The sequence below is a fragment of the Manis javanica genome, chromosome 8 (genome assembly GCF_040802235.1).
Source record: "Manis javanica isolate MJ-LG chromosome 8, MJ_LKY, whole genome shotgun sequence".
Classification (NCBI taxonomy): domain Eukaryota; kingdom Metazoa; phylum Chordata; class Mammalia; order Pholidota; family Manidae; genus Manis; species Manis javanica.
The window spans coordinates 54,333,421-54,405,509 of record NC_133163.1 but is presented as its reverse complement, the minus strand read 5'-3'; the positions used below and the strand labels follow the sequence as shown (position 1 = coordinate 54,405,509).

At 36.0% G+C, this 72,089-nt stretch overlaps 2 pseudogenes; one reads left to right on the top strand and one right to left on the bottom strand.

Moving 5' to 3' along the window:
* Positions 1-45,751: 45,751 nt before the first annotated feature.
* On the bottom strand, positions 45,752-46,807 carry LOC118973742 (14-3-3 protein zeta/delta pseudogene; annotated as a pseudogene).
* A 6,840-nt stretch (positions 46,808-53,647) lies between these two features.
* On the top strand, positions 53,648-54,061 carry LOC108406160 (small ribosomal subunit protein eS24-like; annotated as a pseudogene).
* Positions 54,062-72,089: the final 18,028 nt, after the last annotated feature.

The following is a 72,089-nucleotide window of genomic DNA, read 5'->3' as shown; positions in this document are numbered from 1 at the left end:
AAAGGCCAGGCACATAGAAGGCATTCAATAAGTATTTCTCAAATGATAAGTGAATAAATGAATATCTTAAATGTCTAATGGGGATGTAGCATAGGTACAACTGTATTTTCCTTAAGCCCTAAAAGTCAATTACATCTTAAGAAATAAAAACAAAAGTTTTTCAGAGTATAACTTCATGGATTTTATCATTGTTTTTCAAAACTATACCATAAAAATGGGTAAAAAACGTGAAAGGCAAACCACTATAGAAAAAATAAAAAATAACCCATAAATCTGAAAAGATTATCAAATTCAAAAATAAATAAGTCTAAATTCACATGAAAAAAAGTGTTTATGTTTTACTTCAAAAAAAACAATTTTTTTGTTAAAATGAAATTTTAGCAAGCCTATGATAAAAGGGACTCTTACATACAACTAAAGCAGTATAAACAGGTATAAAAAAACTTCTGGACAAAAAATTGTAGACAAAAATTTCTCCTAGCTTTTGACCCAGGAGCAGCCAGATATGAATTCCTGCTTTCCACAAGTGGCTAGAATCTCAGTCTCTCCAGGAATTCTGCCTGTCTAAGCTTTCCAATCCCCTAGTTACAAGAGTATCATGAAAGCACCTTGAAATGTAGGTTTGTGCTCCTAGAGCAGATCTCCTGATTTAGGTATTCAGCAATCCCAGGCCTCCACTTTAAACTCAAAATTTCTACATATTGCATCTTACTATAAAAAAAACAGAGATATAGATAAAGATTATGGACAAGAATTCCTGTGATAGTAATATAACAATAAAACAAACATATAAAAGAGTAAATACTAAAATATAATAGTAAATAGTAATATATAATAGTAAAATAGGAATAGTAAAACATAAACTAAATATGCACTAACAGAATGTGTCAGTCTTCTGGGGTTGCCACAACAAAACACCACAGACTCGGGGACTGCACAGAGATCTGTTTCTCAGTTTTGGAGACTGAAGTCCAAGATGAAGGTGCTACCAGGGTTGGTTCTCTCCTTGGCTTGCAAGGTACCTTCTCACTGCGTCATTCCTTACTTACATGGCCTTTCCTTGGTGGAAAAAAGAGTGATCTCTGGTGTCTCTTCCTTCTCTTATTAGAACACTAGTCCTGATTTTTGGATTAAAGATGGCGGCGTTAGAGGAGAGTCTGAGGCTTTCTCCTAAAACTGCATTAATACAAAAACATAATTAATACAACTGATCTTGAAAGAGCAACAGGAAAGAGGACTGCACAAGACTGCATACACCTGGAGAAAAGAGCAGATTTCATGAAACAGGGTAACGTACCAGAGCTGTGGCTCCGTGGGACCCAACCCCTTCCCCCACCCCAGCTCACCTGGGGGAGGAAGAAAAACAGAGCAGGGGAGGGAGTGGAGGCCTGGGACTGCTGAATACCTAATTTGGGAGATCTGCTCTGGGAGCAAAAACCTACATTTCAAGGTGCTTTCATGATACTCTCGTAACTAGGGGATTGGAAAGCTTAGACAGGCAGAATTCCTGGAGAGACTGAGATTCCAGCCACTTGTGGAAAGCAGGAATTCATATCTGGTTGCTCTGGGACAAAAGAAAGGTGGGCAGTCTGAGAGACTTCCTAACAAGGAAGCCCGTAGCAAGAGCGCTGCTAACCGGGCACAGATTGCACAGAGTTCACTGCTCAGGAGAAAGGACAGGCAGACAAAATTGTCTGGGTGCACTCTGCCCAGCAGGTTGGAAACTTTCATGATTTCAGGGGCTCCAGATCCCTGGCTGTCAATACAACTCCAAGGACCCCCTTCGTGATAGGCAGCCTACAGAGCCTTTCTCCTAGGCAGCCCCACCTGGCTCGCAAACCAGCAAACCCTACCCTGGCGTTAGGCCAGCCAGAGGGAAGATCTGTCTACAGCAACTACAAATGCAAAGCATAGAGGCTTATACCTGTGTACTCAGGCCAGTGGTTCAGGCAGTGGAAACAGGCATAGCAGCCGGGAAGCAGAAAACAGCTCTTTCCTCCCCCCAGGCACCAATACCACTCCCCTGGACCCCCAACATTGCTTCAGGGGCTGAGCAACTCCAGAGAGTAGAGATTCTGGACACTAGATGGCACCATATACAAATATGAAATGCCAAAGGAACCGGTTCAGAGTAAAACTATTAATACAACTCCTGAGAAAAATGACATGGACCTCATGACTCTTCCTGAAAGGGAGTTCAAAACAAAAATTATTAACATGCTAATGGAGGTACAGAAAGATATTCAAGAACTCAGGAATGAATTCCAGTCAGAGATCCAATCATTGAAGAGCACAATGGAGGGTATTAAAAGCAGATTGGATATGGTGGAGGAGATGATAAATGAAATAGAAAATAGAGAAGTGGAATGCAAAGACACTGAGGCACAGAGAGAAAAAAGGATATCTAAGAATGAAAGAATATTGAGAGAACTGTGTGACCAATCCAAATGGAACAATATTCACATTATAGGGGTACCTGAAGAACAAGAGAGCAAGAAAGGGATAGAAAGTGTCTTTGAGGAGGTAATTGGTGAAAACTTCCCCAATCTGGGGAAGGAGATAGTCTGTCAGGCCATGGAGATACACAGATCTCCCAACACAAGGAACCCAAGGAAGACAACACCAACATATATAGTAATTAAAATAGCAAAGATCAAGGATAAGGACAGACTATTAAAAGCAGCCAGAGAGAGAGATAAGATCACATACAAAGGAAAGCCCATCAGGCTAACACCAGACTTCTCAGCAGAAACCTTAGAGGCCAGAAGGGAGTGGCATGATGTATTTAATGCCAAGAAGCAGAAGGGCCTGGAACCAAGATTACTTTACCCAGCAAGATTATCACTTAAATTTGAAGGAGGGATTAAACAATTTCCAGATAAGCAAAAGCTGAGAGAATTTACCTCCCACAAACCATCTCTACAATGTATTTTGGAGGGACTGCTATAGATGGAAGTGTCCCTAAGGTTTAATACCTGTCACCAGAGATAATAAAACCACAGTAAAGAAAGTAGAAAAGCTAATTACTAATCAAATGTGAAGTTAAATTAACTACCCCAAAGTCAATCAAGGGATAGACAAAGAGTACAGAATATGATATTTAATATGTAAAGAATGGAGAAGGAAGAAAAAGGAGGAGAAAAAGAAAAGAACCTTTAGATTGTGTTTGCAATAGCATATTAAGTGAGTTAAGTTAGACTCTTAGATAGGAAGTTAACCTTGAACCTTTGGTAACCAAGAATCTAAAGCCTGCAATGGCAATAAGTACATACCTACCAATAATCACCCTAAATATAAATGGACTGCATGCACCAATCAAAAGACATAGAGTCACTGAATAGATAAAAAAAAACAAGACGCATCTATATCCTGCCTACAAGAGACTCACTTTAAACCCAAAGACATACACAGACTAAAAGTGAAGGGATGTAAAAACATATTTCACACCACTAATAGAAAGAAAAAAGCAGGAGTTGCAGTACCTGTATCAGACAAAATATACTTAAAAACAAAGAAAGGCACAAGAGACAAAGGACATTACATAATGATAAAGGGGTCAATCTAACAATAAGATATAACCATAATAAATATCTATGCTCCCAATACAGGAGCACCCATATATGTGAAACAAATACTAACTGAATTAAAAAGGGAAATAGAATGCAATGCTTTCATTCTAGGAGACTTCAACACTCCACTCACTCTGAAGAACAAATCAACCAGACAGAAGATAAGTAAGGAGACAGAGGCACTGAACGACACATTAGAACAGATGAACCTCACAGACATCTACAGAACTCTACACCCAAAAGCAGCAGAATACACATAGTGTGGGGGATCACAGGGAGAATAGTGTATCACAGAGAAGGGAAATACTGGATCTCTGGCAACTTGCTGCACTGATGGACAGTGATTGCATTGGGGTATGGGTGGGGAATTGATAATACGGGTAAATGTAGTAACCACATGGTTTTTTCATGTGAAACCTTCATAAGAGTGTATATCAATCATACCTTAATAAAAAAATTAAAAGAAAAAAAAAAAGAACAGCAGTCCTATCAAATAGGACCCCCCTACCCTTATGACATAATTTAACCTTAATTACTTCCTTAGAGGCCCTATTTCAGTCACACTGAAGATTAGGGCTTCAACATATGAATTTGGGGCATATAATTCAGTCCATCACACAGGTGAATGGCTAAATAACTCACTATGTAATCACAAGATGCACTATTATGCAGATATAAACATGGAACTTTATTTTCTAAGATTTAGTGACCTAGTAAATGTGAACAATTATGGTTAGTGAAAAAAATCCGTTTACAAAACATGAGATAAACAGAATGATCTCAAGTTAAAGTAGCTCATGATACATATTTGAAACACTATTAAATTGCTTCTTAATCAGTTGGAAAGGATTTTGCTTCCTTTTGTCTCATGTTGTCCTTATTGTGTGTGTGTAAATAACTGCTAAATAGCTTACTGTATAAGTTATCTTATCTGCCTAAAATAGATGTACAAAACTATTTTCAACATTTAAAATTCAACTGTGCAAAAACTTTAAGTTGGCGTGCTGAAAAATAATACAATGGAAAGAAATTTTCATAGCTAAGCCTCTCAGACTTTCTTCCATTGATCTGATATAAAATGAAGAGTTACAAACTTAACATGCTAGTATATTACATTAGAGAATTGACACTATAATAAATCATACTCTACTACATGGCTTCTTATCAAAGAATTTACTCCAATGGCAACACCTAGATCAGGAAAGGGAAATACACCTATATCTCCTTTGCCTAAAAAACATGAAATTAGTAAATGTTTCCCAAAGATTAACATGCAGCAGTTCAGATAATATGAGGGAGGTAATTCATCTGTCCCTAAATGTTTACAATTTATTTATTTTATTATTTTTCCAGCTTTAGGGATAGTGTCTTTGATAATGAGAATCCAAATTAATTGTAAACTTGGAATCTTCCATTTATTAAATCAAGGGCTTGTCAAATAATACCAAATGAGGTAATATTGTTCCCACAGTCAGCATCCAGAGGCACAACTCTAATCCCAGGCAGTTCCATGTTCTTAACTCCTAAAGAGAAAAAGGTGTAGTGAACACAGAAAAGTCTAAAGTAAGATTGGTGTCCACAAAGTAATCTGTTTACAAAGTGAAAAGAGGGTAAAGAAAAAGTTTCAATATTTTGGATGAAATAAAAAAATATTCATTTGAAAGCCAAGGTTAAATTTTTTAAAATAGAAACATAATAGGTAATAATATGATATATATGACAAATTCTTGCTTTCATGACCAAAGTTAAATTTATGTACAGATTTTGTTTTTAAAACCTAATTGCTTAAATGTTAAAGTCATAAAGCAGTTTACATTTTTAATAATTTTATTATATTACTGGCATTAGACCAAATCATGTAATTAGCAGATGTTGAAATACAACCAGACGTGATTTTTATTATGTTGTGCACAAGTTGTCATAAACATATGTTCATATACACACATAAAAAGTGACTATCTTTTCTTACCTAATTGAGATTTTTCTGAATTTAAAGACATAATCCTTTAATGATAGGAAATATTTTTGCCTCAGTGGGCCTGGTGCTAACAATACTACATTTTTATTGCAGCAGATAGTGTATCAGTTATAAAGAAAGAATACACATGTTTTTATTTATTAACATACAAAATACTTTACTGCATGCTTACACTAGGTGAGACAATGGGGATAAAGTCATGAACCAAGCAGACATGATCAATACCTTGAAAGAGTTGATAGTATTAAGTTGACTGAGAATGAAAATTAACTGTCTCACAATGCACTAAAAATTCAAATTTATTCTCAAATAAAATCTCAACAAAATAGTTATGGAATATAAAAATATAATTGTACAGCTCATGTGGAAAAAAGTCAGAAAATATGAAGAAAATATTGTCCCATCAGCAATTGAAATAAAACATGTAGTTACAGTAAATGGAACAGTATAAACTGCCATGGGAATTGATAAAAAAGATGTAAAGTGAACAGAGTATATATTCCATAAAAAACAAACACATTTTTAGTCCAAATAAAACTGGCATTGACACCAGTGGGGAGAATGTAGATCATTTAATAAATTCTATTGGACAATCTGCTATCCATTTGAAAATCATGTCAGACCACTGACCCACTCTACATCCCTATACACACACATCAAATTGATTAAAGGGTTAATTTAAACATTAAAGTAATTATTAAACTATCAGAAGGCACACATTTTAATTATATTGAGATGGAAATGAACTTTCTAAGCACACACAAAAAACTTAAATGATCTATATGAAAAGACAGATTGTAAAGCTCAAATATCTTAAACTTATCCCCTGCAAAAGATACCATAAACAACGTCAAACAAACACTGAGTGGACTTTCCACTGATCATCACCTGAAACCTCATTACAATTACAAAAGAGGGATTTTTTTAAGTACAGGGAAGGGAAAATTACAAGGATAAATAAAACTAAAACATGGAAGAAAAGAATTGACAAGAAACACCAGCTTTTGGAAGCTTGAGCTCATGTGGAACATTGATAACTGACTTGGCTGACCAGAGAAAGTAGAAATTTAAGCACCTGAATTGGCAAAATGTGAGAAGAAAGCTTATCTGAGTCTAGAATATCAGAAAGGACAAGAATTGGAAGTAGGGACAGTGGACATAACTTGTCCTTTTCCAAAACTCAAAAGTACAGAATTCAATGTTCCTATCATTGACTATGATGTCACCTTTAAGTTTTAGGATATGTAAGTTTGTAGAATCTCCCTTGCTGAGAGATTTTTACCATGCACAGATATTGAAATAATCAAATGCTTTTCCTATGTCTATTTAGATCCTAATACTTTTCTCTTTTCTTATCAATGTAGCAATTTAATCAATTTTCATATTTACACTAACCTGCCTTCCTAAAACAAATCCCATTTGGTCATGATATATTTGCTTAATATAGTAATGGACTTAACCTGCTTATATCTTGATCGATCCAAGTACTTCCACATCAAAGTAATAGAATTTTCTCAGAAGAAAACATATATTCAAACTTTCTCTGGAACTGAATATGATATTTCAAGTTAAAAATTCCACAAAATTTGCAACTCAAGGAATGAGAAATACAGTAATATTAAAAAATTCATCACTGCAATTTAAGAACATGAGAAAAAAGAAAATATCTAAAAAGCTTTCAGGGAGTGGGGTAAAAGGGTCAAGAGCAAGAGAACGGAAATCAGAATTGCTTATGACTTCTCAATAGTCACATGTTAAGGTAAAGGACAATGAAGCAATGCCTTCAAAATACTGGAAAAAAAATTATTGCCAATATAGGATTCTTTATACAGTTGCACTTTTAATCAAATGTGATAGTAAAGAAATGGTAGGATGTTATGAGCAGAAAACCTATGGCAACAATTGTCTGCCCTCTATGCCATTTTTTTTGTTATAGTTTATATGATAAAGAACCTGGACCATTTGACCTGTAGTTTTTGCAACCCTCTGTATTTTACTAACTGTATATTCATGGTACAGTTTAACACACTCTCAGAGGGGGTATAGCTCAGTGGGAGAGCATTTGACTGCAGTTCAATTGACTTTCTCTGAATTTCTTGCAAGTTGGCATCTGCATTAAGATGTTTGACCGAATTCAGATTGAATTCCTTTGACAGTAAAAAAGGGTTTCTGCTGGGTTCTATTATCAGGAAGCACATATCTGGTTACTTCCTGCTTTGATGTTAGCAGAGGTTGATGCTCAGGCCTGGATCCACTAATTCATTTCAGTGGGGTTGTATAAAAGTATTACTTTAATCCTATCATTTTTTCATGTACTAACTATAATAATTTTTTAATAAGATACTTCTCTTCTATGTAGTTACATAGTGGAATAGTTCTTATGGAAAAAGCAGAATAAATGCTTGGTTCTTTTATTTAAACAGTTTTCAAGGTAATGAATTTTTCATCTTTTAAAAATGTGACCAATTGGATTTTTTTAAAGAAGTGTCATTATAAACTCAAGGATGAAAAGGCCTTATGAGCTTCTATATAATCTAATTGTTATCTTTTTTACTTCTAATTGCTCAATCTTCAGCTAGTGGACAACTCTTCTAAGTTAGCTCCTAAATCTTTTTTGTATGACCACAGTATTTCTGATAGCTTCCTTGAATCTAATATGTCAAGATGTTCCTGGTTCATCTGTTACACTACCTGCCCTAAAATTAGTCATCTATTCAAGAAGCCCTGACCTCTTTTAAAGGGAAGTGGTAGTTCAAGTTGGCAATCTCTGTATAAGGCAAGTTTATTGTTACTGCTTTGGTCATTCTTTCCTTTTCAGTGGACACAATGGGATAAATACAGATATACATTGATATAAACTCATAGGTTAGTAATATTTCCACTTAAGATGCAGGACTAGAGAGTTCTTGGCCTCAACTTGTCTATATTACTCTGTATCTCCTTTTGTCCATATGGAGGATCATGATTCTCAAGAACACAGATAATGGAATTAAGATATCTCATAATTACTTCTTTATTTCATCTCATATTAAAAATATAAAAGTTTCAAAAAATAATGTTAACAGTAAACTACAAATAATTAAAGCAGTTATAATTGTTTTGCATATGCTATTCACATTTTCTCATTTTTACCCCGATTTTCATGATTATATTTATGTTGTCAAATGATATATTCACTACATAGTACATATTATAATATCCTTCCTTTACATTCTCACTTAATCCTAGTTTTACTAAGAACCATATATTTTATGGTCACCTTCAGTCTTATACCAATGTCCCAATTAAATGTAGCAATTTAATCAATTTTCATATTTATACTAACCTGCCTTCCTAAAACAAATCCCATTTGGTCATGATTCATTTGTTTAATATAGTAATGGACTTAACCTGCTTATATCTTGATTAATCCAAGTACTTCCACATCAAAGTAATAGAATTTTCTCAGAAGAAAACATGTATTCAAACTTTCTCTGGAACTGAATATGATATTTCAAGTTAAAAATTCCATACTCTGAAACTTATTTTGTAGTAGATTCCTTAGAAAAGCTAAAAATAATATTCCATAATTTCTTAAAAATTGATAATAATGCTTCCTTTTTATTGGAAGGCCAGTTTTCCTCGATATAAATCCTTAGCTCACATATTCCCCTAAATATCTTGAATATGTTACTATATTTTCTTTGGCACAGAAAAATTGCTGTCAGAAAGACTGATGATGATTCCATTTTATTAATCTCCTATGTACCTTTTCTGGATAGACGCTTAAATGATTTTTCTTTTCTTAAAAGTCCAGTGAAGTTATTACATATGTCTTCGTGTTATTTATTCAAGGTCAAAACTCAGGTAAAAGATGTGTTCTTTTCATATGTACTTTTACTTTTTAAAAAGGTCAGTAAGGTTTTCTTGAGTTATAGTTTTTTTATTTGTTAAATTGTACTTGCTATGATTTTCTTCTTTAGGGACTCCTATTTTCTGTATGTTACATTAGTTGCCTGTGGTATTAATTTCAGGTGGCTGCTGTAAAAAATTATCACAAACTTAGTGCCATAAAATAACAGAAGTTTATTCCCTCATAATTTTAAAGACAAGAAGTCCAAAATCTGTATCATGGGCCTAAATGTTAGCAGGGCTACTGTCCCTCTGGAGGTTCTGGGGGAGAATCCTTCCCTTGCCTCTTTCAACTTCTAGAGGCTGTCAGCATTCCTTGGCTTGTGGCCACATCACTACAATCTCTACCTTCATCTTTACCATGTCACCTTCTATTCCATGTACCATCAAATTTTCTCTGCCTCCCTCTCAGAATGACACATGTGACTGAATTTAGGATCCCCCCAATAATCCTCAATAATCTCAGCACCTAAAAATCCTTAACTTAATCACCCTGTTTCCATATAAAATAACATTTTCAGGCTCTAGCAATTAGGACTTGACACCTTTTTCCTTAGAAAGGGTGGAGGAAAGAGGGCAGGGACACTATTCATCTACCACATCTGTCTTCAATATTTGTTTACTCTTATATTTCTTCTAGTTTAGTCTCCATTTCTAAAATGTTTATTTCTTTTGTTTCTAATTTTACTTGACATTTTTTTCCCTTTCTGAAGTTAATTCTGATTTATGTTGTTCTTTAGTGTTTTGAAGAATTTTCTTTATCTTTTTTGGCTCATCTTTTAAATAATGTGTTCAGTTTTTATCTGTTTTTTCAGCATGTCTTTCCAACAGAATTTAGTTCCCATAGTAATATTCTTTTCTCCTAACTCTCACTTTTCCTATGGCAACTTTATCTGACATTTGATAATATTTCATACCTCATAATTGTGTGAATTTCATTTTTTTAATGCTTTTAAGAGACTTGGCTCAGATTTCTTTTCTAAAGTCACAAAGCCCTCTCTTTTCATTTTTGTGTAGTATTAAGAATATGGCACCTTGTTTTCTGAGATTCACTGACTCTGTTCCCTTCTTTAATTTCTAATTATATTTCCCTTTTTTCCTTCTGTCCCTCTCAATTTGCACTCCACTGTCAGTATTTTCCCTGCAGGGTGGAGCTCTGTCTTGAAAGAGAGTCTGGGAGTATCATTTTGGAAGTTCTGGGGCATTCCTGCTCCACACTCCACACATCTGACCACCTCTTCCACTCAGTCATTTTAGAGAAGGTAACACCCACTCCCAGTTACAGCTACTGTCCTAAAGTTTCCCCACTGCACTTTCAAGCTGATTGTGTTTAAGTTTTCCTGTTCTGGGCAGGGGTCCCAGACTCTCCAGACCAGCTGCACACCACACAGAGGCAGCCCCAGACCACCCCCAAGACCACACTCCCTGCCCCCACAGCCTGGATAGAGCCCCCTTAGCCCACAGGGCTTTGTTACCTACAACAAAGCCCCTGATTTAACTTAGTATTAGTGTTCCAGCTCCATTCCTTTCATGGTGGCTGGGGGGCGGAGGGGAGACCCTCCATGACCATCAGCCTTGAAATGTGCCAACCAGCCAAGTAGTCGAACTGTCCTTCACCCCACTGCAGCCCTCAGCTCTCTGCTCACTAGTGCATGCATATAAAAAACCCAGCCTAGTAAAAAGAAATGAAACCCACAAAAACAGAGACAAAACAACCACCCAAACAAAAAGAAAGTTGCTTCCCTCTGCTTTTCCTTGCACAGATATTGATAACCGGCATGTCTGGTATCTGTTGGTACTGTGTTTCTATTCACTTTCATTTTGGGATTTGAAGAGAAATGTAGTTTTGTTAAAAACATTATCTACAGGTTTTTGGTTTTGCTATCTGCTTGCTTTTTTTTATGTAAGGATTTGGGAAGATTCAAATGAATGCTGCCACTGTTACTATGTTTTCCCCAAATCCTCTTTGGTGTAATTCTTTTTTGTTATTATTTTTTAAAAACATGAATATAGAATATGTTCCCCACTCATAACACCATTGTGTAGTATTCCATTTAATAAAAAATTAAAGAAAAGTCTGCCCCAATACTTGGAAAAAGCTGGAGACACCAGAGTTACACATCCCCAGAGATGACAGAGTCTACATCCAGTCCAGGCTGCTCTACCATCCAGTCTGCTCTACCTTACTGATCAAGACCATCTTTGAACTTGTGAGGAGAAGGGATCATGTTGGGGTTGGGAGTGTTAAGATCCCAGGGTTAAGGGCATGAACTTCACAGGGAGAAGGATATTATTAATTAGAATTTGTTCTTTATCTTCTTTAATAAATGGTATAGTATTGGAAAATTGCCCAGACTTCTAATAATATACATTAGGTGTTTATAAATCATAATTAATATTTTAATTAGTAACACTTCAATCAGACATAGCTATTCCTAATCTTTTGAGAAGTGTAAAATTGTAGAAGCTATGAATCATTTAAAGATGCTTAAATAAATATCAATGTTTTTATGGAAGATAACTACAGTAAGGAAAGAGCAAACACATTTTATTTAAGACACAGACATGGGAAATAGAAAGTGTAAAGGGACAGTTATTATGATAGGGAGCAGGAGAATGGGCATAGCTTTAGAGGAAACCAACAATGGTGTTCTGCTATCTCTGTCATTATAAAGGAAACAACTTATAATTATATTTACTGATGAGGCTGAGAGAAAGAATTTACAATAGTGGCATATTAGGTACAGGGAAATTTTTTATTTCCTCCAATAAAGAAGACAAATCTGGAACTAGAGCTGTGATTGCTATCTCCAACTATAATAACCAGTCATTCTCCAAGACCCACCTAATTTTGTACCAAACAGGAAAGTTAACCTCATGTGTCTTTCAAGTCTTTGTTGGTGCATCTAAATTCAGTTCTCCCGTGTTCTACAATTTACTAGATCTGGAGCCCTGAGGAAGTTACTGAACCTCTTTGTGTCTCAGTCCCCTGTCAGCAAAATGATAGTAATGATAATATCCACCTGATAGGCTTGTTGTTATAATTAAGTTAATACATACAGAAAACATTCTGGAGGAAACAGAATACTCAAAGATTCCGAGGCAGGAAAGGACTTGGTGTGTATAAGAACAGTAAAGAACAGTGACTACAAGGAAGGGTGCCATGAGTGAGTCTGAAGACTTGAATGAGGACCAAAAGCACTTAGAACCTTGAAGATTGAGGAAAAACAGAAACTCACTACCCAAGTCAGTCTTCAAGAGATGACTCACTGACCAGCTGCAAAGAATGTGGTTAACTGACAGCTTCCAGCTATCAGCACCATCAGATCCACCTCAGCTTTTAAGCTAATAGCTTGCTTTCTGTGGGGTAGCACCAGCAGGTGACTGAGCAAGACTTCAGTACAAGGCCTGACCATCCATGTCCATGTCCACTCAATGCAGGACTCCTTTAATAAGCAACCATTGCTCCACAGCAAGCTGCGGGGGTTGCAAGCCATTTTTAAATCTGAACTGCACTTCACTATCTCTGCCAATCCTGCTCTCGCTTTTTCTTTCAAATGTGTTTCTGCCCAAAACCTTAACATTCTTAACTCCATCTTTTGAGGGACCCAACTGATACAAAGACCATAGTCATTGGTTTATATTTTAATTTAAACACAAGGCGAAGCCACTAATGGTGAAATGATCTCTTATGTGGAGAATAGAGGCAGGAAGACCATTTAGAGGGCAATTGAAGTGGCCCAACAAAATAACAGTCTAGGTTTAGATTGTGGCAGAGATGGAGACAAATATTCATATTAAATACACATTTTGAAGCTAAAATCAACAGAATTTGCTATTGGTTTAAATGTGAAGGTAAAGGAAAGTGTGGTAACAAGGCTGACTTTTAGATTTTTGTATTGAAAAATTGAGTGAGTTGTAACAAAAAAAGATAGGAACCAACTTTGAAAGGCAGGGGCAATCAAGAGTTCTACTTAAAGATGTAAATGTGGAATGGAATACCTATTAGACATGAAGTGGCAGTGTCAGATGAGCACTTGCATAAACATATGTAAAAATATGTATAACAGCTGCTTTGTAAGCTTGTTCCTTTTTTTTTTCATTTAGTGTGAGACAAGCATTTGAGCATATTTTACTAGCATTCAATGTTATATATAAAAATGATTGTTTTCAATTATATTTAACTCTCCACTGACATGTTTTTGACAAGGCAGGGGTAATTTGACAGTTTCTTTTACAATAAGTTATAAGATAGATAAATCCATGTTAGTTTGACTGATCTCCCAACAGGAAACAAAGGACTTACAGTTTTTTCATCTGGGTGCTAACTAATGCTAATTTCAACTTTTAAAGCTAAAAGAAGCTTCCATTTAATTCTAGAAAATTCAACTTGACAATATGTAAATAAATACTGTAATGGTGTACAGTCACAGTGTGGATAAAGTGAAGGTTCCTGTGGCCAGGATTCTCACCTGGCCCTGGTTGGCTAGCTCACTACACACATGTAGGGAAAGCATCGTTATTGACTTTATATAAAGAGCCCCATCCAATGCTCTGGGCAGCATGGTGGCACGGCTGCAAGGCTGAAGGAGATCAGAGATGAGGCTGGAGTGGTGGCAACACTGAAGACAGAGACTGAGACAGCTGCAGGGGCAGAGGCCCAGAGGCAGAGACAGGCTTGCTGCATACAGACTCGCTCTGAATGGATGGGATTCTAGTAATTGACCTGCCACCGTGGGAATAAAGTTGCGTATAAACCCTTTCACCCCAAGAACTGTCATTTCCTTGGTCTCACTGAATCCATAGTGAACTTGTCTGGGGCTGAAAACCACTGGCAAGACACCTTCTATCACAAAAACAATGAAGGCAGATATTTTAAGAACTCTAAAACAGATAAATGTTTTTTAGTTTAATTAATTATGAAATATTTTCCACTGTTAATTATACCTAATAATTACTGACTTTAAGAATAAGACAAACCTAATATTTAGTTCACTCCAAAAAAGTTTTATGAAGGTTTGTTGGTGTATAAATCAATACTATTATACTAGTAAGTGGATATAAAACACAATTTGTGCCTGCTACAATAGATTTCAGTCTAGTGTGGAGATATGCATTGACCAATAACCCAATAAATAGTTTCCATTGTAAATAAAATCTTCCTATCTATGGGGGACTAGTAGAGTGTTAATCTAATCGTGTGTGTGTGTGTGTGTGTGTGTGTGTGTGTGTGTAGATTTCTCTTCCCCTTTCCTTCTCCTTAGCTGGGACTTTAAGGATGAGTAAAGGATAGAGGTGAGACTAAATAGGTCCACAGTGACCTATTCTACTCCTTTGTGGGAAATATGTATCTGGGCCTGTTACTTTCTTTGGGGAAAAAAAAAAGGACTTCATCTGAAGCCTCCTTCCCCCAAACAGGAAATAATTCAAAGAATATTGGATAAGAGAATAGAAGGAAAAGCCAAGACCTTACCCACTAAAAGTATTGAACCTATATATGTTTGTGAAGGCTGCTGTAACAAAAATACTACAAACCAAGTGTCTTAAACAACAGAAATCTATCGCCTCATAGTTCAGGAGCATATAAATTCAAGATAGAGATGTCAGCTGAGTTGGTTTCTTCTGAGAGCTATGAAGGAAAACCTGCTCCATGACTCTCTTCCAGATTCTATGGTTTGCTGGCGATCCTAGGCATTCTTTGGCTTCTGTGGCATTGCTCTGATCTCTGCCTTCATCTTCACATGGTATTCCCCTTGTATTCATGTCTGTGTCCTAATTTTCCCTTTTTACGGGATACCAGGCATATTGGCTTAGGGTCCACCCTACTCTAGTGTGACCTCATCCTAACCAAGTACATCTGCAATGACCCTATGTCCAAATAAGGTCACATTTGGAGGTATATTCTGTTTCCTTCTGTTAGTTTAGTGCCACACCCTGGGCTCTGCCTCTCTGTTCTTCCTAAAATCTGAGCCCATTTCAATTGCGTATTTTTCATCAGAACTAGGAAGTCACTAAAAGTGTTTTTCATAAATTATTCTGCTTCTTCAATTCATTATTCAAGACCTGTATGGGTAGATACATTGGATATAGGATAAATAGACTATTATTCAAAGTCTTTTTATTCCTTGCTCATCACCAGGAATCACAAAATCACCTTTAAATGAGTGGCCTGGAATAGGGTTGCTAGGGCTGCTCTAGAGAGCGATAGACCAGAGCAAACTGAAGAACACCTGCCCCATAAGCAGACAGCAGCAAACTGCTGCCACTCAGGAATATGAGTTCAGTGTTGCCAGATCTTTTAAGAGGGTGGACATAACAGTTTTTATGTAGGTTTGTTGGCATATAAATCAACTGTTTTAAAATCACTGTGTGCGCCAAAACTATGAAGGCCAAACAAAGCAGGTCTACAGGCTAGATCCAGGCCACTGGCCCCCCAAAGGCAGCCTCTGTTCTGCATGATGTACAGGGATTCCTGGACAATATGTGCTTTTTAGAATGGGCCAGCTGTGAGTCTGAGTCTTTATTTTTCAATCTAGAAGCCATTAGAATCACAGCTCTGGCTCCAGCTCATCCATTAAATACAGAATCTCAAAAAAGTCTAGTTGCCATATGAATAAGAAAAGGATAACTACAGTTTGTTACACCTGCCTTGGTTGTTATACCTGGTAAACCAACTCCTTCAATTTTTTTCAGACTTTTGACTAATTCAATTGGCAAATTCTGTGTGCTAATTCCCTCCTCTGACTCTGCACCCTAATGCCCAGGCAATGCAGACTCTGGGATCTGGTAACTAACCAGCAACAGCATGGGCTTCCTCACAGTAGCAGAGGAGGATTTTCTCTTACAAACATGTCAGTAGGGAGTTTCAGATGACTTACAATTTGCCACACTCCATATCCAGATCCTCTAAAACTTTCTCGACATTTTTTTTCTTACCGTCAAATCTTCATTGGTCCTTGGTTAGTTCCCCAACTTTCATACAAGAGACCTGCTGAGGATATGAATGCAATTGATATGATTCAGCAATTTTCAGAATCAATAATCAATTATTGTGACAAAATAATAGTCGATCAAGTGACTTCAGGACTTCTGCTAGAAAAAGAAAAAAGTGCCTTTCAACAGAGTCAGAAGGTTCCTGGGTTTCATTCTTTGATACAAAGTGACAATTTAGTGATTTGACCTTTTATCCTCTTAAGTTATCCAGTGCTATCAAAAGCACTTACCACACACAACAGCACAGGAATACTGGAATTTACACACTTTTCAAAATTATTCCATGGTGGCAGCTGCTTGGATCTCAGAGCTTCACCCTCATGGTTCCATTTAGTCTCATGGGCTATTAGCTCTCCTTCCCAGAATGTGGATTTAAATCTTATTGTCTCAGAATACCAAGTCCCATTTCCAAGAGAACAGGATAATCATCTAATTCATTCTCTGGAAGCAATTTTTGTATTAGTTAGACTTCTTTAGTTGTAAGCAACAATAGCCAAGTTAGTTTAATGCTGACAGAGACTAAAGAATTTGGTGAATTCCAGATTTTAGTTCTGAAAGTATAACTCAGGTGATCAAAAATGTACAAATACAGACCTTTATTTCTCCATAATAGAATCACTTATTCATAAGCTCTTATTTCTCCTAATTCTTTTTTCCTTTAGAGGTGGTGAATAAATTGTGGAGGTATTAAGTGATGTCCCTTCTAGAACCATACTGTTGGCCAAGTACTCAGTCAAATCCAGAATCCTCACCCTGTGCCCTTCCTTCCTTTATCCATGCATAGGCAGTCTAATGTTGTGGGAGGGTGTCTAGTCATGGCATGGCCTTCCAACCTTCAATGGCCTCCAATTATTGTACAGCTTGCACCGCCTGGCTTTGTTCCTTGAGACAGCATTCACTTGTTAATACATAGTCTCTGCCATAGCTAATTTGTGATATTTGTACAATATGGCCATCCTACTTCAAATCCCAGTTTCTTCTAGTCCAAAATCTTGGAAAGACAGAAAACAGGTCCTTTACTCATTCTAAATGTCTGCCCAGTCACCTCAGAATCTCTTTATAGAAGATGGTTCTGGTGTCCAGTGCATATCCTTTACGCCTCTCCTCATTTCAATTATAATTGGAATGAGTAGTTCCATAGTGGCTTTAAGGCACTTTGTGCCTCTAACACCCCACTGAAAAGACACATTTTCTCCCCGAGGACCTTCCGCAATACTGTATGATAGCCTGAACAGCATATATAGCTCAGAAGTACAAGGACATGAACATTCTCAGGAGTAACTCTTGACCAATTTGAGATGGGAGCCAGTGAATTAAACATGTCTGCCTCTATCCCTAGAAGGAAAGTTCTAGAAGGTAGTCTATATTTTTTCAGAAGGTTGCAGCAAACCAAAGTCTCCATTTCTCTCAACAGAAATGTCAATAATACACTTGTATTGGCTTTCTCAGCTTTCCTAACTCACTCTCCCCAGTTTCTCCTCATGTTCCTGAAGATCACCTCCCCAAATAAACAAGCCACATGTTTATTTGTTTACCACAGCCTATGCCCTTGGAAAAACCCAAGTTTAAATGCTCCACCCCCAGACTATTCTTCCCCTGCAGCACAGGGACAAATGTCCACATTCCTGTGTCATACTGTACCTATCCTAGAGCTTATACTAAAGTGCTAAAAAAACATTTCCATGGATGCTTTCTTCTATATAAAACCATCTTTGGAAGTGCAGAGAAAAAGAAAACTTTTCTCTCTCTCAAGTGCCTAACTCTTGAAACTGAAAGTCAGGTTTCATGACCTTACCTTTGGCATGCCTGTGAGATTTTGAAACTGTCCATGGAACATTAAAGCTGAACACTGACTTATTTCCTTTCAGTTGTGTTCTGCCCTCTTCCTCAAGTAATAGCTGCTTCTATTTCAATGGACAGAGCACCACAAGGCAAAAATAGAAAAATCACAGGATTTTTTTTAAGTGATCAAAAATATCATCCTGCCACATTTTTTAGTGAGTTAATTTGTGAGGAGGAAGTTCAGATTTGGTGGAACTCAGATTGGAGTGGGATGAGGAGTAACTAGAAAGTTACTGGTAACAAGAAGTCTGAGCCACTATTTTGATAAGATTGAGAAGGGAAAGGACAGTAGCTAGATATAGGTCTATAAATTGTGTATTTGTTTTGTTTATATTTCATTTATTCATTTAACTGTTCTAGGTGCTGAGCATATAGCAGTAAATAAAATAGTAAAAAAATCACTGCTGTTATAGACAGCTAGAGATTCACCAAGCAGTCAGACCCTTTCTTGCCACTGGTGGGTAGTGGCCCATTTAGGGGCTGCATTCCCCACACGCTTTCAGGCAGAAGTGGCTATCTTACTGTGTATCTTCACTGGAATTGGAACAGAAGAAAAGTTGGTCATTTCTGTGCTACGGCCTTTACACAACAGGAACAGCCCCCAGAAAGGCCTTAGAAGACGAAATGGGGAGACAGCCAAGCTTTTATCAGCTTACATGGCTGAACGATGACGTGCAGCAGAATGCTTCGCAAACTACTGATCAAAAGAAATAACTGAATACCTATATGAGTCAAAAATAAGCTGTAAGACATTAACCTAACAAACTTTGGGGGATTATTTGTTACAACTAGTGTTATGTTAATACATAGAGCTGATGATGTCTTATTGGGGGAGACAGACAAAAGCAAGATAAATAAGTAAAAGATATCTTCTGCTATGAAAAGAACAACATACTAGTGTTTATGTTATGTTTATGATACATATTACATATTTAAGTTGAGGAGACAAGTAAACAGGTGGCTATGTGAGGCTGGAGGTCAGGGAAGAGATTTGGGCTGAAGGTATTCATTTGGGAGTCAGCAGCTTAACAGTTCTGAATCTTGATGAGAATCCGAGGGAAGTGTGTTTCAATAGAGAAGAGAAAAAGTCCAAGTAGTCAGCCCTGAGTAACCCCATATTAGAGGTCAAGGAGATGAGAAGCAATCAGCAAAGGGCAGCAAGAAGAAAAAGCCAGACAATTAGTTGGAAAATGAGACCTCCTGGAAGCCAAGTGAAGAAAGTGGCTCAAGGAAAAAAATGATCACCTATGGCAAATGTTACTGAAATTTCAAGAAATATCACAGCTGAGAAGTGACTACTGGTTTTAATAATGTGTATTGGTGACCTTGATACAAGAAGCTTGGTAAGAGAAAAGGAGAGAAATAAATGAGAAATAGGAGCATACAATATCCTTTTGAAGAGTTTTGCTATGAAAGGAAGACAGAAATAGGGTAATAGATGAAATAGGCTGAGTGTGGTCCTAAGATAAAAAAAAAGTAGTATGCTTATGTGACTAGGGGAATGGTTATTTTCCTCAGTAGAGGGGAAAATTATTATTCATTTTTCTATAGATTTGTATTTAATGAAATTAGCATGTGGTATAATGTATAAACATATTTATAAGACATTTAAATACTGCATTTAAAATTGAAAAGATATTAATATGTAATATATTTAATTGCTAATAACAAGGGTTCAGTTGAGAGGAATACGTTGAAGATAAAGGAGAGAAAGGAAATGCTTGATAGTTTCTGAAAAGGCAAGGAGTACCTAATCCACATGATGGAAGGAGATATAATTCCCCTTGTTAACAGTAGAGGAAGAGGAAAGGAGAGATGACAGTAAATTAGCAGGTGGGGAGAGGGAAGAAAATGGTAGGTAATGTCTGATGGCTCCTATTTGCTCTCTGAAAATACAAAATCATCAACTGAGAGTAATGAGGAAGAAAATAATGAGAGTTTATTTAAAGTGCAGAATGTTTGACATCTTACTTGGGTAAGTAGTAAGGGCCTAAATGAGGTTGAATTTATAGAAAGGTGTTGTTTACTTCAGCTCTGGCTGTGTTGTGTGGAGGACATTATTTGATCCACTCAGGAATGGTGAAATGTACATTTTAAAGTTTTTATAAATGCTAAATAAAATAAAGTATATGATATGCTAATATAGTATACAGCATATCATAGCTATCTTATAAATACTATTTCACTTTCTCTTATACATTACCTTTCCCCTATAAAAGTGAATTCTTAAACTTCTTAGTCACTAGAAGACTGTTTGGACTTTAGTCTAGTAAAAATGATTAAAAAGACTTTTAGAACAGTGTCTTTCTCCTTCTCCCAATTTGCTTCCCCTCTTATGTTCTCCTTTAACTGGTCGAACACACATTGACCTACCCAGGACTGCATGTGTTGTATTTATTGACTGAAATTTTTAATTAATTACTAAAAGTCAAAAGTGGTTAATATAATATAATATTAGGTAACTGGTGACCATTAACTTTTATTATTTTTACCTCACCAGCAGCTGAATACTTCGGTTTTTGAGGGTATAATTGATACCAGGGTTTTTATTCACAGAGCCAAAGAAAGAACTTTGCAAACACTCAAGGTAGGAGAACAAGGTAGAGGTTTTTCTTTAAAGATAGTAAGAGGAGAGAGCTCCTGGCTCACACCAGGAAGGGACAAGAGAGCCCGTGGTGGTGCGTTGTCTAGGGGTTTTATGTGCGGTTGAGGATTTTTCAGGAATGGGGGTAAAGAGCTAGGGGTGCAGATTTGTTGAGTGGTCCCAGAATGCTCAGTTTTGATGAGTAACAGAAGAAATCTGCTGCTCTGATTCTTTCTCAGGATAGCAGCGGCCCTCTGGGAGCATATCAGTGAAGACAGCCTGCCCTGACCCAAAATGGGCTGAGTTGTTGCCTGTTTGCCAAAGAATATGTTAAGAATCTTACTTTTTGACTTCTTGGGCTATTTATAGTTGGGCTTAAGTACCAAATTAATCTTTTGCCTAGGCTACAGATTACTTGATTAGGATTCGAGAAGGAAACACAGCATACAGGTACAGTTAAAAAATAAGCTGGGCCTTTTAGCAAGCTAAGGTAAATTTTACAGTATCATGATCTAATTGACAAAATGAAGTATGCTGAGATACTTTTCTTTGTCTGAGGAACATTCAAACATTCCAGGCTCAGTTGCTCCTGGCCTTTTGAGCTTTAACTGATGTCACCGAAGAATGCCTATATTCCTAGTCTGGTATCTTTACCCTAGAGAATTAGTGTGACTCTGACTTTGCATAATGCTTAACATGGAGTTTCGATAGGGATTTCTTTACACATTGTTACATTGTTCTGACTGTAATTATCGTGCATTGCCTTTTCTTCCAGAGGCCCTCACCCTACTCTGCCTAAACCCATGGTCCCTGTCTCATAATCATCTATAGAAATCGTTAGTGACCATGAAAGTATGTGGGATAAGTTATGCATCCCTTATCAAGCTCCTGACACCATGGGCAAAAGATAGGTAACAATAAATCTTATATTTATTATTGCTCCAACTTTAGATCACTACCACCAATATTTTTTGAACCTTAAACATATTGTTTATAATATTTAACTACTATAATTTTAAGCCCTAATTGGTGGTACAATAAATCAAAGGACAAAAAAAGTCTTTTATTTTATGAGCTTCTGCCTCACTAACAACAGCAAAACTGCCCTGAGTACTGGATGAAATGAAGCCAAGGACCAACTTTAGTCTAAAACCCAGAAGTACCCCACTACCTATGAAACCAACAATAGCCTAGGGAAAACAAATAAGAATAAATTTTTAAAACAAATGAAAATTCCTTATTTTCACTTTTACTAACTTTACTAAGAAAGCCAATGCCTTTTACAGAAAAACAACATGGAAAATAAAACTATTTTAATATTAAAGATAATAAGTTGCTCTATCAAAATATCAGTGAACACAAGCTCAGAATCCTATGAAAAGCAAATGTGAAAATGTACTATATGTCAAAGAAGCAGCTTATTTTACTTAATTTTAGGCAAACTGAAAATAATGAAACTATTGTTTATGAAGGTCTCCGGACATGGAGAAGTTAATAGTGAAACAGCTGTTAGAAGGAAGATTAGCAAATATTGAGATTAAAAAATATTTGAGAAGTGATCCTTTTGTAGGTAGAGATAAAGGGAAAAGCAAATGCTCTTGCCCTAAGTCATTACTCTTTTTTAGGAAAAGACAATAACAATGGTCTGAAGTGAAAATTCTAAGTAAAGTCTATTCATTCACTTATCATTCATTCCAACCAATAATTACTGAGTTCCAGTAACTATGTGCCAAGTGCACTGAGAAATTAAAGTTGAACAATAAGAACAAGGCCCCAACTCATAAGATTTACATTTTAACTGGAGGAAGAGAGATGATAAACAACAAACAAATAAATAAAAATAATTTCAGATGATGAGCTTTCATGAAAACAATATATGATATGACATAGAAAACTTAGAGAGTAACAAATTGCTACAAAACAGCTGCTTAAAACACATGTATTATCTTAGAATTTCTGTAGTTTAAGAATCTGGACCCAGAATAGCAGGGTCCAGTTCAGGGTTTCTCACTAGACTGCAATCTAAGTGTCCCCCAAAGCAGCAGTTATCTCAAGGTTCAACAGGTTGTGGAATCTGCTTCCAGCTTCACTTAGGGATTCTTGGCAAAATTTAGTTTTCTGTGGACTGGTAGGCTGAGGATCTCAGTTCTTTGCTGCATGGGTCTCTCACAGGCTCACAGGGCAGTTCATAACATGGCAACTGGCTTTATTAAAGTCAGCCGGAGAGACAGTGAACAAGAAAGGGACAGACAGAAGTCAGTCTTCTAAAACCTTATCTCAGAAATGACATCTATCACTTTTGCCATCTGTTCACTAGAAGTGAGTCAGTAGGGGTAGCCCACACACAGGCAGGAGGAATTATAAAAGAGTGTGATTACCAGAAGTCAAGAATCAATCATTGAGAACCATTTCAGAACAAGCCTACCCCACAGAGAATCAGAAAGGCAGAATAGGACGTGAAGTTGTGACACCAAAAGAGAAATGCAGAGCTGAATAACACTGGGATGGATCCAGATTTAGCTAAGCTAATCTCCTTCTTCTAATAAAGGTATGGAATGCAAAGATAGACCAAAGAGAGTATACTGCTCAACTTTCACAGGTCAGTTAACGTACTGATACTTACTTGAAAACATAATTACTATTTGAGAAGTAATAACAGAATTATCTCTTCATCCCTCTCAAACCAATCCCCATTCTCTTATTCAACCTACATGTACTCCTCCAAACAAACAAAAAAAAAAGTTTACGTTAAATTTAGCTCTAGTTTAGCCGAAGTAGGTTACCTCCAAATGCTAGAATTGATTTACCCATATTTTAGTCAGAAGGCAAATGAACTTAAATCATTTGGAATTTTACTATATCAAAAGATTTGAGTCTGCTAAATTCTAATGATCAGTTTTGGGTAAATGTTTTAACCTTTAACTTCACTGAGCATAAGTTTCCTGGTATATGAAATAAGAAGATAAAAATAGTAACAATATTAATTTCTACTTCAAAAGATAAATGAAAATTAAAGATGCATGTGTCAGCACTTTGTAGACTATAAAATACTGTGTATTTTTAGAAAAGCTGATTTTAAAAGTAGTTAATACAAAGAATTGGAAAGTGACAAGCTTTGGAAATTATACAAGATTTTTAATATCACCATTCATTTCTCTCCTGCAAAGAAAAATGAAAATATGCTGACCTAGTTTTCTTCCATTTGCAATATTCTTAAATGTTAGTAAGTGCTTTATATTTTTAACTCATTGTTTATACCATGCAGTGCCCACAAACACACAGCAACTTGGAAACTCTGAATATCCTTAGAATATGCATTTGTTTACTAAACCACAGTAAAATAAAGTCACAAAAGAGTTAATATAGGAATGAAAGCAAGGAGAATATTATATGTCTTGGAAGAAAGAACAGTATTAAAATCAGCTCATTTTTATCAGAAGAAAATGGTTCTTATTTTAAAATAGATGTGTGTCCTTTTACAATTATAGAAGCTGAAATATAACTGTAATCTACTACCATAAGGTAAGATTTCCATCTTTATGTGACATGAAAAATGTGCTAAGCCAGGACTTTCCCATAAACAAAATTGCTTTCTTCAACTCACACTTTAATGCAAGATATCAATCATGTGGTAGATTTTATTACTTAGAATTTAGCTTTGTTTTTTGACAGATTGCTTGCAGTTAGCTTGAAGTACAGCTGTATATCATCCCTATTATATACACATCTGAATATTTGTGGACCCTTTTTTATTTTAAAAGGAGTATTATAAATGGGAAGAAATACCTGGTGAGATAGTGTTAGTTTGACATCACCCATTTTAACTCAATGGTGTGGTTTTGATAACACATCATTATTTATCCATAGTGGGTCTAAAGCAGCAGGCTTTACATAAGATAACATCAGGGGATAACAATGTCTCGTGGCTATAGGAACAACTCCTCTATTCTGAAATCTCTTTTCCTCTTTCACATACCTCTATTTGTCAATCCACTCTCACTTTGAATAAAAAGGCCTTATTGATATCAATACAATTCTCTGACTAGACAGTGCATTTACTGGATGCATATTCATATAAGGCAGCAAGACTACCAAAAGTATAATTTTTTGTAAAAATTAATTTACTATGGCCCATATGGAAAAATGAAAGTAATAAAAACTACATTTATGCTATTTGTTGCCAGGAATTCTTGCACTCTATAAGCCATCCCCGTTTAAAGGGAGCTACAGTGACCCATATTATTCACCAAGGACCATGAATTTAGTATTCCTGGGGCATACAAATAGAGAACAGCAATACATATTAAAATGAAGATGTAGAGGCTTGAAATGAAGAGTTCACAGCTAAAATTGCTATAACATTTGAAGTCTATTTCTAGGTAGGAAAGTATAAAGAATTCCTAGTGCTGTCCTTTACAGGGCCAAATTGGGAATGATATTTGCAGAAGTCAGAGTGGATAAGCAATCCTACCAGATTCCAGCTACCTATGAATAAGTAGAATACTTTAAAAACCTTTTAACCTCTCTGCGATGAGAAACACATGCTGGTTTAAACTCCCTTAAAACTTTAAATTAGCCACTGCAGCACATTCGGCTGCATGGCCCAGCAGTCCTAAAACAACCAAATGCTAAAAAGAAAATGAGCTCTGTGGTTCCTTAAAACTACCTTAACCGAGCCCACTTATGAGGCTTTCCCTATCCTCAGCAAAATGCTTAATTTCCAGGGCTGCTTTAGTTGTCATACTGCTGGGTATGATTCTTGTTATTGAAAATAAAGGATAAAAGCCTGATCCCAATGAAATCAAATTTAACTTGGGATAAGTTACTAAGAAACACATTCAAATGCTTAGAAGTGGAGATACTTTGGATAGCTTGTCTCTATGTAACCGCTACTTAAACATGCTTATACAGATGAGTCTCATTTCCATGGTTGCATTTTAATATTCTTTTAACAACTCTTAAACAAAAGAAAAGTTGCTAAACACACTTCATTATTGTTTTGGGAAGCCTGGTTTAAACACTTGCATTGTAAGGCATTATAGGCTCAGAGCCCACATGCTCCAGTGTTCAGCTTTTCTTAAGGCAGAACCCTATCAAGCTTAACTTTCAGTTATGTAATAATTTGACTCCAAAGGATAGGTCCAGATTCCCTAAAACTCTTTTCCTCCCCTCTTCAAAAGTCAAGAAATACTTTTCTTATCTAATTAGGTAAGAAATACATTCCTTCTGGTAATTTCACACTCCTTTATCCTGATGTTTGTGAGAAATCAGTATATAGTATACTAGTATATAAACTAGTTTTAGTATAGGCCACAGGATGAGGTTTCCAAAATAACAAGTTTATATTCCCAAGTTCCTCCTTGGAAAATCATTAGCATTATTAACTCTTCTTAGTAATACATATTTACCCAGGGCACTGTGGTCATGCACCAATGATTGAAATTACCACAAGGTCTCATAAGGTTACCTGGAGTAAAATGTGATCTAGAGATCACTGAAGTTAGAATCAGTATCTGTCACATAAGAAATGCTCAATAAAAAGAAAGCACTTTATAGTATATCCTACATAGTATATATTATATGCATATACTAAGTTTATATATATATATATATATATATATATATAAAGTATATACTTTATGCCTTTGCTAACTCTAGTGAGTAGTTTAACATTTCTCAGAACCAAATAAATCCACCTTCTGTTTAGCTTTTCTGAACATTGTAAACATTGAGTAGTTTAATATTTATCTCAGTACTAAATAAATCCACCTTCTCTGTTTAGCTTTTGTGAACATTATAAATAATACAATATAAATTTAGTAGCATGTTTATGTGTCAATGTGTCAAACACTGTACTACGATTTTTAGACATATTATTTTAGCAGATGCATAAAGGACCTAAATAGTGCCTGGCATTCAGAAGGAACTCATTAGTGATATTAGTTTACCATTATCTGCCTGCATCACACATTTCACAATGTAAACTGACCTGCACTGAATAACTTAGCTCCACATGAATCAATTATGTTCTGCATTGCAAAAAGGCGCACTGTGGTGAAGTCCCACACTATGTATGCCACATATACTTACCAATGGTACATTTAATGAGATTTAACCTACAATGCTCTGTTTCATTCAAATCTCTAAATAAGACATGCTTGTATAAAACTGTTCTCGTAGAGTTGGAATACAATTGTAATAATATTAAGAATTAATGCTCTTACTCTAATTTTGTAGATGAGGAAATTGAGGCCAGAAGGCCTTAAGTTACCAAGGACACACAAGTCATAGAATACAGCTTCAAACTAACCATTTCTGACACTCCAACTCTGGAACTTAACTACCATACTATTCTTATTTTTTGAAGCGGTGGTCTAATTTGAAGGACAAAGGCAAGTTTCCAGCTCTTGGAATAAGTCCCAAAGATTTCATTATTTAAAAAAATTAACTTCAGGAGCATTAATATCTTCATAGTCTTTGAGGATTTCCAATCTGAAGGCAAATCCTAATGAAAAATGTTGTTGGAACATTATCAAAGTAGGCAAATGCCACATCTCTCTATCCCCTGCCAGGCTTATAATAGATACCAATAATAAATTCCAACACATTTCTACTGAGCCTAAAGATTGCTTAGAATCCATGTCAGCAGTGTGCTCCAAGCAGCTCTTCAAATGGTGCAAATTGGCATTTTCCCATCCTGGCCTAGGGCCCTCTCATTTCTGTTTATATGCTAGGAGGCATTATTGACATTTGCCAACTAACTTTCATTGTTGGTCTGCTGTGTCCCTGGACCGTGCTAAATACTAGAACTACAATAATAGCAAGTGCAACACTTGCTCTCAAGGAACTCACAGGCTATAAGGAAAAAAGACTCAAAAATAAAAAATCAACCACACTGCTTAAATCACATAGAAAAGGTATAGTTGTACATATGAAATGATGAAGGAAATTAATTGGATATCTTAATGCAGGTGGCTGTAGGGAACAGTTCCAAAAGAGGGTGATATTTAGGCTAATATTCAAAAGATAGGTAAGAGCTGATCAAGGAAAGACCATGAGAAGCAGGTCATCCTAGGAAGAGAAAATAGCATTTAGCAAGTTGCTCAAGAATGTCTGACAATAGGTAAGCCTGGAAAAGTAAAAAAAGCCAGATTGTGAAGGGCTTTGTTTGACTTGCTGAGTCTCTTTTTTATCCTGAAAGTATTGGGGAGATAGTTAAGCATTTTAAACATGCACATGACAAAATCACTTTTATGCTTTATAAAGTTCCATGGCTGTGCTGTAATAAATCCATTGGAAGGGAGCAACTTTTTGAGTAGGGGACTTTTCTGAGGTTAAACGTACAATAGTCCAAGTGAAAAATTATAAAAACCTGAGCTAAGGCAATCACAGTGAAAATGGAAAAGAAAGCGCTGATTGGAGAAATATTGAAAAAAAGGATATATACGATGTATATACGACTTTGAGATTAGTTGGAAGTAGTAAGCATGGGAACAGGAAAAATGTATGAAGACTAGATCTCTAGCTTGGGCAAATGATGAATAATGAGTCAATTTAATGAAAGAGACAACATAAGAGAAGATGGGTTTTTAGTGGAGATTGATTAACTCATTTTGAGACAGGTAAGTTTGACAGTAATAGTGCTTCCATATGGAGTCACATACTTTGCAGAAGAAAATAAAAATATGAATAACAGAAGATAGTAGATTTGGTGTCTAAGTGATAGTTAAAAACAGAAGCACAGATGAACTCATCCAAGGTAAGTTGAAAGCCAATGAAAGTTCCTATGTTAGACTGCAGGAGATGAGGAAACGTTGTTGTTATGCTAGTGAGCACTGAAGCCAGACTGCCCAGGTCCAAATAATGGTAACAACACTTATTTTGTGTGTTATCTTGAGAAAATTATTTGACCTTTCTATGCCTGTCTTCCTATATAAAATGTGGGTAATACAGTACTTATTTCATGAGGCTATTTTGAAATGTTAATATGTGCAAAGGCTTGGAACATTGACTGTCATGCAGTAAACATGAAATGATAGCTATTGCAATGATGATTTTTGAATGATACAAAAATCATACAGATTTTCCCCACTCTGAAGACCTTTCCATACAGAAGAGAAACACAAACACACTAATAAATAAATAATAATAATTAATGTTAGTATAGTTCATGTCAAAAGAATGTAATGGTCTACCTTGACTGCTCAGTGAGTTCTGGGGTGGATGGAGGTGTTGGTACTTTAATGGCAATAAGGCTTTACCTTAAGTGGGACACAGCAGTCATTGGGACCAAGAAGGTGTACCAGTGTGAATGCCCTAGAAAGGTGTTACTGAAGACAAATACTATCTGATAAACAGTTTGCTTAAGGCCAGTCCTACCCATTAGCTTCAATTCTCTTGTGGTACAAAAGTCTCAGCCAAAATGAAAAAAAAAAAAAATCCCAAAAAGTCCGATGCCTTAAATATGGACAGGCTATCCTGTGGAATGTGGTGTTGGTATTTTTTATTATGGTTCAGATAGATCAAACCAAGGATACTAAGTAGAAGTCAGAAGGAGAAAGAAACACAAGAGAGAAGCTAAAATCCAACCTACCACTAGAAAAGAGCAGGCAGACTTGGAAGGTAATAAATGCCCTTTCACAGTAGGTACTGTAGCAAAGGTTAGGCTGTGCATGTCAGAAATTTTATAAAAATGGTTCAAACACCAACTTCTTGGTGTGACTAGATAAACCTTTAAGATCTTTCCCAATCTTAAGAATCTGTGAGAAGTACAATAGTTGAAACATTCTATTATCTGTAATATGCATGGAAAAAATTGGCTTACTAAGGGATACTCCCTATTGTCACAAGTAACTAGTATCCACACTAAATAGTATCATTAGTATCATTAATAAGTAGCATCTTTATTAATTTTCCTTCTTTTATTGTAGCTGCAATGTTTAAGATAGGCTGAAGAACTCTCCTAGGTTCTCATAAGAAACCCTGTTAAAAGAGGCCTACCCTTTCTCCCCCAAAAGGAGAAATCCCCACTGACATCTTTAGACAGTGCTGCAATTTGGAATGACCTGCTTTGATTTATGATATACTGGAGAAGTTCTCTACTTAACCCAGTTGGCCAGTTTTATGCTAATTCTAGCTCACTTTGTGCCTGTTAAAGAGAAGAAGAAGATTTGCTTTTGTTGTTTATTTTTTAAGTCAATTTCTAACTTTGTTTCCCTGTGTGTCACACAAAACTGATAGTATTCTAAGTAATTAAAGTCTAAGTCATGGCTAATATTTTTACATGATTAGTACTATTCAAAGAAACTGCTCCTCTCCCCCCAAAATGTACATAATTAATCAGCTACAGGAATTATCTCTATATAGTATCATACTAAAGATTTAATTAAAAAGAATATTTTATGGGAGGATTTTGCATTAAGATGACAAAGTATCTCTTTCACTTGTTTTAAGTGCACTGTTCTCAGCCATGCATATCAATTAGGTAACAGAGAAATATATGACTACCTCCACTACAAAGCAGCTTTCTTTAAGCAATGGCAGTTACTACTACTGCAGATCCAAGGAGATAGATTTATTATTACTTCCTACTGAAATTAGATGCTTCCACACAAGGCTCCAACTTCATCACCCTTTGATTATTACAGGGGTTGGCAGTGGTCCAGGTCATTCAAAGTCCCATAAATTCAGAAAGATTCTCAGTCATCAAAACACTATGTGCAATATACATGATAGATCCCATTTTGATGTGTAGGGAAGAATAACACATCAAACATCACAGTGGTAATATGGCAACATGGTATCAGCAGTGCATCCAGAGTTTCACTAACTGAACCACAGTTGACACCACTATTTGCAGCAAGACTAGATATGGCTTATAAATATAGGATACTTAATGTTGGGCTTTTCAGAATAACCAAATTCTTTTTTATGAACCAAATTCATAAGGCTTACATATGGAATATACATTCTCTATTACATTTTAATGGGGTCCTATGTCAAGTGACAGAATATGTCCATCTGTCTTACCACTCCATGCCCTTTCATTTCTCAGCCTAACTAGCCTATATGTTCCCTCTCTCCCTGTCCTCTTCTGCTCTCCCTTTCCCTCTCTTTATTTCATTCAGTTTGCCTAATATAAATCCTATTACTGAAATATCTGGTGGCTTGCCCATCATCTAACAAACTAACTAGTGACACAAAGGGCCCATAGTTAACTGCTCATTTTAGAGGGACTGCCTATAAGCTAAATGTTGGAACTCTAACCTCAACCATGATGTTTTAATTGGCAAACAACCTGACACCCAATTAACAACATATACCTAAATCAGTCCCTGTGATTTAAAACCAAAATTTTAGACTGTTGGTAACCAAGATTTGGCCACCCTTATGAAAATTAAATTGTGCACACTGGGTGCTGACTTCCATCCCTCTGGTTTCCAGTGGACCTTGCCCAGTGGGAGACGTTAGCAGAAAATCCCATGAACAGGAAGGGAGTGATGATGGATGTTTGTCCCATTGGCATTCTCCCTGCTGGCTGCCATGGGTTGGTTGTGTCTCTCTAACCTGAGGCTACAGATCCTGATAAGGCACCCTCATACTCTTTGTGTTCTGGTAATTTCTCTCTGCCCTTACTCCTTCATTTTCCTTTCTTCTGCTGGCCCCGAAGAATTGGTTTATCCCTAGTTTCTTATCCCTAATTTTTATAAATCCTACCCATATCTTTGTATATAGTTCTTATATTAAACTCTCTTCAAATCTCCTTTTGAGTGTACCATGATTCCTGCAGATCCCTGATTGATACAATATTCTTTAGCCAGCTTTCCATTCTGTGCTTTCTCATATAAATTTATAGAAATTATCTCATACTCTAGTTATCAACCTTTTGTGAGTTGTGTGCATGTGTTTAATCTGCAGCTTGCTTTGAACTCTATAGTATATTTTGTGGTACAGATATACATAAATATGAAATTTAAGGTTAAAACTAAATTGAATATTTTAGTTTGTTTTCTGCCTTTGTATAGTTACTTCACTTGTTTTGCTTTAATCAAACTAGATTATCTTTCTATTGATGATAGTCAAAACAGTGTTGGCTCACACTGACCATATGATGTGCTTTAAAATAAGAAAATGAAGACAGGAAAGGCCCAACAAATTAGTAAAAATAGTTATAAATAAATAAATGAGGTGATTGAGGTTTTTAGTATCTCTGTGAGGTCAAAGATTCAGGTAAAGTGGTAAATGAAGAAAACACTGTTTTTGTAGCAATATTACAAAAATAGGAATTCTAAAAGATGACAAAACCCAGTGTGTTCATGTGACTGGGTTGTTGAAATGGCATGAAGGTGAAGGGCAGCAGAGTTGAAGAGGGTAGAAAAGTTAAAGCAAAGGTATTTCATAAATATGTACACCCTGAGGTTGACATCACTCAAGAAAATATCAGAAACAGCCAGCTATTTATCCTATAAAAGTACACATGAGCTTTAATCCATGCCAATTTTCTGATTAACGAATAAGATAAAAAGATACCTATTTTTAACAATTAATTAAAATCCACTAATATCTTTAAACCTTTTTCAGATTTTAAAATGAGAGAATAGATACAACTCTAAAAAAAATTTAAAGATCTAGTAAAGAAAAAATAAAATTTTAAATGTAATAATTTATTGAGTAATAATTTATAAAGCATTTATTGAGTACTTATCTGCTTCATTTACTATGTGTTGTACCTACATTGGTTAGGTCATTCAGTATTGTAGCTTGTAGGACAAGAAATCAAATCTAAAACTGATATATCACTAAAACATATTTCTCCAATACTTCTCCTATACACTTTCATCTGTAATAAAAATATTACAGGATAAGCTTTGTACAATGTTTTGATAAAGAACTTCAGTTATTAAAACATGTTTCTATTTTGCCTTGCAAACTTATTTTACTCATTAATACATCAGAATAAATTGTAGCATTACCAAACATATTTACAAAGACTTTTTTCATATTAAACCTCTGTTGAACTTTAATTAATTAAAAATCTATTCAGGAGATAACCTTTACTTTGACATGACATCTTTCAAAACAGATTCTTGAAACTGTTTATTACATATTCTAATATCAAGTAAGAAAAGCTTAGAATAGAAATAACAGGGTTGAATTAGTCAACAATGATTAATTAGACATTTATCCAAAGTGAGATTTCAATTCTCTTCATTCCCTTGGCTTGGTGCCACATTTTGTTCATTTAATGAGAACTCTATCTTCTGAGAAGTTTATGAAGAAGTTAAAAGTCTGGCATTTAGATACATACATTTATTCTGATAATAGTGGGCAATAACAGTAACCATCCATATTGTAAGTTGGGTAGAAATACTTTTATAAAAAATACTACTTAATCCTTTTCTAAAATACATTTTAAGAGGATTAAGTATCTGATCTAAATTATATCAGTTAATTACTCTTTTAAATAAATATTTGGTAGAGTTAAATAAATAAATTTTGAGCATTTTTCTATGAGTCAGCCTAATTTAAGAAATAAAAACATCTCCCAAAACTATGATAGAAGTCATTTTATGTGATTTTAAGTAACTATTGCATAGATGGTGAAATTGCTAACCAAATATACTAACAATAATTGACTGAAAACTAGGAAGACTGTGCATAAAGATTATTATTCTGGTGATAGCTAGTTAATATCACAGCAATTAATATCATTTAGTTAATACCTTTTATATTCTACTAAAGCATTTAAAGGTTTCCCAAGTGCTTTCTTCCTTAATGTTCATGATTCAGGAAGTATTTTCCCTAGATATTTTAGATGATTGAATTCCAAAGTAATTTTCATTTCTAATCAGCATCTAGTTATGAATTTTGACTTCTTATATCCATTTATGTTATTCTTGTATTTTCTATGGTATTGGAACATAATACACAATGTGAAATCAAGAGCTTTTGCAAACAACTAATCTTATTTAAACTTGTTAATACAGATATCAAATAAAAGGGGGAATAATTCATATTTTAGAGTCAATCTGTGCTACCTCATCAGTATGCTGTAACTGCTTTTCTGTTTCAGTTCTACAACTTGCTGATGTTTTAATCTATGCATAAGTTTATTAGTTTACTAGAGCTGTTGTAACTAATTATCACAACTTTATGGATTAAAAAAAAGAGATTAATTCTTTCACAATTCTGGAGGCTGGAGGCCCAAAATCTGTGTTGGCAAGACTGGCTGTTTCTTAAGGTTCTGAGGGAGAATTTGTCCATGCTTCTCTCCTAGCTTTTGACTGCCCCAGGAATCCTTAGTATTTCTTGGCTTGTGGACACCTCACTCCAATCTCTGCCGCCATCTTCACATGGCTTTATACTCTGTCTCTCATAAAGACATGTTTCCTTGGACTTAGGGCCCTTATGTGTAATTCAGGGTACTCTCATCTTGGGACACTTTATTTTAATTTCCAATTATAGTTTCTTTATTGTTATTTCACAATTATATAGAATTTAACTCCTAATTTATCCATTTTTCCTTATGTTAGCTTCCCTTCACAATATTCTCTTTAATATGCATAGTTCCTAATACTTTTTTACTCTATCTTAAGGTCCCTTAATTTAATTACATCTATGAGGACTCTTTATCCAAATAAATTCACAATCACAGGTACTGGGATTAGAATTATGGTGTGTCTTTGGGAGAACTACAATCCAACCCACTACAAAATGTTTCATTACAAATTATTTTAAACTGATTTTTTAAATGAAATGGGATATCTGAGATCAAACACATTACTATGAAGTTTAAAACTGTTTTTACTAGGATCCTTTCCTCTATTAACTATGTATATGAAACACTAACAAAATCAACTAACCCTAACTGATATTTCCATAGTCATACAATATTATTTCAGGTATTTTTAAGTTTTACTACTTAATTACCACATACTCATCAGTCATTTACGTTTTCTGATTACTTTAAGGTGTTAATGTGATCAAAATAACACTCTAGAAGTAATATCCAATTTAAAACCAGAGAACATGACCACATTTCCATTCTTTTCATAAATCAATAAAGCATTAATCTAGTACTTCAATTATTCTCATGATCATTTATCCCTATGCAGACTTTAATTGTCATTCAACTCTTTATTCAACCAATAATGTGCGTTTTGATGTAGATTCATTTTATTAGCTATTTTCTGGTTTCTGGATATAGAATTTGGAGATTTTAGACTTCAACTACTCTTCTACAAGACTAATCAATGTATTCTTACTATAGATCAACCAAAGAGCTGAAGAGATAACTAATGTAAAAACTCAGTAAGTGGCATCTAAAAACCAAATTAGCATATGCTGAAAGTTAAACACCTGAGGGAAAAAAAATGGGTTATACTTGGTATATCCTAAAGACAATCAACAAATCCCTTGACCTTGAAATGTGATGCTTAGTTTTCACAAGGTTATAGTGATATCAAAGTAGAAGACTTTAGAGAGAATCAAGTGCTAACTCACAGATCTAAGAAATCATATAACTAAAGGAAGGCATGAGGAAAATGAACTTATTGCTCAGTATGCAAAACACATCTATTTGACAATTTTACAGGCAAATGAGCATGGATATGAATTCATTTTTTTGTGCAGGGCTTTCCTGTTTGATTTTTTTCTCTATTGCTGTTCACACTTTATTCACTGCTTCGAGTCATTAAACCCTTTCCTTCACCAAAAAAAGAACTAAGAAGTAAAGAAGTCAGCTGGCCAATTAATTTATCCAAATAAAACTGAGGACATTTGATTCTTCTCTGTTTTCAATAATATTGACAAAAGGGTTGGCTGTTTTGCCATCAACTAGTTGGACCCATTAAAATTTCTAATTTATTCTTCAAGGTAAAACCACAGGATGGCTTTGGTCATCAATAATGCTTTTACTGATCCATGTTAAAATCTGAAAACAATAAAGAATAAAATAAGCTTTACATAAGGCAAAACTTTTTTTCAGTAAAGCAGTACCCTTTTTCTCAGAGTTTGGACTCATTGTTCTGATGTTAAACTTTCATTTTAATGAAACGATGATGGCAGTAGATAATAGTTGTGTTGATGGTAGTGGGTAGTTTCTTACAACCTTACTTGGCAAAAATAGTCCGTGACTGTTTCCCATTCTTTCAAATATTAAATTATATTCAAATCTAAAATATAAGGAGCACTGATATAAACTACAAAAATTATAAGTTTGAAGGAAGTGCTAAGAAATTATATTTACCTCCTAGAATTGGTATGAGAATTATATGAGTCATACCTACAATATGCTTAGAATAATAATTGATAAACTATAAGCATATGTGTTTGAATTTATCATTATTATTATTATTATTATGAAGACTAGAAAAGATTGAGAACCACAATTGAATACTTGGATTTCCTAACTGAAATGTACATTACCAGATGTCTTTTCATTTTTTGTTACATCTTTTAAAGGTCCAGAAAAATTCTTATGTCATTCTACTATAATTTGTGTTTGAACATACGAAATAATGGTCCAAGAGAAAACTCTAGAGAGATTTTTATAAAGTTAAGGGCTTCTATTATTAGTTAACAAAATAAGCACTTTAAAAACAATAAATATGAATGCAGTAATAAGAGTTTATGGCTCTTAAGGCAGATCCAATTTCTTGAAATAAAATATATTCCTAAACTGGTGCAGCTATACATTAAATGAAACAGTAGAGTGCCTCTGGCTCTCTGGACTCTAATCATCTTGGCTTCTATGAAAAGATAATTGAATTTCTTATCTAAATATTGGATATTCCTTGCCAACTAACTTAAAGTCAAAATACTTTTCTGGATAAAACTTTAAATTATCAGGTATGATCCTGGGTTAATGATTCAAAGGACAACCATAAATTATATATAAAAATAACTTTCAGAAGATCTTGATTACTTTTTAAAGTATGAATGTGAAAATCTGTATTTTGGAATCAAGAAATGGTTGGAAAGCTAATACCTAAATTAGAATTGACTGCTTCTCAATGTCTAGCTGAGAGTCAATTTTTTACTGTCCTGAGATTACTTAATAGTGAGTAATTTATACCCTGAAATTCTTATTTTAAATCTTAGATGATAATTTTTAGGATTTTATAACTCAATATCCTATACATTTATATTTCTAGATGTGGAAATAATCTTCCAAATGAGAACAAACAGTCTGTTTATTCAGAACTTCTATAACAAACAAGACAGCCACCATCACTTGCACTTGGCAGAGATTCAAAGATAATTAGGGAATGTAAAAGCTTTCAAATGGAAAAAAAAAAAAAGAAGACTTCAACTATGTCCTGATTGGAAGCTGTTGGCATAAGGAAGCTGGAGAGGGACTAATTACAAGAGTGGCGCCCTATGGGACTGCCTAAGGAAGTATATTTGGTTTTCTATACTTGATCCTAAGTTAGAAGCACTGGCAGTCATTGATCAAGGTCTGCCATTTGGGGCTGACTGCTACAGAGTTTGTGGTTTGGCTTCCATGGCTGGTTACTAAAAAGGTTGTAGGTCTGAGTTCTATTTATATTCATGTTCTGACCATTGCCCATTTCTATATTCAGTTGTTTATGGATACACATGTAGTTCACTATAAAATTATTTCTACTATAAGGTCCATATTAATCTGTAGTAAAAGCTGTTAATCAACTTGCTAAAACCTTATAATATTAAACTATTCAAAAAGTAGAAGATGAGGGAATACTTCCAAATTCATTCTATGAGCCAACATCACTCTAATACCAAAACCAGACAAAGACACTACAAAAAAAGAAAATTATAGACCAACATTCCTGATGAACATAGATGCAAAAATCCTCAATGAAATATTAGCAAACCAAACTCAAAAATACATCAAAAGGATCATCCATCATAATTAACTGAGATTTATTCCAGGGATACAAGGATGGTACAATATTCACAAACCCATCAAAATATTACAGCACATCAACAAAAAGAAGAATAAAAGTCACATAATCATTCCAATAGATGTAGAAAAGTATTTGACAAACTTCAACATCCATTCATGATAAAAACTCAACAAAAAGGGTATAGAGGGTACATACCTCAACAAAATAAAGGCCATATACTACAAACCAACAGCTAACATCCTAGTCAATGGGGAAAAGCTAAAAGCTTTTCATCTAAGATAAGGAATAAGACAAAGATGTCTTTTATTCAACATAGTACTGGAGGACCTAACCACAGAAATCAGAAAGGAAAAGAGATAAAAGGCATCCAAATGGGTAATGAAGAAGTTAAACTATCACTATTTGTAGATGACATGATATGCATACAGAAAACCCTAAAGACTTCACCAAGAACCTATTAGACTTAATAAAAAGATTCAGCAAAATTGCAGGATACAAATTTAATACACAGAAATCTGTTGCATTCCTATATACTAACAATGAACTAGCAGAAAGAGAAATCAAGAAAACAATTCCATTTACAATTGCATCAAAAAGAATAAAATACCTAGGAATAAACTTAACCAAGGAGGTGAAATACCTGTACTCTGCAAACTGTAAAGCTCATGAGGAAAACTAAGACAAATAAATGGAAACCTATCCTATGGTCATGGATAAGAAGAATTAATATTGTCAAAATGGCCATCTTGACCAACACAATTTACAGATTCAATGCAAACCCTATCAAAATACCAACAGCATTCTTCAATGAACTGAACAAATAGTTCTAAAATTCATATGGAACCACAAAAGACCCTGAATTGCCAAAGCCATCCTGAGAAAGAAGAACAAAGCTGGAGGGATTATGTTCCCTGAATTCAAGCTCTACTACAAAGCTGCAGTACTCAACACAATATGGTACCGTCACAAGAGCAGACCCATAGACCACTAGAACAGACTACAAAGCCCAGATATAAACCCACACATATAGGGTCAATTCCTATATGACAAAGGTGCCATGAATATACAGTGAGGAAAAGACAGTCTCTTCAATAACTGCTGTTGGGAAAACTGGACAGCTACTTACAGAGAATGAAACTGGATTATTATCTAACTCTATACACAAAAGTAAACTCAAAATGGATCAAAGACTTACATGTAAGACATGAAACCATAAAACTCTTAGAAGAAAACATAGGTAAAAATCTCTTGAACATAAGCATGAGCAATTTTCTCCTGGACACATCTCATTGAGCAAGGGAAACAGAATAAAAAATGAACAAGTGGGACTACATCAAACTAAAAAGCTTCTGTACAGCAAAGGACACCATCAGCAGAACAAAAGCAACCTACAGTATAAGAGGATATATTTGTAAATGATTTATCTGATAAAGAGTTAATATCCAAAATATATAAAGAACTTATATGATTCAACACCAGAAAAAACAAACAACCCAATTAAAAAATGGGCAGAGGTCCTAAACAGACATTTATTTCCCCAAAGAAAAAATATAGATAGCCAGCAGGCACATGAAAAGATCCTCTACATTTATAATCATCAAGGAAATAAAAATCAAAACCAAAATGATATATCACCTCACACCAATCACAATGACCATTATACAAAAGACAAGAAATAACACGTGATGGCAAGGATGTGAAGAAAAGGAACTCTCCTACATAGTTTCTGGGAAAATAAATTGGTACAGCCCTGAGAAAAACAGTAAGAAGGTTCCTCAAAAAACAAAAAATAGAAATACCATTAGGAATCAGTAACTCTACTTCTAGAAATTTACCCAATGAAAACAAAATCCTTGATTCAAAAAGCATATATGCACCCCTATGTTTACCTCCACATTATTTATAAGAGCTGAGTCTTGAAAGCAACCAAAGTGTCCATCAATAGATGAATGGATAAAGACGTGGTACATACATAAAATGGAATTATTCAGCAGCCATAAAAAAAAAAGAAATCCTGCCATTTGCAACACCATGGATAGTAGCTCCGGGGAAAAGGGCATTCCTGGCCTGGGACAAACCCCTGTGAAACCAGTGAAACCAAAATCAGTCAAGGGAAAGGGTAAGTTTGGAGAAACCATTTTTTATTGCTCACAACTTGCTCAAATTCACTAGCTAGGCCCAGCCCAGTCCATCTCCTCTGGCTGCCACTCTGCCACTGTGATGCACTCTCTATACTTCCCACTGGCCCCTTCTGGGAGGAACTCCATTGGCAGGTCCTTGGTGACAGACACCAGACCAATTACATCCCAGAAACAGAAGAGAAGAGAGAATGGCCATTATCGCTCCACCCCTTGTGCTAGAGGCTACAGGAGGCTGCAGCAGTAAATACCTATTGTTATGTAAGTGGACTAAGGCCAGGTGGGAGATTCTGGAAATTCTGCAGTTTACCCCACAGATAAACCTAAAAGGTATTATGCTAAGTGAAACAACCCAGGTAGAGAAAGACAAATACCATACAATTTCACTTATTTGTGGAATCTAAAAACAAAACAAGATAAACAAAATAGCAGTAGACTCTCAGAGACACTGATAATTGACTAGTGGTTACCATGGGGGAAGGGCTGGGGTGGTTTGGTAGGAAGTGTGAGGGTGATAAAGAGGCACAAAAAATTCTCAACCATAATATAGGCTGGTCATGGGATAGTAGTACAACATGGAAAATACAGTCAATGATTCTGTAACATCTTCTTATGTTGATAGACAGTAACTGCACTAATGGGGATGAGGATCTAATAACATGGGTAAGTGTTGAACCACTGTGTTGTATACTTGTGGGTAAAATTGTAATGTTTCCAGACTGTCTAGCCTGGCTTTTAGTGCATCTGTATATCAATAGGTGTTTCCAATTGGTGGAGAAATAAATCCATCTACCTATCAATAGGTAATTACAAGGGCATGCAACGGTTTATGTGGACCAGAGAGGTTGGGTGGAGTTCACTTTCTCTTCTGCTGCAGCTGGGTCCAGAGGGAGATGGGGATGACTGCTTGTAAGAAATGAAAGGGTTTCTTAACTTTATTTCTCCCTTTGACTGATTTTGGTTTTAGAGATATTTTGCCCTGGGATTTTTCCCCCCAAAGTTACAACATTTGAAACAAATATAAGATTGCATGGCAGTGATACTTCCATGAAAAAAAAAAAAAAGCTTAGTTATAGCTCATCTACAATTAAAATGTAAAATAAGGTATGAATTTTCTCTTAAAGTACATCAACATATTCAAAAAATCTCTAAGATCATCTTCCAATATCAGTTGCTAATCAGTCAAGTTATCATTCAAAATATAACATCACTGGCTTTATTGCCCAAGGTCACTGCATCTCACCCACTTGCATCGCTAACTCATATGCTTAGGAATATCCTCCTGATGAGATCACTGACCCAGTGACCCACAGTCCTCTCCAGCGGCTGCGGCACCAACATTCTGGCTGCAGCAGAAAAGGTATGTGTATCTTACAAAGCTCTAAACATTCTACTGGCTTAATATTCCAGTATTTATTTCTTATAGATAGTCTAGGATATTTACATGTTCATCTCCTTACCAATAAATAAGACAATTTCTATATTGCATGTGAGCAGGACTAAAGACATTTTTATTAGAATAGCTAACTAAAATTTCAAAGCATTATAAATCGGCAGGAAAGGCAAAGAGCAGTGAAAAGCATATATTAAAATCAGTCACATTTCAAAAGCATATCCTAAAAGCAAGACAAAAATTTGATCAAAGTATCTTCTAAACAAAATGGTGACACCAAAGAACATATAATTGTATTGCTTAACACTAAAATTAGACTGAAGAATAAAGTAAAAGAAAAATTGAGAGTTAATGTTTCATTTTTTCCCCAAAAAATGCATAAAAAATTTATTTCACATAAATCAACTTAATACACATGTTAACAATTATGCTTGGATGTTCATAAAAACTTTATAAGACATTAAATATAACTACCCACCATCTAAAGTTATTTCCCTGTTAACTGTTTTTATAATACATGCATTTCAAAAAATATTACAAAGCAAAAAACCCTAAAAAAATTAAACACATAGGTTTTTGTTTTACACCTCTACTTTATATATATGAAGTAATAAATATCAAATAATTCATTTTAAGTGTATTGTACATTTGTGCTTAAGGTGCTTAAAATATTTAAGTGCAAGTAAAATGAGTGTTACAAAACAATGAAAACAAGTAATAGGTAACTTTACAAATAATAGAATGTGAATACTGTCTGCCCTACTCTTAACTATTCACAACTTTGTCCCAAGGAACACTTCTGCAGCCACAGTTGTCACTGTGCACATTGAGATTATGTATGCCACAGTATACATGGTTCAAAATGTAATATTCATGGGATATATTACAGTCTTATAACTACTATTTCTACCACAGTCTTAAGATACCCATAATAACTACATCTGTGATAGGAACCAATTATCTCTGTTTTCCTACACCAGGACAAACCTGTGTAGGCAGTTTTCTTTGTGTAAACATAAAGCAGTTTTAAACAGGCCCTTGTGAGGCCACAATGTAGAAAAGTATTATGTATAAAAGTATAACATCTTAGGCCACCTCAAGATGAAAATAATTCTCAACAAAGCAGGTATTGGAGGAATATAACAACGTAATAAAGGCCATGTATGGCAAGCCCACAGCTAACATCATACTCAGTGGTGACAAACCTGCAAGTTTTTCCTCTAAGATCAAGTATAAGACACATACTAAATGACACGATTTTATATATAGACACCAAAAAAAAAAACCTATTAGAATAAATGAATTCAGTAAATTTGCAGGATACAAAATCAATATGCAAAAATATGTTGCATTTCTATACACTAATAATGAACTATCAGAAAGAAAATTGAGAAAATCTCATTATAATTATCAAAAAGAATAAAATACATAGGAATAAATTTAACCAATGATGTGAAAAATCTATACACTGAAAACTGTAAAACATCTATGAAAGAAAGTGAAGACACAAATAAATGGAAAGACGGTCCATCCTCACAGATAGATAATACTGTTATTATTTAACAACAATTAATATTGTTAAAATATCTATACTACTCAAAGCAATTTATGGATTCAGTGAAATTTTCTTATCAATATTCCAATGGCACTTTTTTTTCAGAAATGGAATAAACAATCCTAAAATTTGCATGGAACCAAAAAAGACTTCAAATATCCAAAATGACCTTGAGAAACAAAAAATAAGACGTGAAGCATCATTCTCTTTGATTTCAAACCATATTACAACTGTATTACAAAGGTATAGTATGGTTTGGGCATAAAAACGGCAGAGATCAGTGGAACAGAACAGAGAGCCCAAAAATAAACCTATGCTAATATGATCAATTAATTTATGATAAAGGAGACAACAATATACAATGGGAAAAAGACAGTCTCTTCAATAAATGGTGTTGGAAAAAAGTGAACAGCCACTTGCAAAAGAAAGCAAGTGGACACTATACACAAAAATTAACTCAGAATGGATTAAAGACTTGAACATAAGACCTAAAATCATAAAATTCCTAGAAAAGAAACATAGGCAGTAAGCTCCTTGATATTAGTCTTGGTGATGACTTTTTGCATTTGACACCAAAAGTAAAGGCAATAAAAATAAAAATAAGTGAGACTAACTCAAAGTAAAAACTTTTGCACAGCAAAGAAAAACATCAATACAAAGAAAAGGCAACATGCTGGATAGAAGAAAATATTTGCAAATCATATATCTAATAAAGGTTAATATCCAAAATATATAAAAAACTCATACAACTCAATAGCAAAAACAAACAACCCACCCAATTTAAAAATGAGCAGAGAATCTCAGTACACATTTTTCTAAAGAAGACAAGCAAATGGCCTACAGGTATATAAAAAGCTGCTCATATCACTAATCATCAGGAAACACAAATCAAAACCACAATGAAATATCACCTCACACCAGCAAGAATGATAATAACAAGACAAGAAATAACCAATGTTAGAGAGGATGTAAAGAAAGGGTAACTCTCCTACACTGCTGGTAGGAATGTAAATTTGTACAGCCACTATGGAAAACAGCATGGACGTTCCTCAAAAAATTAAAAATAGAGCTATCTTATGGTCCAGAAATTCTGCTTCTGGGTATTTATTCTCTGGAAACAAAAACACAAATTCAAAAAGAAATATGCACTTTCATGCTCACTGCAGCATTATTTACAATCGTCAAAACATAGAAGCAACTAAAGTGTCCATCAGTGCATGAATGAATAAACAAAAGGCCTTACATATATACAATGGAAAGTCATTCAGTCAAAATAAAGAAGGAAATCTCGTCCTTTGCAAAAACATGGATGGACCCTGAAGGCATTATGCCAAGTGAAATAAGTCAGATAAATACAAATGCCATATGTACAACAAATGAACAACAGAAAAACAAACTCACAGATATAGAGAACATATTGATGGTTGCCAGAGGTGGGGTGTAAGGGTAAGGTGTGGAGAATTGGATGAAGGGTGTCAAAATGTACAAACTTCCACCTGTAAAATAAATAAGCCATAGAATGTAATGTACAACATGGTGACTAGAGTTAATACTGTATTCAATATTTAAAATCTCTCATCTTAGATAGTAAATCATACAAGTTCTTCTAACAAGAAAAAAAATTGCAAATATACACGACGATGGATGTTAACTAGACTTACTAGTGTGATCATTTCATAATATAAAAAATATTGAGTCATTACTGAAACTAATATATTATGTGTCAGTTATACCTCAATAAAAAAATATCATTGACAACAGCCAAGGAGATAATAAAATAATCTAGGAAAAAAATAATAAAACCCATATGCAAATAATAGTAAACCTTTATTGAAGCAAGATAAAATATCTTATTATAACAAGAGCTGAATAACTAGAGAAACAAATCAAGTCTGAATTTAAAAAAAAAACACAATAAATCTCAAAATGTTAACTGACTCTGTTTCCCTAATATTAATCATAAAAACCATATGGAAAAAAACAAAAATTCACATAGAAATAACATGTACTTGTCATAAATGGTAAACCAAAAACTATTTGTGTACCAGTATAGATAACAAATGGTCCACTGTGTAAATTTCATAATGAAATACACAAAAGTTGGGAAGATTGTTAATTTTTCCCTCCTTCTCTTGTTTCCTCTCTTTAGGTAACCTATGTCCACATATCAAGCTGCCTCCCAGTCATTGCATTATTAATTATCATTCTATTTTTATTACTCATTACTTAATGCATTAAGTTCAGCAAAGTCTTCCCCAAAAGTTGCCTTAACAACCTAACTGATCATCTATGGATGAATGAAGAAAAGTACACACACACACACACACACACACACACACACACACACACCCCAGACAATGAAATATGGATCAGCCATAAAAAAGGAAATCCTGCCATTTGTAGCAACATGAATAGATCTTGAGGGCATCATGCTAAGTGAAATAAGTCAGACAAAGAAAAATGCCATATGATCTCACTTAGGTGTGGAATCTGAAATAACTAAACTCATAGAAACAGAGAATCAGATTTATGGTTGCCAGAGGTGGGGGTGGGAGGTCAGGGGAATGGGTGAAGGTGATCAAAGGTATATACAAAATTCCAGTTACAAGATAAATAACTTCTGGGGGTGAAATATACAATATGATGGTTACGGTTAACATATTGTATATTTCAATGTTGCTAAGAGACTATATGTTAAAGATTGTCATCCCAGGGAAATAAAATTTGTCACTTAATTTAAAAATTTAATCAGTTCACCAGGGTAGGGTGTAGGGAATTGAGTGAAGGGTGTCAAAATGTACAAACTTACAGGTATAAAATAAGTAAGTCTAACAGAATGTTAACTAAACTTATTGTGGCAATCATTTTGCATATATATAAAATAATTATGTTGTACACCTTAACCTTATCATTTACATATCAATTATATTTCAATAAAATGAAAAATAAATCTGTCTTCACCAAAGAGCAGTCTTTCTCTGGGAATTTCAGAATCACACAATAAAACACAGAGAACTTACAGCCCACACCCAGTATAATAGAATATATTGGTTGCATTTCCTTTTTCTGTTTGAAAAGCTTCTTGATATGCTTATTGGGAGTCATATAAACTCTTTGGGATCTATAAACTCTTTCTTGTCATTATCAGCAGCAACCAGAGCCAGGTAATGTTGCAGGCACTGCGGAAACTACGAATAGGGAGTTGAGACACCGAGACGTTTGGCGAGAAGCAGTTTATTAGTGCTAGCACTGGCCCTGCAGATTCATTACCAAAGGCTGAGCCCCAAGGGCAGCGGGGCCATGCCTTTCATACATTCACTACAAGGGGAAAGGAGAGTCAGCCACCAGTAATGTTGTAGTGGGAGCTGTTAGTGTACTATAGGTTCAGCCAGAATGCTAGTTATATTTTAATCTATCTCAGTAAAGGGTACCTGAATACTCTAAACTAATGGGCCTACATGACTATGATCAACAAGCTGTTCCATATCGCTGGGTCCCGGTGAGGGGTACATTGTTACATTGCTTTAAACTCAAGCACCTCGATATTTCTCTGTGTTCTTAAAGCATTAAAGAAACATTGTCCCTTTTCTTGGCTTGGCTTCCTACCACAGTAACAGTATTAGTCTCCTTTGATTTTCAAGTAGAAGATTTTTCTCAGTGCTTGTAGAACCACTGGAGATCAAAAACTCTTTTAAAGGAGACAGTTGCAGCTATCTCTAAGATTGCTTTCCATTTTCACTCTGTATTCTTAAGCCATCTTCAGTTTTTCTCAGCACTTTCCATGATTGGCTCAATACTTGAAATGACCCTCCAAGATGACCTGTGGGCTCCTGCAACATTTTTACAAGAAACTTACACAGGATTCCTCTCCTCATTGGATAATTCAGCTCTTTGCTCAGTTATATACTTCATGCAGACTGCCATGTCACCATGTCACTCAGCTTGCTTGTCCAGTTTGGCCTTCTGCACCAGGATATTTTACTCATCATTGGAAATTCTGTGTAAGAAGTAGGTGGCAGTGGAAGAAAGGCATTCTGATGTCTCTGAACTATGTCAACAGCCAGGCTGAAACTGTTCCTGGATCTCACTGGTCACAGGCTCTATGTTTCTATTTTCAATTTGTGGCAAAATGTACAAGAAAGTACTATAAAAGAAATACTTGTATTGCTTCCTCATACCTAAATTCATTACCAGCAGCTTCTGTTTTCCTTCCATGTGAGTTCCAAGCTGAGGCTATGAGCCCCTGCAAAAACTTCAGCTCAGGAAACGATAAATGTTTATCCCATCACCAACATTTTCAGTAAATCTTTCTACTCTTCTACAGAGTTTGGAGCAAGACTTCCTTATTCAGATGTCCAGCAGGGTTTGACTGCCTTGCACATCCCTGCTTCCTTCTAAGTCACTATTACCACTGATACTCTTTTGGAAAAGAAATCAGTTTCTTTTCCATCTATATTTTCCTTTTAAAACATCCTTGAAATCTCCATAGTTACAATTAAGTTGGATATAACAATCAGTGTGAAATGAATAAAGGGAAACCTCACTGACATGGTGTCAGGAGACCTGCAAGGGATGCTCTCATGCCCACCCCTCCTCGTGAATCTCAGACTTCCTGGAAGAGACGGGCACCATACTGTTGTAGCTACTTTTCTCCCCAGAAGGAGGAAGAAAGGTTTCAGCCTTCCACCATCCCACAATGGCCCAGACAAAGAGAGACTGTCACGACTCAGCCAATGAGAAGCCACAATACATGGGCTTCCAGTTTACTCCAATGCGCTTTTTGGCTTAGAAGCAGCTCTCCTAACTTGGTCATTTTCCTCTATAAGAGTGTTCCTCTCCTTTGTTCTCTGGACTTGCCTATGGTTCTACTCTAGCTTGCCTGTCCTGGATTACAATTCTCAGCCATTCCTGAATAAACCTGTTTTTGCTGGGAGGATAACTATTTTATTTTTAAGGTTAATATCAGCATTGCCTATATCTGTTAATTCTTAAATTGATGTAATTAATGCAAATATTTCAAAAAATGTATTTCTCCCTTGAAAGTAACATGCAAGACAGTTTACTATCCTCTAATAGAGGAACTGACAGATGTTTAAGTTACTATTATCAGAATATGTAATTTCAACATAATTTAGCAAAATGTGGCATAAAAAGAGATTTATTAACACAATTAACAATTTTATACACTTAGAAATCCACAAAATATTTTATGACATTTTAATCCATTCATAGTAAAGCCAACTGTGTTGAATAATTAAAGTCAAATACATGAAAAGGAGAAAAACATTAGGGTCCATTTAGCTATCAAAAGAAAAGACTCATCATCACAAAACCAAACCATCATAAATCACCATCACAAGCCTTAAGTAGAACCGTTACATTGCGTTATGCTGCAGTACTCCAGGTCCTTAGGATAAATAAAATGTACATGTATTTTCATATAAAAAGATACAACAGACCCATTCCTCTGAGTTATTGTTTTTCATCATGACGATGGATCTATATTAATCTTTTTATTCTGTTCTGTGTGGTAAAATCTACATTTGTGAAAGAGAGCAGCAAGACTAAGTGTGTAGACTTCTGGGTAAAATGCCTAATAATCTTTTGACCAAGATGGCCTCAGGTTTTAAAATTCTTCTCAGTTTGACTAAACTTCAAACAGGTTTCTTTCAGACTACAAGTCCCTGCCTTCCTTTTCCTTAGAGCATGTATGTACTTTGTTTAGAAATCTTTCAATTGCCAATTTTTGGTCCCTTTGGAATGTAAATCTTCTTCCAGCCTCTTGTCCATTTTACAATCAAGGAATGTCTTTCTCAAGGACCTAGTAGTCATGCCTTAGAAATGTAATCAAGAAAGATAGTGCCCCATCTCCCAGTCCTAATTGCTAAGTAGTAAATAGCAACCATTGACGACCCAATCACATTGACTACACTTCCCTTTAAAGTCTTCCAGTACTTTTCCATTAATTAGTTCACCCTAGTACTTAAAAATCCTCCTGGCTTTTGTTCTGCAGAGAGTTTTGTTCTCTACCCTCTTGCAATAGCCTTGAATCAAATCTTCCTTGCCTATTTAACCACCCAGCACAAATTTTCTTTGTTACTGTATTTAAATTTTTCACTTTATCCCAGAAATGTATTCACTAATTGCCAAACTATTCACATGGCACTGTCTGATATGCTATTAAAATGAATGTCCCTGTTAAAGAATACGTTTGAATAATCAAAATTCATTTAGGGCAAGTTTATCACCAGTGTTTTTAGGTTCTTTTTTTACCTTCACTAGTTAAGTGAAGTGTGCTTTTCCAAACTTGTAAATGCTTCAGAAAAGCACATGGAATTACAAAGTGAAAAAAAGTTCAAATCCTCTAGTCAAACTGACTCACTTTTTCTTTTGGAAGTTTTATGGTTTCAGGTTTTATGTTTAGGTCTATAATCCATTTTGTTTTAATATTTTATATGGCATAATATAGCTCAGAGTTCATGTTTCTTGTTTTGTGTTTGGTATATGGGTATCCAGTTATTACAGACTATTTCTTGAAAACAGTGGTCCTTTAGTTAATTGCCTTTACACAAGCATCAGTTTGTCATGTGTATGGGCCTGTTTATGGACTTGCTCTTCTATTTTGTTGACTTGCCTATCTTGATGACAATACCACTCTGTCTTGATTACTATAATTTTTTAAGAAACCTTGAAATCAGGTAAGATTAGCCATCCAACATTTTTACTTTGTTAAGGATCATTAATATTTTGGCTGCATTTAGTTACTAGTATGGGGAAGATGGAACTTTCTGACTCGGATTCCCACCTGGCCTTATTAGCACCCATTATATCCTGTTTGCACATCTATGGGATGTTTTACTGGGGACAGAGTGGCTGGTCAGTCATGAGACTGCCTGTCCAGGGTAGGGATGGCAAGGAAACACCCATTCTTCCCTCCCCTCCCTTCCTGGTATGTAATTGGTCAGCCATATGCCAGTCACCAAGGACCCACCCACAGAGTTGTTCCCCAGTGTGAGAGGGGGACCAGGAGAGCTGCCCAAAAGGGAGAGCTTGGGAGCCATGCAAGAGGGGATCCCAACCAGTGCAAGCAAGGAGAGACTGAGTTGTGAGAATAAATCCTTTAATTCCCAACTTCTTGCTTTGGCCTTAATTTGTCTCACCAAATTTAGAGGGAACTTTTCCTGGGTGGGGAACCCCTCCTCCCAAAACCCTTCGCATTTCTATATGGGTTTCAGAATTGGCTTGTCAGTACCCAATAAAAACAAATCTGCTAGGATTTTGATTCTCATTTTCTTAAATCTATAGATCAATTTGGTGAAAACTGACATCATAACAATATTTCTCATTGTGGCCTATGAACATGGCATAGCTCTCCATTTATTTGGTTTTCTTTCTCTCAGTAACATTTTATAGTTTAAATGGATGTACCTTACACTTTGTCAGATATGTCTAAGTATTTATGCTACATAGAAAGATAGACATAAGCAGCCAGGAAAGGGGAAGATAAGGTTCAAGGAAAAAAAAACACCCAGTTAGAGGCTCCCACTTGAAGACAGCAAAAGCTTTGCAGGGAAATATTGTCCTTGCCTATTAGGACCAGGCCAAACTGGTCTCAATCAGATCACAATGCAAATTCAATGGAACAAAACTAAGAACTGCCCAAACCACACCTCACCATAATTTCATTAAAATAAAACTGCACTTTTGCTATGCTTCCCCAACCCCCATAGGCTTTTCTGTGTGCATTTTGGAAAAGACATGTGCACCAAGAGGAATGGGTGTATAACTAGAACTGGCAATCAAATGACCTCAACCCTGTCAATCAAACAGGCATCTCCCTGCTAGGACATGATAAAGAAGCCGCCCTCCCCTAAAAGATCAGGGCCTTTGTTTACCCTGTTGCTGGCCTACTCCTTCATTAGAGTATATTCAAACAAAACTTTCACTCTGCTTCTCTAGTGTGTCTCTGCTGTTCAATTCTTTGTTTTGGTGGCAACAAGAACTGAGAACAAACTCAACTACAACATTTAGTAAATTTGATCCTTTAAGTGGCATAGTTTTTATTTCAATTTGTGAATATCTGTTGTTAGTATATCAAAATACAATTAAGTTTATACACTGATCTTATTTGTACAAACCTGATAAACTTATCAGCTCCAAAACAAAGCTTAGTAGTAGTAGTGGCAGATACCCTTGATTTGTTCCTGATCTCAGGGGAAAAGTATTCAGCCCTTCAATGTGATATAGTAACAGTAGGAATTTTGTGGAGGTCCTTTATCAACTGAAAAAAGTTCCCTTCTATTCCTGGTTTGTTTATAGTTTCACCAGGAACAGAGGCTGGACTTTGTTGTAGTTCTGCATCTACTGAAATGATCATATATTTGTTTCTGTTTTAGTTTTCTGATTTGGTGAATTAACATTGATTAGTTATCAAATATTATAAAAATAACTTTTCATTCTACAATAAATTCTACTTGGTCATGATTTAACCCACATATATAGTTAGATTTGGTTTCCTAAAACTTTATTGAGGATATTTGTATCTATGTTCTTGAGGAATATTAGGATTTTTTTCTGTTTTTTGTTTATTTTTGTTTTTACTGATTTTGGTGTCAGGGTAATGCTGACCTCATCAAATAAGTTAGAAGTATTCAGTCCTCTTTACTTTTCCAGGGGAATTTATGTAGAATTGATATTACTTCTCTGAATGTTTGGTAGACTTTCCCAGTGTTTTGTTTTTGGTAAGGCTTTTAAACAAAAAATCAAAGTGTCAATAGATAAAAGGTTTTTGAGATTATCTAATTTTTCTTGATTAAGTCTTTGATAGTTTTAATAGATTGAAGAATCCATTTCTACTAAATAATCAAATATATTGACAGAGTTCTTGATAATATTCTCTAACTGTATTTTTAATATCTATAGGCTGTAGTGATATCATATTTCTTATTCTTTATCTGTATATTTTTCTATGTTTATTTTGGTCACTCTGAAGGTTAGATGTTTATTGATATTATTAGTCTTCTCAAAAAAAAAACTTTTGGTTGCATCATTTTTTCTTGTCTTATATTTGTTTTAGGCATTCTACTCAGTCTCTGTTAATACATCTTGACCAGCGGAAGAGGTCCTAGGATATGTATTTTTATGATTAAAATTCTTTCTTGATAAAATCAGGAAATAAATTCACACACATTCAACATATGCACATATTCACTCACACACATATACACACACATACATATATACAAACAAAACCCTAATTACTATTCTCACCATGTAATCTTTTTTTCTCTTTGTCCAGCTTAAACCTCTAAAGCTAACTCTTATGACTCCTGGGTCTCTATTCCTTACTTGACTTGTCCATTTCAACCTAATGCCACATTCTATCACTTCACCTTTCTCTGCCCTCAGGACAGAACACACATTAATAGGTGTCCATCACTCTCAGCTACTGTTGAAGCCATTAATATTTGTCATACCCCTCACATCTATCATTTTCTAAGTCTCCTCATCCTGCACTTGCACCAGACCCAAATAAGCCTACCCCGAATGTAAGGATTTTGATAATATTATTAAAATGTAATAATCTAATATTAGGAAATTCTGTAAGACTGAGAAAGAACACATAATGTGGGGGTTGGTCAGAGAGGTAAGAGGAGGGGTGATGAGAAGACAGCTTCAGGGGTGAAACGCAGAAATAGTATTTTTCAACTAATGACAATATAATTTAATTCAACTTTTTATTCTATTAAATTTGACTACTAACAACTTTTAAATATCAAACTTCTTGTGGAAAAATTATGTGATGCTATTAAAATCCAAATAAGAACATTGTCATGCTCATGACTCGTATTATCTGAAGGAATACAGACATTGAAAAATGTGAGAGTTCATAAAATTGCTGCCATATTGCTTGACTGTTAATGAAAGCATATCCATGTTTTTACCTGATTTTTAAGAACTAAAAAGTGTTTAAAGTAAATAATACAAGTAGATTACATAAGATCTAGATTCACCTAATCATGTACATATATGCCTAATCCCAATTTAGGGGCATATGTCCAAAGCAGGAAAGAAAACCTATTTATTCCCAAAATGGTCTTTGGAGTTAGAGATTCATTTCATTCAAATATATTATGAGGACATTTATCACCCTACCAATTCTAGGTAAATTAAGTGATACCATCCCAGCTTCTTTTTAGAAAATGTCTATCAATCTTAAACAGACATAGGACCATCCCTGGTCAAGTGCATAATCTGATTTTACCTTTTCCCTAGCAGAGTAAGTACCACCCTCATCTCTGTGCCTATTGGTACACTGAATATACATCTTTAAGAATTGCTTGTTTGATTCCATAGTTTATGCTTTTGTTTTTAAGTAGTGAAAAATAACTCTCCCAGCTAGATTACACCTTCTTTCTGGGTAGGGAACATGTTTATTTCAATCTTTATCACTAAGCTCTGGTAGGGTAGCTGGCCTATTTTTAGGGACTCAAAAAGTATTTACTAAGTTCCTGAATGAAATAGAGAATGAACAAATTGATTAAATACAAATGGACAGATCTTACGGCTACACAGAAATCAAATATTCATATCTCTTTTATGTAAGCACTTTTTTTAGGATTTCATATATTTTTTTAATTCAGCTATCTCAGAGATACTGCCTACAGTTAATTAGAACTCATTTCTTCCTTGCTAACCAGATCCACGACTCAGTTCCTTCTAAACTATCCAAGGTGGAAAGGTTTGGATCTAAAACAAACATGTCTGCTCTTTTCCTCCCTTCCTGCTTGAAGATCCACACACATCAGGAATAACACAGTAATTATCCAAACCAGGAAGTTCATGACCAAACAACTACTTCAGTGGAAATAAGTGGTCATTGACATCCTTCACCTTGGGAAGGCAATAGTGCCAAAGAGAAATTCAGGAAAAACTAGCCAAAATGTACAAGACCACACCAGATGTCATCTTCATGTTTGGATTCAGAACCCATTTTGGTGGTAGCAAGGCAACTGGCATGATTTATGATTCTTTGGATTATGCAAACAAAAATGAACCTGAACATAGATTTGCAAGACATAGGCTGTATGAGAAGAAAAAGACCTCAAGAAAACAGCAAAAGGAATGCAAGAACAGAATGAAGACAGTTGGGGGACTGCAAAGGCCCGTGTTGTGCTGGCAAAAAGGAGTAAAGATTCTGCAGTGACTTTATCTGTAGCGATTGTGTAGATTTCCCATGAGAAGATTAATAAATGAAGAACTTAAAAAAAAATTTAAAAATAAAACAAATGTGTCTGAAATTCTATGACCAAATTTTAGCTCTTGGACTATTCTCAGAAAATGGTGGTTAGGAATCCAAAATTCAGACTATTCCATTTATTTCATTTTTCACATTAAGGTGCATACAAGATACATCTTGAATCTGTATATGTTCACAGAAATTAGAAGATCCCATATTTTTTTAAATATGACAGAAACATTGCTTTATAGTCACCCAATTATTTCATTTTCTCACAAGTACAGCTAAACTTCATTTCCTAGTCCCTGTGTATCTAGATGCAATTGTATGAACAATTCTCACCAGTAGAGATAGCATGCCCCATTTGTAGCCTGAAGCAATAAAGATCAGTGTGTCAGTCATCTCTGTGCTCTTGGTTTTCCTTCTGCACTATAGGATTAGATTCCCAAGATAACAAAGTTGCAAGATGCAAGATTTCTGGGCCCTTAACCACAGTGCAAGACAGCCCACTGACCTACAAGGTTACTTGCCTCAGCAGGAAGTAAACCGTTGCTGTTGAAAGCCACTGAGGTAACAATTTAATCTCCCCCCCCACCCAGTGTAGCTAAAGCCCCCCTAGTATCAAATTTAAAACTCACTAAAATAAAATAATCTCTGCTGTGGAAGTAACTTATTTGAGGCAAAAAATCCTTTAATTTTCAGTCATACTTGAGATTTAGTAATGGTTTGACTCAATGCCATTGCTTAAGACCTTTACATTTTTTATTTTTTAAAAGCTTTGTGATTACATTTTATATTTTCAATTGGAAAGAAAATCAAAAAGCAAAATTGCAATGAAATAATAATTACTAAAAAGTCTTTACAGGGAAAATATTTTCTAAGGGGAAAAACATCACTTCAGGTGCTGCTACTCTCACCACCCCCCACTTGCCTCAATATTATCATAAATATTAATAACATTGACTAAGCTTCCTCCCATTTTTCTACTTCTTTATCAGGTTGCCCTCTACACAGTGTTTTGCATTTAATGAGTGCCCAGGGAAGTATATTCTCCAGCACTGGTAACACCTGAATGAGCCTATATCTCAAGAATGTCTTCTCATTTTGAATGCAAAAAAAGGATTTCTAATCCTTTCAGAAGATAGGCAGATATCCACCTCCTAAAGGTCTGTTTTTGGTATACCTTTCAGCCAACTTTGACAAAATTTCACAATCTAAATGTGTAAGATTACAAAATTAAAAGCTAAATAAAACATCTAGAATAAACAGTGAGGCACAGTTTCACTTCTAATGTTTCTGGATTGATGTAGTTTCATTTAAAGCAAGTAAAACGCTAATTATATTATCTTAATTTAAAAGTATATTCCAGAAAAACCTAAATGAGTTTTTAGATGCAATGTTATTAATACTGTAGTTAGGCTATCTTCTCTTTATTTAACTAAAAGACAGTTTTATATTTCCAAAAATGTATGGCAAGAAATAGAAATTACACAAGATTTCTAAACTATGAAGCTATGAACAACGTTAATACATTTGCAGTCCTCCAATCTTGTTAAAACTGGAAAACTGGCTCAACTGGAAAATAAGCTAGATTTCAGATTCTGATACCAAAGTAAATCAATGACTTTATATCGGTTCCTTGATGAATCTAAGTAAGAGGAGGAGATAAAAACACACTTTTCCAGAAACAAAATCCAAATCTAGTGATAATTAAATGATTTTTCTCTCTGGATCCAAATAGGCAATAGTAGAGAAGAAAACAAGGCTAACCATCTTTTATTAAAACCACCTAGGTAAGTTTGGGAACTACAAGGTGATGGTAGTAATAGCAAGTACACACACACACACACCAGGCTGCGCCACGACTTCTTGATGCCCTACAGGTGTCAAGGTAGCATATGATGTGGTTACCTTCAGCTCACTCCCCTATTTTTTGTTTGAATTTTTATGTCTTTATGTCTTAATTTGTACACAATAAATTCACTCTTTTTGTTGTAGAAGTCTATTAGTTTTAGTGAATGCATAAAGTGTTCTAACAAATACCACAGTCAAGACACAGATGAGTTCTCTCAGCCAAAGCACATTTCCCCATATTGCCCCTTTGTGGTCAAACCCTCACACACTCCGAATCCCTGAAACCTATCACCTACTGATTTCTTCTCTGTACTTATAGTTTTGTCTTTTCCAAATGTTCATACACGCATGTACACACACACACACAGAGATATATATATGTATATATGTAAATGTTTATATGTAAATATGTAAGCACTTATACATAATTTGTATTTTATATATGTATTTATAATATATTTATATGTATGTATGGCTGTCTTTATAGAGAGAGAGAGATGAGAATGAATCATACAATAGCCCTTTGTGTCTGACTTCTTTCACTTAGCGTAATTCATTTGCACTTCTTCCGTAGCTGGTTATATCAATGGTTCATTCCCTTTTATTGCTGACTATGATTTTGTTGCATGGATATACCATTGTTAGCTTATCCATTCATACAGTGAAACACATTGGTTGTTGCCAGTTTGGGGCAATCATATATAAACCTGCTATAATTAAACAGTAATGCACAGTTTGGATTTTATGTACAAATAAACTTTCATTTATCTTGGATAAATATCTAGGAGTGAGATTCTTGGACCATATGGTCCAAATATGTTTAACTTTATCATAAACTGCCCAGTTTTTTTCCAAAGTAGTTGCACCATTTTACTTTCCCATCAGTAATAAATGAGAGTTCCAAGAGTTCCACATCCTCAACAGGAATTGTTATTCTGAGTTTTATGTTGTTTTGTCTTGTTTTAAACATTCTTAATGTGCATAATGGTATTTCACAGTGATTTTAATTTTAATTTCAGATGTGCTTATTTGCTATCCTTGTATGCTTTTTGGTGGGGATTCTATTCAATTTCTTTGCCCACTTTTTTTTTTCTTTTTTTTGAGAGGGCATCTCTCATATTTATTGATCAAATGGTTGTTAACAACAATAAAATTCAGTATAGGGGGGGTCAAGGCTCAATGTACAATCATTAATCCATATCAAGCCTAATTCTCGTCAGTCTCCAATCTTCTGAAGCATAACGAACAAGTTCTTACATGGTGAACGAATTCTTACATAGTGAATAAATTCTTACATGGTGAACAGTACAAGGGCATTCATCACAGAAACTTTCGGTTTTGATCACGCATTATGAACTATAAACAATCAGGTCAAATATGAATATTCGTTTGATTTTTGTACTTGATTTATATGTTCATCCCACATTTCTCCCTTTATTATTATTATTATTTTTATTTTTAATAAAATGCTGAAGTGGTAGATAGATGCAAGATAAAGGTAGAAAACATAGTTTAGTGCTGTAAGAGGGCAAATGTAGATGATCAGATGATCAGGTGTGTGCTTATGGACTAAGTATTAACCCAAGCTAGACAAGGGCAGCAAAACATCCATGGATGCAGAAGATTTCTCTCAAAGCAGGGGGGATGAGGTTCTGAGCCTCACCTCTGTTGATCCCCAAATTCTCACCTGATGCGACTGTGCCTGTATTAGGTTGTTCCTCCCTTGAGGAATCTTACCCATCTCTGGCTAACCAGTCATCTTCTGGGGCCATACAGGGAAATGTAAAGTTGGTAAGTGAGAGAGAAGCCATATTGTTTGCAAAGGTTAGCTTTTTACTTCTTTGCAGATTTATGCCCTGTGGCTTCTATGCCCAGCACTTGTCTCGAGGTATCTTTACCACCTGGAGGAATTATGATACTCAGTAAATTTGATATGAGGCACGAATTCAATTTAAGGGTTGTAATTAGGAAGGAAGAAGAAAAGCTATAGAGGTAGCATATGGAAGAAAACATGGGAGGATTGATTATTTCTTTGACATATCTTCTTGTAGAGTACCTTAAGTATGTATAGGTTTTAAACTACTAACTAACTTGCACACACATATTAACATAATAGGAATATGGTGACATAAACAAAGCAAATCTATAATTACCATCCATCTCCAGTGAAGCCAAGAAAACCATTTAGGCACCCTAGGCATTTGTGAAAATTTGTCTATGATACGATGGATATTGTCCAGCTGTGCTTGAACAGTCTGAGAGAAATCAGACAAATTAAAGCAGCCCATTTCTGGGATCTGTTCACATCCCATATGTTCTTTTAACCATAGATAGTCTATAGTCATGAGATTTTGGAGTGCTACAACTTGCACCCCTCCCAACTCCTGGTTGAGTTCCAACAGTACAGATCCGGTCAAATTCATTGTCTCACTGTATGCACATGCCAGACTAGACATCTCCCTCCTCATTCCTATGGCAAGTCCAGGAGTCGGTGAGCTGGATGCAGCCACAACCGCAGCATCGTCCGGATCCCTGTGGAGGCTTTTTGATGATCATCCCCCGACACAAGTCCTCCACAGAGTGCTGATGCCGGAAGCTCCTCCTCATATCGTATCTTAGTTCATTTTCTGGGTATCCAAGCTAGGCCTTGATCTTCTGCATAGAAACAAAAAGACCCTTTGCCCACACTTTGACATGCCCTCTATACCACTGTGCAGAACTCATTGGAGGTCAGCACACAGTAACTGCTTTTTATTTATTTGTTTTTTTATTAAGAGAAAGGAATATTATCAGAAAAGAGTACCTCCATAGCTGATCATCTGACACCCTTTAAGTGATCAACATTAAGGATATTTAAAGCATGCGTTGATCTTTGATTTACCAATAGTTTTATCCTATCAAGGAGTAATCCCCCTTTTCTTTCTTTCTTTCTTTTATTTTATTTTTTTTAATTTTTAATCTACACTTACATGAAGAATACTATGTTTACTATGCTCTCCCCTATATCAGGTCCCCCCTAACAACCACATTATGGTTACTGTCCATCAGCTTAGCAAAATGTTGTAGAGTCACTACTTGTCCTCTCTGTGTTGTACAGCCCACCCTCCCCTTTCTTCTTCCCCCCCACACATGCTAATCTTAATACCCCCCTTCTTCTAACCCCCCCTTATCCCTCCCTGCCCACCCATACTCCCCAGTTCCTTTCCCTTTGGTACCTGTTAGTCCATTTTTGGGTTCTGTAATTCCGCTGCTGTTTTGTTCCTTCAGTTTTTCCTTTGTTCTTATACTCCTCAGATGAGTGAAATCATTTGGTATTTCTCTTTCTCTGCTTGGCTTATTTCACTGAGCATAATACTCTCCAGCTCCATCCATGTTGCTGCAAATGGTTGGATTTTTCCACTTCTTATGGCTGAGTAGTATTCCACTGTGTATATGTACCACATCTTCTTTATCCATTCATTTACCGATGGACATTTAGGTTGCTTCCAATTCTTGGCTATTGTAAATAGCGTTGCAATAAACATAGGGGTGCATCTGTCTTTCTCAAACTTGATTGCTGCGTTCTTAGGGTAAATTCCTAGGAGTGGAATTCCTGGGTCAAATGGTAGGTCTGTTTTGAGCATTTTAATGAACCTCCACACTGCTTTCCACAATGGTTGAATTATTTACATTCCCACCAGCAGTGTAGGAGGGTTCCCCTTTCTCCACAGCCTCGCCAACATTTCTTGTTGTTTGTCTTTTGGATGGCAGCTATCCTTACTGGTGTGAGGTGATACCTCATTGTAGTTTTAATTTGCATTTCTCTGATAATTAGTGATGTGGAGCATCTTCTCATGTGTCTCTTGGCCATCTGTATTTCTTTTTTAGAGAACTGTCTGTTCAGTTCCTCTGCCCATTTTTTAATTGGGTTATTTGTTTTTTGTTTGTTGAGGCGTGTGAGCTCTTTATATATTCTGGACGTCAAGCCTTTATCGGACCTGTCATTTTCAAATATATTCTCCCATACTGTAGGGTTCCTTTTTGTTCTATTGATGGTGTCTTTCGCTGTACAGAAGCTTTTCAGCTTAATGTAGTCCCACTTGATCATTTTTGCTGTTGTTTTCCTTGCCCGGGGAGATATGTTCAAGAAAAGGTCACTCATGTTTATGTCTAAGAGGTTTTTGACTATGTTTTTTTCCAAGAGTTTAATGGTTTCATGACTTACATTCAGGTCTTTCATCCATTTTGAGTTTACCTTTGTATATGGGGTTAGACAATGGTCCACTTTCATTCTCCTACATGTAGCTGTCCAGTTTTGCCAGCACCATCTGTTGAAGAGACTGTCATTTTGCCATTGTATGTCCATGGCTCCTTTATCAAATATTAATTGACCATATATGTTTCGGTTAATGTCTGGAGTCTCTAATCTGTTCCACTGGTCTGTGGCTCTGTTCTTGTGCCAGTACCAAATTGTCTTGATTACTATGGCTTTGTAGTAGAGCTTGAAGTTGGAGAGTGAGATTCCCCCTACTTTATTCTTCTTTTTCAGGATTGCTTTGGCTATTCGGGGTCTTTGGTGTTTCCAAATGAATTTTTGAATTATTTATTCCAATTCATTGAAGAATGTTGCTGGTAATTTGAGAGGGATTGCATCAAATCTGTATATTGCTTTGGGCAGGATGGCCATTTTGACGATATTAATTCTTCCTAGCCATGAGCATGGGATGAGTTTCCATTTATTAGTGTCCCCTTTAATTTCTCTTAAGAGTGACTTGTAGTTTTCAGAGTATAAGTCTTTCACTTCTTTGGTTAGGTTTATTCCTAGGTATTTTATTCTTTTTGATGCAATGGTGAATGGAATTGTTTTCCTGATTTCTCTTTCTATTGATTCATTGTTAGTGTATAGGAAAGCTACAGATTTCTGTGTGTTAATTTTGTATCCTGCAACTTTGCTGTATTCCGTTATCAGTTCTAGTAGTTTTGGAGTGGAGTCTTTAGGGTTTTTTATGTACAGTATCATATCATCTGCAAATAGTGACAGTTTAACTTCTTCTTTGCCAGTCTGGATTCCTTGTATTTCTTTGTTTTGTCTGATTGCCGTGGCTAGGACCTCCAGTACTATGTTAAATAACAGTGGGGAGAGTGGGCATCCCTGTCTTGTCCCCGATCTCAGAGGAAATGCTTTCAGCTTCTTGCTGTTCAGTATAATGCTGGCTGTGGGTTTATCATATATGGCCTTTATTATGTTGAGGTACTTGCCCTCTATTCCCATTTTGCTGAGAGTTTTTATCATGAATGGATGTTGAATTTTGTCAAATGCTTTTTCAGCATCTATGGAGATGATCATGTGGTTTTTGTCTTTCTTTTTGTTGATGTGGTGGATGATGTTGATGGATTTTCGAATGTTGTACCATCCTTGCATCCCTGGGATGAATCCCACTTGGTCATGGTGTATGATCCTTTTGATATACTGTTGAATTCTGTTTGCTAATATTTTGTTGAGTATTTTAGTATCTACATTCATCAGGGATATTGGTCTGTAATTTTCTTTTTGGTGGGGTCTTTGCCTGGTTTTGGTATTAGGGTGATGTTGGCTTCATAGAATGAGTTTGGGAGTATTCCCTCTTCTTCTATTTTGTGGAACACTTTAAGGAGAATGGGTATTATGTCTTCTCTGTGTGTCTGATAAAATTCCGAGGTAAATCCGTCTTGCCCCGGGGTTTTGTTCTTGAGTAGTCTTTTGATTACCATTTCAATTTCTTTGCTCATAATTGGTTTGTTTAACTTTTGTGTTTCTTCCTTGGTTAGTCTTGGGAGGTTGTATTTTTCGAGGAAGTTGTCCATTTCTTCTAGGTTTTCCAGCTTGTTGACATATAGGTTTTCATAGTAGTCTTTAATAATTCTTTGTATTTCTGTGGAGTCTGTCGTGATTTTTCCATTCTCATTTCTGATTATGTTAATTTGTGTTGATTCTCTTTTTCTCTTAATAAGTTGGGCTAGAGGCTTACCTATTTTGTTTATTTTCTCAAAGAACCAGCTCTTGGTTTCGTTGATTTTTGCTATTGTTTTATTCTTCTCAATTTTGTTTATTCCTTCTCTGATCTTTATTATGTCCCTCCTTCTGCTGACTTTAGGCCTCATTTGTTCTTCTTTTTCCAGTTTTGATAATTGTGATGTTAGACTATTCATTTGGGATTGTTCTTCCTTCTTCAAGTGTGCCTGGATTGCTATATACTTTCCTCTTAAGACTGCTTTCGCTGCATCCCACAGAAGTTGGGGCTTAGTGTTGTTGTTGTCATTTGTTTCTATATATTCCTTGATCTCTATTTTGATTTGTTCATTGATCCATTGATTATTTAGTAGCATGTTGTTAAGCCTCCATATGTTTGTGAGCCTTTTTGTTTTCTTTGTAGAATTTATTTCTACTTTTATTCCTTTGTGGTCTGAAAAATTGGTTGGTAGAATTTCAATATTTTGGAGTTTACTGAGGCTCTTTTTGTGAGCTAGTATGTGGTCTATTCTGGAGAATGTTCCATGTGCACTTGAGAAGAATGTATATCCTGTTGCTTTTGGATGTAGAGTTCTATAGATGTCTATTAGGTCCATCTGTTCTAGGGTGTTGTTCAGTGCCTGTGTGTCCTTACTTATTTTCTGCCCGGTGGATCTATCCTTTGGGGTGAGTGGTGTGTTGAAGTCTCCTAAAATGAATTCATTGCAGTCTATTTCCCTCTTTAGTTCTGTTAGTATTTGCTTCACATATGCTGGTGCTCCTGTATTGGGTGCATATATATTTAGAATGGTTATATCCTCTTGTTGGACTGAGCCCTTTATCATTATGTAGTATCCTTCTTTATCTCTTGTTACTTTCTTTGTTTTGAAGTTTATTTTGTCTGATATTAGTACTGCAACCCCTGCTTTCTTCTCACTGTTGTTTGCCTGAAATATGTTTTTCCATCCCTTGACTTTTAGTCTATGCTTGTCTTTGGATTTAAGGTGAGTTTCTTGTAAGCAGCATATAGATGGGTCTTGCATTTTATCCATTCTATTACTCTGTGTCTTTTGATTGGTGCATTCAGTCCATTTACATTTAGGGTGACTACTGAGAGATATGTACTTATTGCCATTGCAGGCTTTAGATTCGTGGTTACCAAAGGTTCAAGGTTAGCTTCTTTAGTATCTTACTGCCTAACTTAGCTCACTTATTGAGCTGTTATATACACTGTCTGGAGATTCTTTTCTTCTCTCCCTTCTTATTCCTCCTCCTCCATTCTTCATATGTTGTATGTTTTGTTCTGTGCTCTTTTTAGGAGTGCTCCCATCTAGAGCAGTCCCTGTAGGATGCCCTGTAGAGGTGGTTTGTGGGAAGCAAATTCCCTCAGCTTTTGCTTGTCTGGGAATTGTTTAATCCTGCCATAATATTTAAATGATAGTCATGCTGGATACAGTATCCTTGGTTCAAGGCCCTTCTGTTTCATTGCACTAAGTATATCATGCCATTCTCTTCTGGCCTGTAGGGTCTGTCGAGAAGTCTGATGTTAGCCTGATGGGTTTTCCTTTATAGGTGACCTTTTTCTCTGTAGCTGCCTTTAAAACTCTTTCCTTGTCCTTGATCCTTGCCATTTTAATTACTATGTGTCTTGGTGTTGTCCTCCTTGGATCCTTTCTGTTGGGGGTTCTGTGTAATTCCATGGTCTGTTCGATTATTTCCTCCCCCAGTTTGAGGAAGTTTTCAGCAATTATTTCTTCAAAGAGACTTTCTATCCCTTTTCCTCTTTCTTCTTCTTCTGGTATCCTTATAATACGAATATTATTCCTTTTGGCTTGGTCACATAGTTCTCTTAGTGTTGTTTCATTCCTGGAGATCCTTTTATCTCTCTCTATGTCAGCTTCTATACATTCCTGTTCTCTGCCTTCCATTCCTTCAATGGCCTCTTGCATCTTATCCATTCTGCTTATAAATCCTTCCAGGGATTGTTTCACTTCTGTGATCTCCTTCCTGACATCTGTGATCTCCTTCCGGACTTCATCCCACTGCTCTTGCATTTTTCTCTGCATCTCATCCCATTGCTCTTGCATTTTTCTCTGCATCTCTGTCAGCATGTTCATGATTTTTATTTTGAATTCTTTTTCAGGAGGACTGGTTAGGTCTGTCTCCTTCTCAGGTGTTGTCTCTGTGATCTTTGTCTGCCTGTAGTTTTGCCTTTTCATGGTGATAGGGATAGTTTGCAGAGCTGGTACAAGTGACAGCTGGGAGAGCTTCCCTTCTTGTTGGTTTGTGGCCTTCCTCTCTTGGGAGAATAGTGACCTCTAGTGGCTTTTGCTGGGCAGCTGTGTGCAGACAGGGCTTCTGCTTCCTGCCCAGTTGCTATGGGGTTTATCTCCGCTGTTGCTGTGGGCGTGGCCTGTCTGGGACTGCTCCTCCAAAATGGTGGAGCCCCTGTTGGAGGGGGAGCGGCCGGGAGGCTATTTATCTCCGTAAGTGGCCTCTGTGCTTCCTGCTGCCCAGGGGGTTAGAGTACCCAGAGATCCCCAGATTCCCTGCCTCTGGTCTAAGTGACCTGTCCTGCCCCTTTAAGACTTCCAAAAAGCACTCTCCAAACCAAAACAACAACAGCAACAATGAGAGAGGGAAGAAAAAAAAAAAGGAAAAAACATGCGCTTTTTTTTTTTTTTTTGTCCTCAGGCGCTGGTCCCTGGCACCCGCTCACCAGTCCCGCCGCCCTGCCTCCCTAGCACTGGGGTCCCTGTCCCTTTAAGGCTTCCAAAAAGCACTCGCCAAAAAGAGGAAAAAAAAGGGGGAAAACACGCGATTTCCTCCGTTCTCAGGTGCCGGTCTCAGGCACCCGCCCACCAGTCCCACAGGGAATAACGCGCAATATTCTTAGTCCTTAGGTGCTGGTCCCAGGCACCCGCTCACCGGTCCTGCTGCTCTGCCTCCCTAGCACCAGGGTCCCTGTCCCTTTAAGGCTTCCAAAAAGCACTCGCCAAAAAGAGAGAAAAAAAAGGGGGAAAAACACGCGATTTCCTCTGTCCTCAGGCACCGGTCTCAGGCAACTGCCCACTGGTCCCACAGGGAAAAACGCAGGATATTCTTTGTCCTCAGGCGCCAGTCCCAGGCACCCGCCCTCCAGTCCCACAGGGAAAAATGCGGGATATTCTTTGTCCTCAGGTGCCGGTCCCAGGCACCCGCTCACCCGTCCTGCTGCTCTGCCTCCCTAGCACTGGGGTCCCTGTCCCTTTAAGGCTTCCAAAAAGCACTCGCCAAAAAGAGAAAAAAAAAAGTGGAAAAACGTGCGATTTCCTCCGTCCTCAGGCGCCGTTCTCAGGCACCCTCCCACCGGTCCCGTAGGGAAAAATATGTGATATTCTTTGTCCTCAGGCGCCAGTCCCAGGCACCCGCTCACCGGTCCCGCCACCCTGCCTCCCTAGCAACGGGGTCCCTGTCCCTTTAAGGCTTCCAAAAAGCACTCGCCAAAAAAAAAAAACTGCTCCGGTTTCTTTCCACCCGCCAGGAGCTGGGGGGAGGGGCGCTCAGGTCCTGCCGGGCTGGGGCTTGTATCTTACCCCCTTCGCAAGGCGCTGGGTTCTTGCAGGTGTGGATGTGGTCTGGATGTTCTCCTGTGTCCTGTGGTCTTTATTTTAGGAAGATTTTTCTTTGTTATATTTTCATAGCTCTGTGTGTTTTTGGGAGGAGATTTCCACTGCTCTACTCACGCCGCCATCCTGGCTCCGCCCCCTCTTTGCCCACTTTTGAATTGGATGGTTTGCTTTCTTAGTTTTGAGTTCTGAGTGTTTTTTACATACCCTGTGACTAATTCTGAATTGTAGTTACAACAGGGATGAAATGTTCATCCAGGATGTTATCAACAAATTCTAACACATTGATTATCAGAATCGCTTAGAACATTGTAGTGAATCTGTTATAGCAGCAAGAAAAAGTCTGGTTTATCTAAGCATGCTTTATTTCTACCTCATCTTCTTCTACTAAGAATGTAAATTGGTGTATCTTTCTAGAATTTTACAATGCCTACCAAAATTTGAACATACACATACCCTTTGACCTAGTAATGCCCTATCTTAAATAATTACTCAGAGCTATGTATAAAGAACTAAGTATAGGGATATGCCTCCCAAGATTGATAACAAATGCTAAAAATTAGGAACTACTTAAAATTCCCAAAATAGGAGATTGGGTACATTTATTATATCATAAGCCTACCAAGGAATATCATGACTTGGAATGGTTCCTGAATGATGCTTTGAAATGTTATTTGAAAATAGGTATTAACAAAATTATGTGCATAGTTTGATTCATTTTTCAGATGAAAAATATACACAAATATATTCATTAAGTAAATATGTACTAAGTATCTTCTATTTGCCAGGAATTGTGCTATGCACAGGGAATACAGAGATAATAAGCAACTATACTCACAGGGGGAAAAAAATTTGCATAAAAATGCATTAGACCTTATGGATAGAAAATAAAGTAGCAATTTGAGGGATATAAAGAAAATCATTATCAGGCAAAACATGACTATAAAAGTACCAAATAAATCAATTTACATTTATTCTCAGAGGCACTTAGATAGCAAGATAAATAAAGGACAAATTGTACTACAGCGATTAAATGTGTATGTGGAGAGGGGAGCAATTAGTTTTAGTGTCACCAAGAAAGGCAAAGTTCAAATCTTAGGTACCATCAGTTTCTACCTGGGCAAACTGGGACAAATTACCTCATCTATAAAATAGAGATATTATAGTTCCTGGGTGAATTAATGAATTATTCCAAGCAAGGCAGCATAATGGCTTTCCTATGGTAAATACACAATAAGTGTTAGCTATTATCATTGTCAGTATTATTATTATTATTACCCTTGTCCAAGTGATTAAAAAGATGGTAATTTTCAGTTAGGCATACCAATAGAAATTATAGAAAAGTTAGTAAGAACTAAATAGCAGTATTAATGATTTTGTTTGCATTTAAAATGGATTGACTTATAATTTTTTAAATGTATGTTTCTTTATATTATTTCTAATTAAAAATTAATATTTTGCAGGGATTGTTTGGGTGAGGAGATCATTTGAGATATTCCATCATTAATATTATCTACTTCTATATGAGTGGTAAGATGCAAAATTTAGCTATTAAAGAAATATGCTTGAATATTGGAGCAGTAATATTGGCATCACTGAAATAAAATACTTGGTTTGCAAATATAGGCAGGTTGCAAAGTGCTTTGAAATTATATGTCATCTAATAACTATAATTAAGGGATCAGTAATGACCACAATTGCATATGGATAATATTAAGAAAATGAATCACTTATCCTAATCCTTAATGATATTGGTAAATTTGTAAGCATCTTCATCATATTTCAAATCTGTTCCTTAAAGACAAGTGCAGCTGCTGCAGAGAGAACTAAAAGATAAAAGCAGTCTTGGGCTCTATAAAACTTAAGGTAAAGATGTTATCTCTGAGGTCTCCCCTCAGTGCATAGGCACTATGTCTCTGCAATTAGTATTGGCAGTTGATTTTATAGAAATGAAGGCACACGATATTAAGGGAATCCTTTAAACAGAAGAAGACAGAAAATAATAAAGAAAGCAAGAGGGAATAATAACAGGGATTTGTAGATCATGCTTTGATTGCAAACTGGTCACCTAAGAGTGGTTTTTGCACTGCTCCTTATGTTGCCATGTTGTTAAACTCTTTTGATTTGGAAAAGACAAATAACCACAAGACAAAGAAAATCTTCGAATACCTTGTTGAAATTATTGGATTATGTGATACAGAGCAACAGTGAAAATGTTTTTATTATTTCCCTTTTACTCCTTTAGATTTATTTTTATGTCAGAAGAGAAAGGAAAAGGGTTAATGCTACATTAGAGAGACAGTTTCAAAGATTTCTCCCTTCTGGACTTCTAATCCCACCATTTCTGTAATTCAGGAAGAAACAAGGCTACCTGTTTCGTTCCAGCAATTTGACAGCTCTCCTAGTTGAGCTAATACATTGTAAAGTCAGTCTTAAGTATATTAGACAAAAATACAGTTGTATATCATATTTTTGAGATTCTTAATAACTAAACTTGAATGTGTGCTGTCCCTAAAGATTTTTCTCCTTTTCAATCTCTTTGAGTTTAGTTTCCTCAAATAAAGTTAAATTTTCAAGAATGTGTATACTATTAGTAATTGCAAATTCCTTAAACACAGAGGTTTCTTACCTTTTTATATCCTCTGCACCTAACACAGTACCACCCACATAGTCACTACTTAATGGAAGTAAAAATTTTCCTCTACCCTTCAAGGTTCTTCTAGCTAATCTGACATGAGAAAGATTAACAGGTGAAAAAAAAAACAAAGTTTTATTTTTATGTACCGGGAATCCATAGATAAGAGATTCCAATGACAGTCAGGAACAATGAGGTATATATGTCATCCTGAGGTGAAGAAAAGAGGGTAGGAGTCTGGGACTCAAAGAGAAAGGGAAAAAATTCACAGGAATATGAAAGAATAAATGTTTGGTGAACAAATGCTTTTTGCTGGGTCACACAGAAACACTGGGACACAGGGATTTTAGCAGACTTTGCTAAATTCCTCTCTGTCTATCACCCCTAGTTCACAATATAATGTAGTTACCTGTGGGAATAGGTTTCTTCCTGGAGCAGGTCCCATATCTAAATTATTTTTATGAAGTTATGGGAGAGGTCACATTTTCTTCTTTAGTCTTTGGGCCGTGATTGTTGGGACTCAAAACAATCTGCATGCCAAACTACTCTAACTTGGGTTGGCCTGACCTGGGCCTGTATTGTATTCAACAAATAGATAAAGAAAGGGAAGAGAAGAGAGAGAGAAAGAAGAGAAAAAGGAAAAATTCCTACTGTGAAATAAATGGATAGAACACTAGCCTGAACTTTATACCAATTTCTACGTAAGGAATTTTTAAAGTTAAACTGAACTTTCTGCTTTAATATAGCCATATGAATTTATTTGAAATTATATAAAACATCACAGCAGAGCCAATATGTAGTTTCAGTAATACTTAGTATCATGTTGCAGTCTTAGTTCTTCATATCACTACTCCTAACAATATAATTTATTGAAATCACCATTATTTCTTCAAAAAGTTTGGGGGGTGTTTAAAAAATCACATATGCTCATTTTAGCATCTGGAAAATACTGAAAATCTTTTTCAAAATATATACATGGAAGTATAAAAGGCATAAGTGTAGCTTCGCGGGGGATGCGGTCTTCTCACGGAAATCAGTCTAAGGAAAGGCTGGATGGGAGAAGCCCTTTGCTGCTTACAATGAGGCCTGGCTCCATTTGTCCCCCCTGGCGGCACCCCTTCTGGGAAGAACTCCATGGGTGCATTCCCAGTGACTGACAGATGCCAGACCAATTACATACCAGGAACGAAGGGGAGGAGAGAGCAGTCGTCCTCTCTCCACCCCTTACCCTAAAGGCTGTAGGAAGAAACACCTATTAATAGGCAAATGAACTAAGGCCAGGCAGGGGATTCTGGAAATATTGCAATTTACCCACAATAAGCTTACCCTGAAGGGGAGCAGAATTTGCCACCCCAAAATATGCCTCTGTTGCAGAAAGAAATTTCCTCTATTCCTCACGTTTCTTCTAGCTTGTATAGAAATTGAGTTGACATAACACAGATTAACAGGAGAAAAAATGAAATTTAAATTATGTATGTATAGGGAATCCATAGTAAGAGATTGCAAAGACAAACAGGGAGAATGAGGTATATATGACATTTTGAACCAAGGAGAAGGGGGTAAGGGTCTGAGACTTCAGAGGAAAAGGGAAGTAATTCATAGGAATATGAAAAGAGTAAATATTTGGTAACAAAATACTTGATGGGCTACATAGAAATAATGAGGCACAGAGAGAAATTTTAACAAAGAGACTGTCACATTCTTTCCTGTCACCCCCAGTTTACATTATAATATAGCTGTCTATGGGGAGCTCTCCTGGAGCAGTTCCTCCATCCAAATTGTTTTTATGCAGTTTTGTGTGGGGTTATCTTCCTAAGTTTTCTGGGTCTTGATGGTTTTCAGCTCAAAATAATTTGCATGTCATAACAGCACATGTTGGGGTGGCCAGTTTTGGCCCCTACACCTCTTGAGCAGGTCATTTTTAGGAAACCATACCATAGGAGAAGCTCTGAAAACCCTTTTGTTAGAGTAACCTTAAATTTACCTTTTTGAGTTAAAGTCACCCTTTTAAAAATTAAAGTTCGGTGTTAAAATTATCTTTTTGAAGGAGAAATTTACACTTATATGGAAAATCTTCAATAGTAAGGGTGTTTTCCTCTCTACCAGGAAGAGGAGGATGACTCAATTTCTAGAAACTCCTATCAATGGGGCAAATATTTAAATCCACATAACAACCTTACCTATGTTTACTGTGCTTTGCCTGAAAACCTCCCATATCTGACCTCTCCAATCTCATCATCTTTCTTTTGTCTTTAACTGAAGATACTTAAGGCAGTGGCTTGGACCATTTGGGGAGAACTACTCAGTTTTCCTCTGTATGTCATATGCAGAAGGCACATGTTATTAAAAGTTTATTTTTCTCCTGTTAATCTTTTTATGACTCAAATGATGTCCTTAATTTTTGGTAATTTGATATAAATAAATCTATTTTGTAATATTTCTATTTTTCCCATTTTGAAAGCACTTATGTTCTACTGAAGTTTTAAAACATGTAGTGGTTTTCTAAACCACTCTCAAAAGACAAAATAGCTCTCAGAGATTCATTGTTTTTTCTTAAATTCAAAACAACCATTTGTTCCATTTCTTTCTAGCAGAAGATGCTTGACTATTCTGAGACTGCAATACACTAGAAATTGGAGTGGGAATCACACTAAAAGTAAAACTTCTATGGTCCCTGAGTATAGTATTATTAGGAGGAAGAATTTTTCTATACCCCTTGAAGTTCTTCTAGCTGGTCTACAAAACAAATTGATATGAGATGGATCGAAAGAAGGAAAAAAACAGTTTAATTACATACATAGGAAATTCATACACATAGATTTCAAAGACAGGGAAAATTAGGTATAAACCAAGGAGAAGAGGTAGGGATTTGAGATTTCAAATGAAAATTAAAGCAATTCACAGGAATAAAGAAGAGTAAATGTTTACTAAATAAATACTTAATGGATCACACAGAAAAAATGGGACACAGAAGAATTTTAACAGACCCACACCCCTCCCCTGTCTACTATAGCTAGTTCACAATAAATATATAGTTTACAGGTTGGGTGGGGTTCTCTTCTGCTGCAGCCAGGTAGAGGGAGAGAGACTGGGACAACTGCTTGTAAGAAAGAAAACAGTTTCTTAACTTCATTTCTTCCTTTGACTGATTTCAGTTTTAGAGGTATTTTGCCCCAGGATTTTATTCCCCGGAGTTACATCTGGCAGAAGTTGGCAGGATGACCACGGAACCTGAAATCTGTCTAAATGGGTGCGACCCTTGGGTGGGCTGCCTCTAGGGATGATGGAACGGACCCAGTGGCTGCAGTGGTAGATAGTGCAGCCTTATTTGGGAACCCCCTATATGTGGGGATTCCAATTGGGGAGCCCCTAGTGGGGAATTGGTCTAGGGTAAAGAACCTCTTAGAGGAGTAGGGCCTTCCCCAGAATTAGGGAAGGGTGGAGACACCGTAAGCTGCAAAATTCATCCCCCATCAAGAAGACTGCTTAGAGGCCCTGAGTGGCTGTGTAGCAGCTGGCATGGTAGGATCTCTTTTTGTCAAGATAGTGTAAAGTGTTATCAAGGAGAGAGAGGGGGTGTTATTGAGGAGAGAGAGACTTTGGCAGAAGAGAGACACACTTCAGCATCTCTTGGAGGAGCTGGGTGATGATCTATGGGATGCCCTTAAGGAAGAGAGACAGTTCCTTAGAGGACGGGTTGCACTCCTGCAAAATTCCTTAGCAGCAGCAAGGAGGGGGAGGCAGCAGCAAGGAGGGGGAGGCAGCAGCATAGTCAACACTGCAGAAGGTCCTGGGGGAAGGGAAAGGAAGAGCGGTGCCTTCAGCTCCGGAGATGGTGGAGGAGGTGTTGGGAGAGGATGAGCAGGTGCCAAGGGCCGATCTGTTGTTGAGGTCACCGCTTGAGGCACCAGCCTCTCCTGTATTAAACTCATCCCCAGTTGTAATTAAGAAAG